Source organism: Sciurus vulgaris, assembly GCF_902686455.1.
Source record: "Sciurus vulgaris genome assembly, chromosome: 7".
NCBI lineage: Eukaryota > Metazoa > Chordata > Mammalia > Rodentia > Sciuridae > Sciurus > Sciurus vulgaris.
In genome coordinates this window covers 108,273,065-108,334,012 of record NC_136467.1, presented here as the reverse complement: position 1 = coordinate 108,334,012, position 60,948 = coordinate 108,273,065, and the positions used below count along the sequence as shown (strand labels likewise).

The following is a 60,948-nucleotide window of genomic DNA, read 5'->3' as shown; positions in this document are numbered from 1 at the left end:
AATAGAATGTCTATTGAGGTGAACAGTTTTCCCCCTATTATGTGGGGGTCTTTTAGGTATTTTAAGTGAACTGCCTTCTCTTGGTGATGTGCTCCGGGATGTTGGTTTGTTGTATAGTGTTGAGATTAATTCTAAAAGGGCTTTGTAATGTATTTTCTCTGTGGTTACTTGGACTTTGATTAGTGGGTTTGACACTGTGAGTACTGTTTTAGAGCATGAGGGGCTCACTTTGTCTTGCAATAGAGAAGACTCTGTGGTAGTTCAGGCAGATATGTTGTAGATGGTGAAGTATATGAGTAAAATCTTTGTGGTTTCTCCTCTAGTCTTTTGATAAAGGTGCTGTTTAAAATGATATTGGGACAACTAATGCTGAAGTCCCTCATAGGTACAGGGTCCACTATAGTTGTGTTATTTATTTCTACTCTTGCTAAGTGAGTAAATGTCCAGGAAGAGGGCTTCGGGTTTCCCTGCCCCATCTACCTTAGAATTGGTCATCAGTTGGGGGCTTTTGAATCTCTTCCTTTTTAAGTTTAAGTATTCACCAAGGCTCAAGTGAGACAAGGTCATGTCTGAAGTGTGGTGTGAAGTCTTTATTAGGCAGAGGGTGTAGCTCATTGGTAAAGCACCCACTCAACATGCTTCAGGTATTGGGCTTAATCTCTAACATGGCTCATAAAGGACGAAACAAAAACCAGTAACATCCACAAGAGAAAAATGAATCAGATATATAATTACAGTAGTCATCAAACAAAAACAGCAATAAGCACAATACCAGTATCAATAGAAAAGAAAGGAATACAAAAAACATAGGATAAACTGAGAAGTTAAAGATTCATAAAAACATAACAAGAGGAAAGTAAAAGAGGAAAAGAGAAAAAGTAAGAAGAAACAGTTTTTAAAGGGAAGAGTGGGAAAGCAGAGATAAGAGAGGGAGGGAAAATATCCAGTTAAATAACCGAAAATATATATATAAGTTAATAAGAAAGAGACTTTATAAAACAAGGAATAAAGGAAAAAGGAGTCAGAGATTCCTCCTAGGGAAGGTATTTGGATTGGAAACACTTCTTTACAGGTTACCTGTTGTGGAGTCTGCCCCAATGTGGAATGGGGGTATTGGGTCACAGTAGAAATAGTTGTGGTTCCTTTCACCTCCAGTCCAGTGTGTTGGGGCGCTGTGCAGATGCAGTGCTGCCTCGTGGTTCCAGTCAGTGAGGGTAAAGAGTTGTTGACTGTGGCAGGGCTGCAGTGGCTCCAGAAGCTTTCCGTGTGCAAAAGCAGGAGTGTGGCAAAAGTTGGAAACCACTTGCCAGTCCTTCCTTCAGTGGTTTGTAGTCCTGCTGTGCAGATGCACACCTGCTCCACAAGTCCTCAGTCTGTGCCTCCAGGGGCATGGCAACTGTCCCAGCTGCAGAGCATCCCACAGATGCCTCTGACAGTGGTGGAAGCAAGAACTGTGCACTGGAGGTGGGGCTGTGGGAATCCAGCAAATAGCCAAGCCTCACCCTTGGTGTCCTCAGATCTGGCCCCTGTGTGAAGTGACATGTGACTAGTTTCACCCTAAGCCACAGACAGTTGGACTACTGACCAATGAGCCCTCCAGTCCTTGACCATCACAGTGAACTTTCCACTGCTTAAGTCTCTCAGCATGCTCTGACAGACACTCACTATTTGTGATTTTCTCCCATGGCCATCTCCCACTCAGACATTGCTGTGGGTTTTTCTGAGGGACATTGAATCATGATTGTTCCATGTTTTATGACCCCCAGAGCAGGTTAGTTGTTAAATCAGGACCTTTCTCAAGACTGCTCCAGGTTACAGAACTGTGAACACTTGCTGTGTGGCAATGAATCTCTTCTCTAAAGCTCACCTGATGTGCCAGAGAATTCCTTTTCAGACCAAATTCCCAAACAGGGTTCAAGCTTGTTAAGGACCTTGGTTTCAATTTCATTGATTTAAGCTCTGACTTTTTAATTATTTCTTGTCTTCTATTGCTTTTAGGGTTGATTTGTTCTTCTTTTTCTAGGGCTTTGAGATGTAATGTTAGGTTATTTTTTTGGTGACTTTCTATTCTCTTAGTGAATGAGCTGAATGCAATGAAATTTTGTCTTAGAACTGTCATCATAAAGAGATCTTGATAAACTGTATATAATTCTCATTTACTTCTAAGTATTTTTTAAAATCTATCCCTGATTTCTTCTACTATCCATTGGTCATTCAATAGCATATTATTTAATCTCCAGGTTTTAGAGTAGCTTCTATTTTTTATTTAATTTTTGATTTCTAATTTCGCTCCATCATGATCTGATACAATGCAAGGTATTATCTCTATTTATTTGTATTTTCTAAGAGCTGTTTTGTGGTTTATGATCTCTTTTAGAGAAGGATGTGTGTGTTGCTCTAAAGAAAGCGTATTCAGTCCTTAATGGATGAAATAGTCTATATATGTCTGTTAAGTCTGGATTATTAATTGTTTGCATCAGTTCTGTAGCTTCTTTATTTAGTTTTGTTTGGAGGATCTATCTAGTGAAGAGAGAGGCATGGTAAGGTCACCCAGCATTATTGTGTTGTGGTATATTTGATTCTTGAAATTGAGGAGATTGAATTGTTTGATGTATGTAGGTGCTCCACTGTTTGGGGCATAAATATTTAAGATTGTTTCTTATTGATGTATAATTCCCTTAAGCAGTATGACATGACATTCTTGTTCCATTCTGATTAACTTTGGCTTGAAGTCCACTTTATCTGATAAGAGGATAGAAATCCTTGCTTGTTTTCGAGATCCACGAGAATGATGTGTTTCCTTCCCATCCTTACCTTCGGTTTGTGAATGTCTTTACTTATGAGGTGAGTTTCTTGGAGACAGCATATTATTGGGTCTTATGTTTTTTAATCCAGTCTGCCAGTCTATGTTTTTTGAAATGAAATAGAAGATGCCATCAAAAGGCTACCAATAATGAAAAGTCCAGGATCAGATGGGTTCTCAGCTGAGTTCTACCAGACCTTCAAATAATAACTTATACCAATATCTTCAAATTATTGCATGAAATAGAAAAGAAACCTTCCAAATTCATTCTATGAAGCTAGTATCACCCTGGTACCAAAAGCAGAAAAAGAAACAACAAATGAAAGAAAATTTCAGACCAATATCTCTCATGAATATAGATGCAAAAATTCTTAATAAAATCCTGGCAAAATATATTAAAAAGAAACTGCACCATGATCAAGTGCGGTTCATTCCAGGGATACAAGGTTGTTTCGACATATGGAAATCAATAAGTGAAATTTATCATATCAAAGACTTAAAGACAAGGAGAAACAACATTATTAACTCAGTAGATGCAGAAAAAGCATTTGACAAAATTCAGCATCCATTCATTAGAAAAACCAGTGATAGTAGGACCATACCTCAACATTGTAAAAGCTATATATGCTAAATCCAAGGCCAACATCATTCTAAATGAGAAAAATTGCAAGCATTCCCTCTAAAATCTGGGACAAGACAAAGATACCCTCTTTCACCACTTTTATTCAACATTGTCTTTTAAATTCTAGCCAGAGAAATTTGACAGATGAAAGAGATTAAAGGGATATGAATAGGAAAGGAAGAGCTCAAATTACCCCTACTTGCCAACGACATGATTTTATATTTAGAAGACCTGAAAACTCCACCAAAAAGCTTCTTGAACTCATAAAAAAAATCAGCAAAGTACCAGGATATAAAATTTAGACCCATAAATCAGTTGTGTTCCTATGTACCAATGATGACAATTTGAAAGAGAAATCATCAAAATTATCCCAGTCACGATAGCCTCAAAAAACACAAAATACATGGGAATCAATCTGACAAAAGAGGTGACAGTCCTCTAAAATGAAAATTACAGAACACTAAAGAAAGAAATTGAAGAAGGCCTTAGAAAATGAAAAGACCTCCAATGTTATTGGATAGGCAGAATTAATATTTTCAAAATGGCCATACAACCAAAAGTGCTATACAGATTTAATGTAATTCTTATTAAAATTCCAATAATGTTCCTTATAGAAATAGGAAAAGCAATCATGAAATTCATTTGGAAAAATAAGAGGCCCAGCATAGAAAGCAATCCTTAGCAAGAAATGTGACGCAGGAGACATCATAATACCAGACCTTAAATTATACTACAGAGCTATAGTAACAAAAATGGCAATGTATCGCATAAAAATAGAATTAAAGACCAATGGAACAGAAATAAGACACAGAGACAAATCCACATAAATAGTTATCTCATACTAGACAAAGGTACCATGAACATACATTGGAGAAAAGATAGCCTCTTCAACAAATGGTGCTGGGAAAACTGGAAATCCATACGTAGTAGGATGAAATTGAACCCCTATCTCTCACCCTGCACAAAACTCAACTCAAGATGGATCAAGAACCTTGAGATCAGAGATCTTGTGCATGCTAGAAGAAAAAGTAGGCCCAACTCTCAACTCTCCATCATATTAGATGAGGAACAGACTTCCTCAATAAGACTTCTAAAAGCACAATAAGTGAAATCAAGAATAAATGAATGGGATGGGATCAAACTATAAAGCTTCTTCACAGCAAAGAAAACAATCAAGAACATGAATAAAAAGCATACAGAATGGGAGAAACTCTTTACCAACTGCACCTCAGATAGAGTACAAATCTGTAGGATATACAAAAAACTCAAAAAAACTGAACACACACACACACACACACACACACACACAAAAAAAATAGAAAGGAAAAGGAAAAAAAAAAAAAAAAAAAAAAACCCAACCCAATCAACAAATCAGCAAAGAAATGAACAGGTACTTCATGGAAGAAGAAATGAAAATGGTCATAAAATGTCAAAAAATGTTCTCTGGCAATTAGAGAAACATAAATTAAAACTACATTTGAAACCACCATTTGACCCAGCTGTGCCACTCCTCAGTTTATACCCAAAGGACTTAAAAACAGTATATTACAGTGATGCAGCCACATCAATATTTATAGCAGCTCACCTCACAATAGTTAAACTATGGAATCAACTTAGGTGCCCTCAAGAGATGAATGGATAAAGAAAATGTGGAATATATACATACTGGAATATTACTAAACCATAAAGAAAAGTGAAATTATGGTACTTGCTAGTAAATGAATGGAGCTTGAGAATATCATGCTAAGTGAAATAAGTCAATCACCAAAAACCAAAGGCCAAATGTTTTCTCCCATATGCGGATGCTAATTCACAATAAGAGGGTGTGGGTAGGGAAGAATAGAGTTATTTTAGATTAAGTAGAAGGGAGTGAAGGGAAGGGGTGTGGGGTAGGAAGAACAGTAGAATGATGCAGACATCATTACCCTATGTACATATGTGAATACACGATCTGTGTGATTCTACATCATGTTGGACCTGAAGAGTGAAAAATTATACTTCATTTATGTGTGATGTTCAAAGTGCATTCTACTGTCATGTATAATGCTTAGAACAAATAAAAAAATGCCTGATGCCCACCAAAAAATAAATAAATAAAAACTACACTGAGATTTCCTTTCACTCTAGTCAGAATGACAATTATCAATAATACAAGTAACAAAAATTGTTGGTGAGAATGTGGGAGAAAGGTACTCTCATGCTTTGTTGGTGGGACTGTAAATTGGTGCAACCCCTCTGGAAATCAGTATGGAGATTCCTTAGAAAACTTGAAATGTAACCACCATTTGACCTAGTTATCCCACTCCTCAGCCTATACTCAAAGGACTTGAAATCAGCATACTGCAGAGACACAGTCACATTGATTTTTATAGCAGCTCAGTTCATAATAGCCAAGCTATGGAGCCAACCTAGATGCCCTTCAACATATGAATGGATAAAGAAAATATGGTCTATATACACAATGGAATATTACTCTGTTATAAAGAAAGAAGAAATGATGGCATCTGCTGCTTAAATGGATGGAACTGGATAATATCATACTAAGTGAAATAGGTCAGTGCCCAAAAACCAAAGGTAGAATGTTCTCTCTGATATGTGGATGCTAACCCCCACAACAAGGGAAGGTAGGGAGGGGAAGAGCAGAAGTTCATGGGATTACAAAAAGGAGAATGAATGGAAGGGAGGGGAGATGGGAATAGAAAGACAGTGTAATGAATCAGATATAAATTTCTTATGCTTGTGTAAGAACACATGACCAGCATAACTCCACATCATGTTCAACCACAAGAATGGGGTTGAAATTGCAATGGGTTGCACCACCATGTATGTATATGTCAAAATATACTCTACTGTCATGTATATATCTAAAAATAACAAATTAACAACAACAAAAACAGGACCTTGGGATTCTCCTGAAGTTAGGACTGCCAGTCGGCAGCTATTACCTGGGTCTCCCTTCCCTGTTTTATTTATGCTTGCAGGTTTCCCTGTCTTAGGCAGAGGGCGATAGTTGGACTTACAAATTGCTTTGTAGTGTGCATTTCTCAGTGTTGCTTTTCCAGGTTTTTCATACAGTTTAGGTTTCTCATCAAGTCTTTGTTTCCAAAACAATTTGTCTCGTTCTTACCTTGAAATCTGTTTCCCTTTGTTATGTTTATTTTCCTTGCTCACAGTCTCATGAACGGTATTTTATTCCATCATCTTGCCTCCTCCTTTTTCCTAATATCCCAAGTCTTTTCCTGACTCAGAGGACACCATGGAACTGGGTTCCTGTCTAACTCGTATCTCCTTTTAAGCTTTACTTTGTTCACGCTGCTCAGCTATATGGGCTCCCTGCCTTTCGTCAAATACGCCAAGTTTGTTTCTACCTCAGTAAGTTTATATTCCCTATCTCTGACAATTTTCTTCATCTAATCTTGTAATGGATTGTTCCCTCACTTCCTTTGTGTTCCTGATCCAATATCATCACACTAGAGAAGATTTACTTGACAATTCTATATAAATTCACATTCCCCTTTCCCAGCCTAGTCCCATTATCCTTTGCCTCTTGTTCATTTTAATTCACAGAAATCATTACTTCCTAACATCAAATTAGGTATGGGTTTGCAAAACAGTTTTCTCTCTTCCCTTTTAGTGTGTGAACTTCATGATTTTGAAACTTGGTCTGTCTTCTTAACTGCTCTTTTTCAAAGTGTCTAATTAGACAAAATCTTCTTCTATAAATGCTGTTGAACCCAAGAATGAACTAAAACATATTTGTGATGTCTCCTATGGAAAGAAATGCAGGGAGCTATGAGAGATAGATAATAGGGGAAACTTATTCAGATACTGTATGCAAAAATATCTCAGCACAAAATGTTTACTGGGAATTAGCGGTTCCACCAATTCCAGCAAAGAGGACTCTGTCAAACAGAGCTAAGAGCAAAAACAAATGCCCTGAGGTAGGAAGGACATGGAGGACCCAGAGAGGATTTAAAGTGCTCATGGTGTTAGAGCAAAGAAATGAGAGTGAAAGGAAGTGAGATCGAAAAGTAGAGCAAGATTATTTGGCTTTTGCAGATTCATGTGAATACTCTATTTTTGTAAATTCTTGTGAAGTCTATAGGGAAGTTATGAATGGAAACCAGTTAAAAAGTGTATTGCTTAAAAGATTAAGAGAGGCTGCAAAAATAACATTGATTAACTGCATCAGCAATCTTGAACCTCCTTGCTTCTTTTTGCCCCATCTCTACTCATATCCTTGAAGTTATTAGTGAAGATTGATACTTCACATGACCATGTGTCTTTAATCTGACAATGCAACTATTGGTATTATCTGAAAGGTCCACTAAAAATATGACAGAATCACAAATCTGGCAATTGAAAGGAAGAGTTGAAGGTGAGGAGCATGTCTCAGAAACAATAATAACCAGATATTCTGGGGAAAAAAAAGATATATTTTCATGTAGCCAGGAAAAATAAATTTATTTGGAGTTTTTAAAAATGAGGTGTTTATTTTAGAATATTTTTAGATTGAGAGTAAATTTTCTAAGACAGTACAATGAATACCCATATACTCCCCATCCAGTTTATAGTTTTTTCATTGTTATCATCTTTTATTACCCTGGTGCATTTATCAAGCATAAGAAATCATCATTATTATTAATACCACTAAACATTCTATGCATAACTCAGCAGTTTTCCCATTAATAATCATTTCTAGGATGTGATAGCATATTTTACTAGACCCTCACATCTTAGTCTCCTGTGACCTGTGAGTGTTTCTCAAAATTTTCTTAGATTTCTTGAGTATCAGTATTGAAGAGTGTTGTTAAACTCTCAGGAGTGTTCTGCAGAATACCCTTGCTTTCGGCTTGTCTCTTGTTTTGGTTTCTGTTCACAATGAGATGCATTTTTAGAGAAAATGCCAGAAAGGCCAAAGTAATGGCATATGACTAGTAGTGTTAATCTGGATCACTTGGATAAGTTAGAGTTTGCCAGATTTCTTCAGTATCAATTAACCATTTTCCTCTTCCCACTATCTTTTCTTTGAAAGTGAGTCAGTAAATTCAGTACAGACTGAAAAGGGAGGGAACTGAGTTCTAACTTCTTGATGGGAGTTGTATTTACATATATTATTTTACATTTCTTTAAGGAAGAAATGTCTCAGTGAAGAGAGGTCTAAGAAGGAAGATATGATCATATTGTACTGTAAAAGTTATACAAAAGATAAATCCTGTCTTCTCTGATTTTTGGTAAAACAGAAGTCAGAATAGTTTAGGCTTAGCATTTTCAATATAATTATGAACATGAGATTTAGGTAAGTCAGGAAAATGAGTGGGTAAGAAGGAATTAAAGACAGTGTATCTGCACACTTCTTTAGAGATGCTTAGGTGGGTATAGCAGGAAACTACAACTTTAGCCTAGAATTCATGTGACGATGATAATCACATTCTGTTCATTAGTACATATTGTTTTAGGAACATGATTCTCAATTTCAGTCTGGGTTTTAGTGGTGTTAGTCATGGGCAAATACAACTTTCAGATCTTTAGCTTGATTAAATTCATTAAAATTAAATCATAAAATTCATATAGTAAAATCCAACATAGTTATCATAAAATTTATTACTTTTTAATCTTTTATATGTAAGAAATTTCTGTGAATATGAAAGTGATCTAGAAAGAACAATTATTTACTGCACAGAATCAGATTTGTAGTTACTGTAGCTACAATTTCCCCAGTTGCATATTTCAAATCTAAGAAAATGGTATTTCCCTTCTCTGCACAGCCCTGATCATGTGTATCTGAAAAGTGATTGTTTCATTAAGCAAACACAGGTTCTCCGACACAATACTGAATATGGTCTTGGACAGAAACCCTTTTTCTTCCATGTATCACAATTTTTCGAGGTATCTTTGAAACGACATTTTTGTTCTGAAACAGAAATAGAGAAAGTAGTTACTTCTTTGTCACTTTCCTCCATAGCAACCACACAAACAACAAATTCAGTGTGAAAGGGGAGGAGGGAATTGAGCAAACAAGTTGACCTTATTGCACTATGCTGACTGTTTCAGTCTTGAGGAAAACATAAAGGACTTAGTTAAACTCTCTGATTAATCCATACTTCCTTTTACATTTGAGCTTTTTGAAAATTTTTAAAGAAAAATTGATATATTTTCAAATCATGATTCGTGACCTACATCATATAATTCACTCATGAGCTGGTTGATAGATACTAAAGTGACTCTATGTGAGAGTTTTTAGATAGAATATCCTTAATGAGCACAAAGGTGGTGCTTCTCAGAATTACCTCTACAAATATACTGAATTAACTTGAAAAGGGCAGCATTAGAATCAATATTTATTAGCAAAGTTTTCTTAACATACTCTTATATAATGGACCCTTATAATTTTACTTATCCATTTATCCAACAAATATATATTAATATACATATTACCTTTTCGGTCTTCTAAGTCACTGTGTTTGTAATTTCTCTGGTTTACCCAGTTTGATTCCTTTGCTAATCTCACCCTGCTCCATTTCTAAAAGAAGAAAAAAAAATACATGCATCTATCCACTGCCACATGAAAGGTGCAGAATCTTTAGAGTAAGATTGATAGGTCAATTTGCATAATTATAAAACTTTTATGTAGGCACTTTCCAATTAGTCATTAAAATCAGAATAATGCATTTCTATGAGCCCATTTCTGCTGCAAGAAAGTATAACTGCATGTATCCCTAAGAAAACGGAAATTATAAGACACTTATAACAGTATTATAGCATAACAGAAACACCAATTTCAATAAATAAATATGATTAAACATGCTAAGAATTGAAATTATTTCTGAAATAACGATGAACTGCATACTTTATTCTGATTTTCTTTTTTGTACGGCAAATAAATTTGGGAGGCATGTGGTTTTTGGAGTGGGTACACAAAGTGCACTGTTATTTGCACTTAATAGGTTTATCCTAAAGGGAGTCTTTTTGATCCTACATTAAGAGAGAGAGAGAGAGAGAGAGAGAGAGAGAGAGAGAGAGAGAGTGAGCAGAACACAGTGGGCTTTCACTGGCAAGTCTAGGGATTTGGTTTTACTTCTGTCACCATAATTGGAGCAGCTGCACAAACTCAACATTCTATTTAACAATGTAATGGGAAATTAGGAAACTTTGCCCTGAACATAACACAACTCAAATGAGAGACAAAGTAGAGCAGCACTCCTAAGTCACAAAGTGATGAGGTGCACTTGCCAGCTGCCTGCTCTTACACAGCTCAGATCATCTCAGCCACCTTCCTTATCTTTCTACCTCTTACCATCTGTGGCAGGTTGTTGGCAGTGAGAGAACCTGCTTTCCTGAGTTCACTGTGTTCATTTAGAATCTCCCTTTGGAGATTTGTTAGGGCCGTTGACAAAGCATCTGAAGCTTGCTTCTGAAAGGAAATAGAACTACAATTATTTTCAGAATATTTGAAAATCACGCAGAACAGTGAATCAGTTTAGGGTCATTCAAGACAACAGAGATGAGTTGCAAAAGCATTAAGGTCAAGGTATCATTAGTTATGAAGCATTGCCAATGAATAGGAACCAAAACTATGACTTCAGATTAAAAAAAAAAACAACAGTTTATTGAGGCTTTGAGAACTGGGTTGTAATTTTTTTTGAAGGGGGGTGGGATACCAGAAATTGAACCAAGGGGCACTCAACCACTGAGACACAACCCCAGTCCTATTTTGTATTTTTTTTAGAGACAGAGTTTCACTGAGTTGCTTACTGCCTTACTTTTGCTGTGGCTGACTTTGAACTTGAGATCCTCCTGCCTCAACCTCTCAAGCTGCTGGGATTGCAGGTGTGTACCACTGTGCCCAGCTGGGATGTGATTCATAGCTTGACAAATCAAAACTTCTTCATGGTCACAAGTGCCCGTTTTAGTTTAGGAATGAGCTTCTTGTGATTCTTTTTTAATTTATTTTAAGTTATTTTTATTGTAAACAATTGGGATACATGTTGTTTCTGTTTGTTCATGGAGTAACAGCATACCATTTGCATAATCATACATTTACATAGGGTAATGGAGTTTGATTCATTCTGCTATATTTTCCTCCCTCCCACCCCTCCCACTCTTCTTTTCCCTTTATACAGTCCCTGCTTCCTCCATTCTTGCCCCCCTCCCACCCCCCATTATGTGTCATCATCCACTTATCAGCAAGATCATTCGTCCTTTGGATTTTTGAGATTGGCTTATCTCACTTAGCATGATATTCTCCAATTTCATCCATTTGCCTGCAAATGCCATAATTCTATTATTCTTTATAGTGGAGTAATATTCCATTGTATATATATACCACAGTTTCTTTATCCATTTATCAACCGAAGGACATCTAGTTTGATTCCACTCTGGCTATTGTGAATTGAGCAGCTATGAACATTGATGTGGCTGTATCTCTGTAGTATGCTGATTTTAAGTCCTTTGGGTATAGGCCGAGGAGTGGAATAGCTGGGTCAAATGGTGGGTCCATTCCAAGTTTTCTAAGGAATCTCCACCCTGCTTTCCAGAGTGGCTGCACTAATTTGTAGTCCCACCAGCAATGTATGAGTATACCTTTTCCCCCACATCCTCTCCAACACCTATTGTTGCTTGTATTCTTGGTAATCGCCATTCTAATTGGGGTGAGATGGAATCTTAGGGGAGTTTTGATTTGCATTTCTCTTATTACTAAAGATGGTGAAATTTTTTCATGTGTTTGTTGATTGCTTGTAGATCTTCTTCTGTGAAGTGTCTGTTCATATCCTTAGCCCATTTGTTGATTGGATTATTTGTATTCTTGGTGTAGAATTTTTTGAGTTCTTTATATGTTCTGGAAATTAGTGCTCTATCTGAAGTATGAGTGGCAAAGTTTTTCTCCCACTCTGTAGGCTCTCTCCTCACATTGTTGTCAGTTTTCTTTGCTGATAGAAAGCTATTTAGTTTGAATCTATCGCAGTTGTTGATTCTTGCTTTTATTTTTTGTGCTATGGGAGACCAGTTAAGGAAGTCTGATCCTAAGCAAACAAGTTGAAGATTTGGACCTACTTTTTCTTCTATAAGATGCAGGGTCTCTGGTCTGATTTCAAGGTTCTTGATCCATTGTGAGTTGATTTTTGTGCAGGGTGAGAGATAGGAGTTTAGTTTCGTTCTGTTGCATGTGGATTTCCAGTTTTTTCAGCACCATTTGTTGAAGAGGCTATCTTTTTCCATTGGCTATTTGTGGCACCTTTGTCTTGCATGAGAAAATTGTATTTATTTGGGTTTGTGTACGTGTCCTCTATTCTGTACCATTGATCTACCTCTCTATTTTGGTGCCAATACCATGCCATTTTTATCGCTATTACTTTGTAGTATAGTTGAAGTTCTGGTATTGTGCCCCCTGTTTCATTCTTCCTGCTAAGAATTACTTTAACTATTCTGGGTTTCTTATTCTTCCAGATGAATTTCATGATTACTTGTTCTATTTCTGTAAGGTACATCATTGGGATTTTAATTGGAATTGCATTGAATCTGTATAGCACTTTTGGTAGTATGGCCATTTTGACAATATTAATTCTGTCTATCCAAGAACATTGGAGATCTATCCATCTTCTAAGGTCTTCCTCAATTTCTTTCTTCAATGTTTTGTAGTTTTCATTGTAGAGATCTTTTACCTCTTTGGTTAGATTGATGCCCAAGTATTTTATTTTATTTTTTTTTGAGGCTATTGCAAATGGAGTTGTTTTCCTCATTTCCCTTTCAGATGTTTCATCACTTGCATATAAAAATGCTTTAGATTTATGCGTGTTGATTTTATAGCCTGCTAATTTGCTAAATTCATTGATGAGATCTAGAAGTTTTCTGGAGGAGTTTTTTGGATCCTCTAAATATAAAATCATGTCATCAGCAAATAGTAAAAGCTTAAGTTCCTCTTTTCCTTCGTATCCCTTTAATTTCTTTAGAGGGTCTAATTGCTCTGACTAGAGATTCAAGGACAATGTTGAATAGAAGTGGTGAAAGAGGACATCCCTGCCTTGTTCCCATTTTTAAAGGGAATGCTTTCAGTTTTTCTCCATTAAGAATGATATTGGCCATGGGCTTAGCATAAATAGCCTTTACAATGTTCAGGTATGTTCCTACTATCCCTATTTTTTCTAGTGTTTTGAGCATGAAGGGGTGTTGTATTTTGTTGAACGCTTTTTCTGCCTCAATTGAAATAACCATATGATTTTTATCCTTAAGTCTATTGACATGATGGGTTATTTTTATTGATTTACGGATGTTAAACCATCCTTACATTCCAAGGGTGAACCCCACTTGATCGTGGTGCATGATTTCCTTAATATGTTTTTGGATACAGTTTGCCAATATTTTGTTAAGGATCTTTGCATCTATATTCATCAAGGATATTGCTCTAAAATTTTATTTCCTTGATGTGTCTTTTCCTGGTTTGGGTATGAGGGTGATATTAGCTCCATAGAATGAGTTTGGTAGGCTACCCTCTTTTTCTATATCCTGGAATACTTCAAGAAGTATTGGAATGAGTTCTTCTTTGAAGGTCTTATAGAACTCGGCTGAGAATCCGTCTGGTCCTGGGCTTTTCTTGGATGGTAGGTTTTTAATGGCTTCTTCTATTTCATTGCTTGATATTGATCTGTTTAAATTGTGCATGTCCTCCTGGTTAAGTTTGGGAGGAGCAAATGTCTGTAGAAATTTGTCAATGTCTTCGGTAGTTTCTATTTTGTTGGAATACAGATTTTTGAAGTAGCTTCTCATTACGTTCTGTATCTCAGTGGTGTCTTTCGTGATATTTCCTATTTCATCATGAATTTTAGTAATTCGAGTTTTCTCTCTCCTTCTCTTTGTTAGTGTGGCTAATGGTTTTTCTATTTAGTTTACTTTTTCAAAGAAACAACTTTTTTTTTTTGTCAATTTTTTGAATTGTTTCTTTTGTTTCAATTTCATTGATTTCAGCTCTGATTTTAATTATTTCCTGTCTTCTGCTACTTTTTCTGTTATTCTGTTCTTCTTTCTCTAGGGCTTTGAACTGTAATGTTAGGTCATTTAGTTGTTGACTTTTCATTCTTTTCTGGAATGTGCTCCAGAAACATGGATAACAGAAAACATCAAGGAGGAGATAAAAAAATTTTTAGAGGTCAATGAGAATGACGATACAACATATCAAAATCTCTGGGACACTATGAAAGCGGTACTAAGAGGAAAATTCATTGCATGGAGCACATTCTTGTGATTCTTGTGGATACACAATGATGACATATTATGATGGTTAAGGTAAGAAATGGAAGAATTAAAACATCCACACTCTATTAGGCTGTAACAAGGGAGTTTTAAGGATGGGAGCACATATTTTATTGTAGACTTTAGGGAGGACATTCACCTGACATGGTGTCATGTATCTAGAGAAAGTATGTTTATTCCTAGAACCAGTGTGCATGTGTGCCCCTAAAAGTTGCAGTAAAAGAATTTTAGGTAGTAAGTAGTAAATTTTATGATATCACACAAAAGGTGGTCTTACCATACATACTAAATAAATCCTCAAGGCATTTGAAAGGGAAAGAAATAATTAATGAACTATTCCTGAGTTTATCTCTTTACTAGATAAGTGATAAGGGATTTACTGGTAACTGATAAGGGATTAACTCAGATGCCAGTGTTGGAGCTTGTATATTTCTGTATGTGTGGGTCTGGAGAGTGGAGTGGGATTATGTGAACTTTTAGCACAAGAGATAAGAGCATTATGAGGACTTAATTTTACACATGATATGCTATTTTTAGGGACAAGAAAGATTTTAAGGGATAAGTCTAAAAGGCTGAATTTCTTGTGTTTCTGATACCTTGAGAAAAGTTATCTGCTCCTCATACTGAATGCTGAATGTCCTTAACACTCTCCAATTACTCTTCTCATAGATCCATTCACACACACACACACACATATATATATATATACATATGTATATATAGTTATGCCTATATCTATACACATATGTATATATTTTCTAATTTTTTTTGCCATTGCTTACTGTAAGTCCATCCTGCTTGAGGATTTTGTGTTTCTAAGTACAAGGGACCATTAGTGAATGCCTTGTACTACTAGATTTAACACAGCCCCTGACCCTTAAGATAGAAAGGATGCACATGATAATCCTAGGTAGTGGCCAATCTCTGCATTTTATTGAAACAAAAAGTATCATCTCTAGATGTTTCCTACTGACCTCATTTCAAACACGGAAAAATAGGTTTAGGAGAAAGTAGTGTTTTCTTCTTGTTACACCTTAGTGCCTTACTTATAAAATTGCATTGAAGAAGAGATGTGATTTTTGTTCTTCATGAGCAAAAATGAGGTTGTTTTCATATGACTCAACACGTGGTGAGGATAAAATGGATTAAATGCAGTATCTATCTTTAAATAGTTTTCACTGGATAGTCAGTATGAAAGAAATCAATGGTTACCATGCCACATAGCAGAACTAATAGGAAGGATTATGTGATATACTGAAGGAGGGATCAACTCTTCAGCTCAAATTCCTATAGATCTTCACTGAAAAGATGCTAGCTCCCTCTGGCATTTACTTTTTAAGTATATGTCAATGGTATTCAGAAGATGGTGGAAGGGAGCTGCCTGTGAGTTCCAATGTCCTGGCAACACAAGAAGGAGGCGTGAAGGAAACACAAAATTGAGAAGTGGGTGACAAATTAAATGCTGCAAGATTCAATATTACAAAGTCTAAGATCTGGAGAGACTTGAAGATAGGTTACCAGTGTATAAAATAAATACTGAGTTTCGTAACCTCCAATCCAAACCAGGGAAGGGGAAGGGTGGTGGGGCAACAGAGGGAAAAAGGGAGAGGGGAAGCAGAAAATCTCTGAAGTTCACCCACTTAAAACATTTGGAAAGATAAAATTTAAAGCATGAGAGTAACAGGATTGTTAAGACAGAGCAAGCAAGTTAAAACTAAATTCTAAAAGAAAACTGAGTTGGGGGTCAGCAGACATCTTGTGGAGCCCTCAGCTGATGAATCATCCCCTTATTTCAACATGGCATCTTCCCATCCTCAGATGGCTGCAATTTGGACCAAAGGGAATTCCCCTTCAGCAGAATCTCTTAAAAATTCAATCAGAAGGAACTCCTAGAATTGCCACTACTGAGAATTGCTGAAACCCCTACTCCCTCTCCTGCATTGCAAACAAGGGTGTGGACCTGTGCTTGGAAGTGTGCCTGACCCTGCTGAGCATGACCTGGGCAAGGACAGAAAGCTCTGCATAGCATCCACTCAACTCAGAGACAGCAATGAAGGGGGTCTGGCCCTCAGGAAAGGAACACAGATTCACCAGATCCTGACCACCGACTCTGGGGGAGGCATCGTAGGAAGCCTAGTATGGTCCCTGGGAGTGTGCCACTCTACTAGAAGGAGGGTGTCTGCATGTCAAGTGACATAGAGACCTGGATCTTGGATGATGACAGCTGCAGAAAAAATGCTGCTATGATAGATTCCCTGAATGCCCCAGGAAACTTAAGTGGAAGGCACTCACAGACACAGAGCGAGACAAAGAAGGCAGAAAACTACCAGAGCCAAGACCACAGGAAGAGGTGGCCCCAGCCTTCAGCTGCAGGAGGCCTGACTCATGATCTGGACTGGCATTGTTTGGATACTGGGGAGACCTTGCAGGAGACATAGTAAACAGAGGAATCGATTCCCCCCATCCACAATCTGAGACAGTGGAAACTGGAGTCTAGGTGATCAGCTGAGTCCCTTCACTACAGTGACCCAGAAAGCGGTGTTGGTCTGGAGAACGCTACTGCACCAGAGAACACACATAGAAACCCCACCAGAGTTTCTGTTCTTACAGACAGCCACCAAGGTCTTTACCACAAGGAAAAGGATTCTACAGAGGGGAACAGGTACACAGCAACCCACAGCAAACACGGGGACAGAGCCTGCGTCCTGAACTCCTGCACACAATAGAAATAACCAACTGGCAACACTGTGCTCTCTGAGAAGTCAGCTGTAGACTCCAGAGCTGAGAAATCAAAACTGACTGGTGTGAAGTTCATAGCAACTAGTGAATTCACTCTTGTGACCCTGAAACTTTGGAGAGATTGACAGACAAATAATGATGGACATCTGCTAAATGTCCAAATGCCAATGAAGTTCAAGCCAAAATTCAACAAGGATTTTCTTCACCTTGTTATGGTTTACTATAAATAACTCTTAATGTCAACCTTGATCATATAAATAACTCTTTAACAGGAATAATATTCGTTACCCCAATAGACAGCACTGCACCTTCAACCTATTTGTATGTATTTAATTTGATGGTTTAAAGTATTGATTAGAATCAATCTTTTTATCTTTGTTTTCCTAGCTCTATTTTATAGTTGCTCATCTCACTTCCTAGTTATCTTCTTCCATTATCTGCTACTACGTCAAATACCTGCCTTCTATTTCTTCTTTCTAGTGTGATTTATTTTTAATCTTTTCTCTTTTTTTTTTTTTTACTTTCCTTCTTTTTTCCTCTCTTTTTTGTCCTATCATTCTTCTTTACCATTTTGAGCTCTCATTTAAAATTATAGCAATTTTACTCAATCTAATAACTAAGTTTTTGACCTATTCTAAAATGATTACAAATTTAAACTTGGATTTGAGAAACTGTGGAGAACAATAGCCCCAAGTGCTTTTTCTCATAAAGTTGAATAGAACAAGTTATGACTGTGAAGGGATTATTGTAACTAGGGTTCACTTGCATCTCTTAAAATGCTGTTGATACTGGAATCAGCAGAAGTCACATGTTGACTTAGGATATCAATATCTGGACATTCACCCAACAACACAGGGCTTGTAAGAGAAATAGCCATTCAAAGTAGTCTCTTGTGTAAAAGGAAAAATGAGAACTATACCAATAGATGGCTAGACATGCAAACAATATGAGAAAGCAAGAGAACAAGCTATCCCAAGTAGACCAAAATGCTTTGACAACAGACTCTATTGACACCACATTGAAGGAAATGTCAGAGAAAGAATTGAGAATGTTCCTACTTAAAATATTCTATGAGAAGATACAAGGAATAAAATTAGAGAGAAAATACAGGACGTGAATGATCACTTCAATAATAGACAGAGATTCTGAAAAAGAACCAAATGAAAATTCTGGAAACAAAAGACTCAATAAACCAAATTGGAAACTCAATGGAAAGCATCACCAATTGATTAGACCACTGTTGCTGACAGTATGACTGTTTACTCAGTTTCCTTGAATCAGGCTGCTGAGGGGATTGGAAAGAAGATGAACAAAGACAAAGTAGATAAAGTGGGACCTGGTGTTTGAGCCTGCATCTGGTGGAGAGAGACTGATCACGAGCAGGCTCCAAACATTTATTATGTATGTTTTAACATCAAAGGAATTCATTTTGAGAAAGTTATTTGATTTATTTATTCATTTTTAGAAAGTTACTTTAAAATAGAACCAAAGTCAAAAGTTTGAACAGCCCAATTACAGTCATCAGCTTGCACCCACCATTCTCCACCCCTGGGCAGCTGGCATTTGAACCTTAGGTCATGAACTGATAAACTCCATGGCAACCAGGGAATTTCTCTTTGAACAGTGAGGGCTTCCCCATACAACTGGGCAGATTTCTCTGTACCTTTGTAGTGAGAAATTCCTCAGGGAGGTGTCAGCCTTTGTCTCTGGGCAGTTCAAAGCTATGACAGACCACTTTGAACATAGATTTTTCAGGTATTGACATAAAGTATATAATATTGAAAATGAATTTGACCATAAAGAAAAATATTAAGAGATGAGGAAAAGAATATTCTAGAACTCTAGAATAACATTAAGTTCAATTACAAGAATCATTGGGCTAAATGAAATATAAGCTAAAGAGATGGCCATTAAAATAATATCAGCAAATGTTTCATACCTTAAAAAAATATGGAAAATCATATATTAGAGGCATATAGAACTCTCAATGTACAAAATCACAATAGATTCACTACAAGACACATAATGATGAAAATGCCTAACACACAGAATAAGGATATAATTATAAATGCTACAAGAAAAAATGGTTGATATTTAGAGATAAACCTATCTGGATTTCTACTGATCTCTGCTGGAGAAACCAAAAGCTAGAAAGACATGGAATAATATATATCAAGTGCTGAAATATAAAGGACGCCAAGCAAAAATGATATATCCAGCAAAATTAAACTTCAGAATTAAAGATGAAACAAAGACTTCCACGATAAACATAGGCGGAAAGAATTCATAACCAGAAAGCTTGCACTATATAAAATATACTCCATGAAATATTTCATGAAGAAGAAATGAAAAATAAAAATGAAAACCAGAATAGGGAGGAATTATATTAGAATAATATTAAATTAAGGAAGATTCAAGTCTGGTTTAAATATTAGAAATATATCAAAACGGCAGGGAAAAATATCTCTCAAAAATGACATTGAAGGTTCTAAACTCTCCAACCCAGAGACACAGGTTGGCAGACTGATTAAAAAGCAAGACCCAACAATAGGCTGTCTGTAATAGACTCACCTCACAAGAAGACATACACAGACTTTCGGTGGAAGAGTGAGAAAAGACAAATCAATGAAATGGAACTCATAAACAAGGAGGGATAACTCTTCTCCTAGCAGATAAAATGGTTTTCAAGTCAAATTTAATCAGAAGAGATAAAGACAATCTGTTCATACTGCTTAAGGGATCCATGCATCAATAAGTCATAGCAATCATAAATATTTATGTCCCAAACAATGGAGCATTTATATACATCAAAACAACCTTCTCAATATTAAGAATTGAATAGACCACAATACAATAATACTTTATTGTATCATGAGAGAGGTGACTTTAACTCTATCACCAGGAATAGACAATCCACACTAAACCAAGTAAGGATTCTATAGAAGGAAAAAATAAAATTCATAATATGACCTAACAGGCATCTATAGAATATTTGATCCATCAATGACTAAATTCACTTTGTTCTCAGCAGAACGTGGAGCATGATCTAAAATAGAATATATTTTAGATCACAAAGCAAATCTTAGCAAATACAAAAATAGAGATAATTCCATTCATTCTTTTAGCTCTGAATGAAATGAAATTAGAAACCAACAATAAAATAAAACACAGAAACTATCCTAACACTTAGAGTTTAAATAATACACTTTTTAATGATGAATGCTTAGCAGAAGAAATTAAAAATTTGCTAGTTGTAAATGAGATTATTATTATATCAAAATGTGTAGCACAGTATAAAGGCAGTTGCAAAAGGTAAGTTTATAGCATTGAGTTTATACATCAAAATAATAGAAAGATATTGAATAAAGAAAAGGAAAGAAAACTTCATACCAACAAACTTAATGAACATTGACGCAAAAATTCTCAATAGAATAATGGTGAATCACATATAAAACATATTAAAGATATAGTGCACCATGGTCAAGTGGGTTCATCCCAGGGATACCATGTTGGTTCATCATATGGAAATCAGTAAACGTAATTCATTACTACAGACTTAAAGAATCACGTTATTATCTCAATATATGCAGAAAAAGCATTTGACAAAATATAGCATGCATTCATGCTCGAAAAACTAGAAAAACTAGCGATAGTAGGAAAATTCCTCAACATTGTAAAAGATATATATTCTAAACCCAAGGCCAATATCATTCTAAATGGAGAAAAACTGAAAGCATTCCCTCAAAAAACTGGAACAAGACAGGGATGTCCTTTTTTACCACTCGCATTGAACATAGTGCTGGAAACCCTAGCCAGAGCAATAAGGAAAAAGAAAGAAATTAAAGGGACATGAATCGGAAAAGAGGAACTCAAACTGTCCCTATTTGCCAATGACATGATTCTATATTTTGAAGACCCAAAAAATTCTACTAAAAAGATCCTAGAATTCATAAATGAATTCAGAAAATTAGCAGTGTTTAAAATCAATACCAATAAATCCATTGCATTTCTATACAGCAAGGGTATATCAGCTGAAAGTGAAATCAGGAAAACTATCTCCTCACTAATAGTGTAAAAAAATCATTGGGATCACCCTAACAAAAGAGGTGAAAAACCTTTCTAATGAAAACTACAGAACACGAAAGAAAGAAATTGAAGACCTTAGAAGATCTCCCGTGCTCCTGGATAGGCATACGTAGTATTGTTAAAATTGCCACACTACCAAGAGCATAATGCAGAATTAGTGCAGTTCCCATTAAAATCCCAATGATGTTCTTCATAGAACTAGAAAAAGCAGTCATGAAATTCATTGGGAAAATAAGAGACCTAGAATAGACAAAGTAATCCTTAACATTAAAAATGATGCAGGAAGCATCATAATATCAGACTTTAAATTATATTACAGAGCTAACGTAGCAAAAACAGCATGGTATTGGCACCAAAACAGACATGAAGACCAGTAGAACAGGATAGAAGACACAGAGAGAAACCCACATGAATATAGTTATCTCATCCTCGACAAAAGCACTATAAATGTACATTGGAGAAAAGATAGCCTCTTTAACAAATGGTGCTGTGTAAACTGGAAATTCTTTTGTAATAGAGTAAAATTGAACCCCTATATCTCACCATGCACAAAACTCAACTCTAAGTGGACCAAAAACCCTAGGTATTAGATCAGAGACCCTGAACTAACTTGAAGAAAAATAGACCCAATTCTCCAAAATGTCAGCATGGGAACAAAATTCCTGAACAAGACTAGTGAAGCACAAGTTGTAAAATCAAGACTCAATCAATGGAATAGTATGAAACTAAAAAACTTCTTCACAACCAAGGAAAGAATCAAGTACATGTGCAGAGATTCTACAAATTGAATTCACCACCAGTGTCTCAGATAAGGCATTAATTTCCAGAATATACAAAGAAAGAAAAAAAAGTTAACACCAGAAAAATAAATAACTCAATCACTAAATGGGCAACTGAATAAACACTTCACAGAAGAAATCTGAATGGTCCAAAATATGTGAAGAAATGTTTACCATCTCTAGCAACTTTAGAGAAATGCAAATTAAAACTACACTGAGATTCTATCTCGCTCCAGTCAGAATGACAGTTATAAAGAAAACAAGTAACAATAAGTGTTGGTGAGAATGTGGGGAGAAAGGTACTCTCAAGCATTGTTGGTGGGACTGTAAATTGGTGCAACCATTATGGAAAGCAGTATGGAGATTCCTTAGAAAACTTGAACTGGAACCACCATTTGACTCAGTTATCCCAATCCTCGGTCTATACCCAAAGGACTTAAAAACAGCATACTACAGTGACACAGTCACTTCCATCTTTACAGAAGTTCAACTCACAATAGCCAAGCTATGGAAACCACCTAGGTGTCCTTCAACAGATGAATGAATAAACAAAATGTGGTATATATACACAGTGGAATATTACTCAGCCATAAAGAAGAATGAAATTGTGGCATTTGCCAGTAAATGGGGGAACTGGAGAATATCATAAGTGAAATAAGCCAATTCCAAAAACAAAAGGCTCAATGTTCTTTCTGATTTGTGGATGGGAAGGTGGGGAGGGGAAGAATAGAGGTCCATTGAATTAGATGAAGCGAAATAAATGAAGAGAAGGGAGACGAGAGGGGAATTGGAAAGATAGTAGAACTAATTGGTAATTGGGAATAGATTTGTTTTTGTATACATGACCAGGGTAACTTCACATTAGAAATGACCCCAAGAGTGAGAACCTAAATAGAATGTTATAGTCTGTTAACAGAGTGCATGTATTCTGCCAAAATACATTGTATTCTGCCAATACATTGTATGTATGTGTATTCTGCCAGAATACATTGTACTGTCACGTATAACTAAAAACGAAAATGAAAACTAGAAATGGAATGAACATATGACCCAGGTATCCCAATGCTCTGTATATATACAAAGATTTAAAATCAGCATACAGTAGTGATCACATCAGTGTTTACAGCCTCATGAATCCCAATAGCCAAATACGGAAACAACCTAGGTTGCTTTCAACAGATGAAAGGATGAAGAAAATGTGGTGTATATACACAGTGAAATAAAGAAGAATGATATTATGGAATTTGCTGGTGAGTGTATGTGCTTGGAGACGATCACGCTGAGTAAAATAAGACCATCCCCCAAAGTGAAATGTTGAATATTTTCCCTGATATGTGGAAGCTAATGCACAATATTCAGGTGGGGGTTTGTGAGAAACAGAAGAAAGTTCTGTGAAGTAGGCAAATGGGAAGAGAAGTGAGTTGGGAAAAGGAAAGACAGTGGAATGAATGTGACCTAACTTTCCTACGTACATGTATGAATACAGTGAATCTCACCATTATGTATATCTACAAGACATTAATTTAAAAAGAAAAAAAATCAATAGCAGAAAGATCAGTAGAGTAGAGAAAAGGAAACAGGGAACAAGGGGAGGGAAGCAGGAGGGAAAGGGGACGTAGTGGAGACTGAAATAAGTGAAACCTAATGTTTGTGTAACTAATAAGAACCAGTAAAAAATATTTATAAGTGAGGAGGAGAGAGATCAGGGAGGTGATAGGTGATTGGAAATGGTCACAAAATGGAATCTTTTAGAAAGCTCTTGGTGATGAATAAATTGCCACTAGGTAGATAATTTGGTTATGGTAACAATCAATACTTCTTCAAGTCACAGAAATCATGGACAAAGAGTCAAAATTCTCTGTTCTGTGGAATTGTATCTCCTGCTGCTGTTGTTAAGCAATGTTGTGAGAACAGGTAGCAATGGCCAAAATGTCAAAGCATATTATCTTTTTTCTTTCTTTCTTTTTCTTTTTGGCCTTCCTAGGACTCAAAGCCCTGGATTAGGCAGCCCATGAAGTGCTCTTCCACTGAGCTACAGCCCCAGCTTCCAGTGACCAAAGCTTTTAACTAACATCCAGAGGTATTCCAGCCAGGAGAGAAATACCTTCTCTAGGCACCACACAACCAGTCATTGAGGAGGACGATTGACCCTGTTTCTGGGAGTAGTTGAGAAAAGTGGCATGTTAGAAATAGACTATTTGACTCTACAACATGCTCATTTTGAGAATATCCAGGTAATATTATTAATGATTTTTTTAACCGAAATGGAGGTGTAATTGGTCCCAGACATCATGTAGGAAAACTCAACAAAGCAACATACGTGAAGAAGTCATATTAACTTGAGAGCATGTAAATGCATGGTCAGTGTTGTGTGGGGAGTACTCTGACATGGATTGATCAACCAGTCAGAGCTGCTCTTGAGACAGGAGACTCTCCTTCATTTTAACAAGTAGGCCTGTGCTATCCAAACGATAGCTCCAGCATTTCGTGTGATTTTACTTTTTGGTGGCCACTATAAGAAAGAAAATAAGGGGTGAAGTAATGTTTTGAACTTGTATATCCAGTACATTTTTTGCTATTCATTTTAAACTTATGAGATATTTTGTTTCCTTCTTCTGCGTTGTCTTCCAGGTCAGCGGTACAACTTAGATGGAGCATTCATGACATCCAGGACTCATAGTCTCACCTGGCTTGGGTTCCCCTGCTGGTCCCCACAGCTTTATGCTGTGTCAACTACCTTGAGATACCAGTACGCATTTTGTCATGTGCCAGACCCTCTAGCCCTGTTCTCTTTTGGAGGTAGATCCAGGAGCTGGCCATCCCTCCTGGTTGCCTGAATTCTTCTGAAAAGGTGAGTGACCTTAGCCATACCTCACTCCCATGTGCAGGAAAGAATGGACTCAGCGTGGCAGCCAGGAACAGCAGCACTGGGAATGATGCCATCCCTGGGAGAACAGAACACAGAGAACAAAGACCTGCATTAATGTGCTCAGTACACAGACTTCAGGGTAACATGAGAGCAGGGGTAATGAATGGGCTGCACTATGCCAGAGTGATAAGTAGGGGAACAAGGTGGGATTCACCACATGCAGCAGCAGAATGATAGTGAATTTTGCTACTGAAGCTCATCTCCAGTAGGACCAGAAAGAATAAGGGAAGAATTGAACTGAAGCCCCATTAACACATATTTCCACTCCACCCTCATCAATGACACACTGACCTGTGAAGCTCTTCCCTCTGGGCTCCAGAAATGGCTTTGTCAAGATGCCCATCAGAACTGCTAATAGCTCTCTCAACTATTCCTGTCAGAGGTGTACTCCTGTGATTGGCCCTTGCTGGTTACCTGCCATCACCTTTTTAAATTAACACCTTTTCAAATTAGAAGTTGGAATGTGCCATTTCTTTTCTGGTAGGGCTCTTGACCATGCGTGCTTTTCTTAGTACCCTATTTACATCCTCTAAGGAGGACATGCTGGATTTTCAGAGCTTATGCCACTCTGCTCTGCTTTGCCTGTGCAGTCTCAAATGAGATTTGACACTCATTGAGACTCTTTATGTTATGCCCCTATCTCCTTCTGCATGTTAAAACAGAAGGTGATAAATTGAGTACTCCCTTTTAAAGGGTTATCAAACTTATCCCTTTGATATCATTAAGGAAGCTTTTGCCTCATTAAATCAACTTCTTAGACGCTTGAGGGCATAATAAAGTAGTGTACAAAAGGTTGTCTTTTTTTTATTATTACACAAAAGGGGAAATTCATTGTGAATTAAGTAAATGTACAATAATAGATAAAATTTCTTAATAAATGGAAAATATCCTCTTATTGAATGTATTACACATAAAAGTCATAATGCATTTACAGTAGTATTATCAGCAATAAAAGCTTGTGCTTCAAGGTGCATTTTTAGAAAGCAGATGAGGTCAGTTGCAGTGTGAGGATGTTAAAATTGTTTTTTTGTGGGTACCCCAAAATGAACTTTGAAGGAATTAGGGAAGCATGGATTCCACACACTTCCAAATAATAGTGTGAAAATATGAGCACAATCGTCTCCCATGACCTCACGTGTGTTTGTGCGAATGTGTGCTTTGAGTGTGAAGCGACTGGGAGTTTTGCACGCTGAGGGTATAAGAAAAGTAATTCCTTTCAGCTCCTGCTCACACCTCAAGACAACCACCACTTCCCTTTCATTGGAAAATTCACCAGCAACAGTAAAAGCACTTGCTCTGGTACCACATGTCAGCAAGATGACGTCATGGAAACATAACACCATCATGTGTGAGGGACTGAAAAAGTAAAAATGTGTGTAATTCGGTCCAGTGCAATTACAGTTAGACCTTTCTTCCTCCCAATCCCATGGGTTGTGTGTACATAAATAGAGAGTATATTTGCTAAAATCTTCAGTACATTATTGCTAAAAACTTAAAGATGTTCTCCTATATGCTTTTCTATTCTTTATAAAGGTGTATATATGTAGGGATATTAGTCAATGACATACTTTTGTCATATGATAAAAATGTCTAATTAATGTGCCGAATTTTCCCAAGAGTCATCTAAAATTGAATCATGTTTATAGTCCTGACAAAAAGTACTTATCATGAAAATTTAAGCATATGTATGAAATCGGTTAGTACAGTATTTTATTAGGATGTTTGCATTTCATTTTGTAATGGGTTTCTTATTGTGCACTATTACCCTTATTTTTTAACGAAATCAATCCTAAATTATATCCTTTGCTGCTACTCTTCAGTTTATACATTTAGGAAGAAATAGCATTTAGGATGTAGTCAAGCTAAAAATGGCAGCTAATGGAAGTGACGTTGGGGTTGCTTTCTAATAATAATGAGGGTGCTATGTCTTAGTGCTTCTTTTGTCCCCACGAACTTTCTTGTGCTGGGACCTGGATTTCCAGGGTGAAGTATGGACAGGTATTGGGTACCCTTAAATAGGTAGGTCCTACTGGGAATTCCTTAGTTCATTAAAATCTCCTCCCTCAGATGGAGTTAGGTAGCCCTCTTATAATATCTTGGGAGTTCTCTGAGAGGGTTTTTAGAGAAATCTGAGTGACCCCACCCAGTCCTCTGGCTTCCTGTTAGGAGTTGTAACTGCTCACTCTGGCATGTGGTCTCATCATTGCTATTTTGCCACAGACAAGAGGGCCTCCCCAGAGCTGAGTCAATCCCTGCACCATGCCTTTGAACCTCCCAAACTGGGTGCTGAATGACCTGTTTTCTTTGTAAAGTTGGTTGCCCGTGAGTATTTCATTACAGTCATACATAGTGGGCTAATACATATGACATTAAATGAAACAGAGATCAATTTCATGAATACAATGCAAGCATCTTAAGAATACTAGCTTCTCACTTTCAAAAGTGCATTCAGAACTCATAATCAAATACAGTTATAGCAGCACCTCAAAGATAATTCACAATTAGAGAATTCAGCTGGGGGCACTAATGTCAGTGCCTGGGAAGTCATAGTCAGGAGGATCATAAGTTTGAGGCCAGTCTTGGCCACTTATGGAAAACTTTTCTCAAAATGAGAATAAAAAGAGTTGAGAATATAACTCGTTGACAGAATACTCCTCAGTTTAATCTGTGGCACTGTAGAAAAAATTTGTAAATGCACTAGTGAATGTCATCAGGGAGAAAAGCACTAATAATGACTTCTTTGTGGTAAAATCTTGCATCAGTGCTTCTAACTCCTTTTATGTTTCTGTTTATTAGACAGCTCTGTGGGATCCTAATGTACTTCAGAATCACTATACATTTTCCACAAAATATAAAGTTCAGTGTGGAAATGTACATCTTAGGGAAGATGTACAGAAAGGATAGTACATCTAAACCACTTCAGACATTAGCATTCTGAGTGAATTGATTTGATTGAAAAACAGCCAGTCTTAAAATTCTTCTTGATTTCAGTGTTTCATGGGTAAATTATTTTATGTTGATAATAATTTAAAAACATGTATTATCTTCAGGTTACTACTCTAATTTGTATTTCCCAGTTTAAAAAAATGCACATGCCTGACTTTCATCCTTATTAATCATGTCTATTAATGCAAAACCATGTGTTCATATCAGAGAAAATACTGATATTTTCTGATATGAACACCATATAACCACAATTATCTTACTTCTATTATGGTAGCTCCAATATAAATATTTCAAAACTCCTAGAGTTGAAAATTAATTATATCACTAATTTGAGAATGAAGCAACTCATTCAAATATTTCATTGTTTAAAAGAACTTTTGGAACAAGAGAACTACTTATGTGTTAACTTCTTAACTTAAAATGAATGCATCAAGATAGTTACTCTGAATGACCAATACCGATAGTGTAAAAATATAAGAATTAGATAAAATAAACTAGTGTGATTAAATTTATTCAATATATCACTTTCCCAGTGATAAGCTACAAATATATTATCATGATAAAACTTTCTTCATAAAATAAAGAAATTACAACATACCATTCATTTTCAGAGCAGAGCAAAGTAGCAGTTGTGCCTGTTGGAAGAAGAAAGTTGGAGAAAGAGAGATCAGAGCAGATTATATGTTACTCCTATTTCCTTTAGGCAAAGTCAGATCTTGCTCATAAATCTTGGCCAGTGAAGTTTGAAAAAAGATTTATGATACCAGTGGTCTCAAATTTCATTGTTATTTGTCTCATAAATCTTGGCATTATTTGATGATTGTCCATGTGGATATCAAAAATATATGGCTATAAAGTATTTATCAATAGATATTTGTTCTTTGGAACTCATGTACTGTTAAAATTTAACCATGTATTTCCATTCAATACTTTGAAAAGTTTTAACTAAATTATTCTCATTAGTGCATCTGAATTTTCAGGAGTTATTTGGCAAGATTTCAGGGAAGCTTAGAATTTTTGGTGAAGTCTAGAGAACATAAGGATTTCTTATACAGACCTAAAATATTCATGAGTAGTCTGTTGTTGTATCTTATTCTTTTAAAAAATAATTTGATCTTTCACCTTTTAAATATTGGGTGTAGTGTCTTTCAGAACACAATGTGAAATGACACCAGAGTTGTAAGTATGTGTAAGTCCTCCTGTATTGACTATTTTTTCTGGTGGTATGAAGGTCAAGATATATTGAGCTACATAGTAAGTTATGTTCATTGGAGTCTGTTCTTCCAGAGAAGGCTTCAACTTTTAGAGGCTTGTTTCCATATCACAAAAATGAAAGGGGTTGAACAAATTATGTCTCATTTCATCTAGTAGGCATTGATCTTTATTATTGTTGTTGCTGTACTGTGAATTGAACACAGGGGTACTGTAACATCAAATCACATACCCACCCTGACAAATTCAAAAAAATTTTTTTTAACATTTTGAGTTATTGTCTTATTACATTGACAAGCTTGGCTTCAAACTTGGAATCTTCCTGCATGGCCTCCTAGTAGCACCCAGTAAAGAAAAAAAATTATCTTAAATACTATGGTTTTTTTTTTTTCAAGTAAGGGAGTGTAATTTAACAAATTATAGGTCATGTACCTAGCACTAACTGAAATGTAGATACAGAGAATACAGATTGTACTGTATGGTGCACAATTCTATAATTTGTTTATTTTCCTGTTCATACCTCTCTTTATTGGTTTCTGTGACAAGAATATGTACTAAAACCATGCTTAGTTATTCCATTTAATTACAGCTATTTCTAAATTTAAGGAATAGATTGTACACTAAATGGTCATCATAAGAGTGTTAAGGACTCAGGATGAATTTAGCCTGAAGAAAAAGGCTTTCCATTTTGCCGCCATGTCTGAAGTCACCCCCAAACATGTGTTTACTTATGTGCACCTGAGCAGAAGTTCCCAAGAAGCAAATCCTATTCCATTTCATGACCTCAGAATTGACATACATGCTGCCATCTTTCTGGGGAGAGTGTTTCCTGGACTGTAAACTCAGGGGCACCAGAGCCCTCCTCCTCTTCTCTATTTAACTGCTATAGAATATTGTTAAGAGCTTGAGATTTATGGTCTGAGGAACAAGGACTAAACTTCTGAATGTATTGGGACAATTATTTTTTATGGCAATAAATATCAAAATATTTAACTGGAAATACAAATTGTGAAAAATGATAGCACATGTTGAGCTGCTTGGCCTGTGGTCAGAATTTTATAGTGTCAGTTCCTTCCTATTCTATGCATCTTGTACTCTGTATCTGGACAAGCCTACCACTACCATTTGTGAGCTATAAGATCGTATGTCAATTTTATGAGAGATTTTTGACTTATTAAGCTGTGGATAGATATGTGAGAAGTGCTATGAGAAGTAAATCAAGTAGCATAGTGAAAATAGTCTTTAACTTATTATTCACATGTAATAGCTTTTCTTCAATTTTATGCTGCATGATCACTATGGTATTGAATATATAATGTATTTTGCTTGTCTAATATTAACACTTTTAGTATTAAGCTAAGTAAACATATGTGGTCCCTTTGGGTAGCAAATTCCATACACATATTAAAGTAACAAACTGATCTTAACTTTCCAACATTTCGGTTCTTACCATTGATTAAATATTTCAAAGGTGTGTAGGCTAACTGTCTCATAGTGAAATTCTCGGGGTCCAGCTTCCTGTGAGTCTTACTTAGCAGTTGTATCTACTTACGGTTAAGTGATTAAGAGCACAGTCCTCAGAAATTATCAGGTCTGGGAAATATTCAATTTGCTTCACATTCCTCTAAAACATACATTTTATTTTTTTAAAAATAGTTTTATTAGTTGTTGATGAACCCTTATTTATTTATTTATTTGTATGTGGTGCTAAGGATCGAACCCAGTGCCTCACACATGCTAGGCAAGTGCTCCAACACTGAGCCACAATCCCAGCCCTAAAATATAGATTTTCATATCATAGGTTTGCTTTGATAATGGAAAGGCATGCATATATACATACATATATATATGCCATATGTGCTAAATACATGATTAAATTTTAATATAGCACTAGGCATATCAGTCAAAGAAATGATTGCCATTTTTATTATTTTATGTTTCGAAGTCTGTTATTTACTAGGATGTAAAATATTTCTCCATATGTGTTTTGTTTTATTGTTTCCTAATTCAAGAATATTGATTAGAATTGTTTTTTCCATTGATGGTGTAGGAAAATGAATATATTTTAATCAGCACTTGGAGTGTTGAAAGCCTAGTTCAATTAGGGAGTTCTAGGTGTGTAATAAGTTCATTATTAATCTCTGGTCCTCTGTATTCTTGGCAAGAAGTAGATGCGCATGGCTCAGTTGCCTTTTAGGACTAGCATTAATTTCACTGCAATCATGAATGAATAGTAGGCTTACAATATTTGCTTTTTTGTTGAATTATCATTTAAAATAGTTTATTATAGTGACTAATTTCAGGAAAAGTATTTAGTTTCTTTGGTCTCTTGATTTCTTTCTTTTGTTAATGGCTCTTTTCATCGTATCACATACTCAGCTAATTGTGTGTAGAGAATACAGGAATTGTATATTATTGATATATAATTTGAACTCCTTAGTGAATAATCAGTTTGAATATTTTTTTCCTACACATGCATACACGTGTATCCCTCCCACATATATATACAAGTTAGGTGTCGCTTCTTAGAAGCAGAAACTGAGATGCTGATCCGATAGCTTATGATTTTTGAATGAAGCTGTAATGGAGAGAATTAGGACAAGGAATGGCATAGAGCTATGGAAGAATGTAGTCTCAGTGAAAGTCCAGTCTTTCCTAATCAAATGGGCATGGCGTCAGACAGACTTTTAAAACTTATTATTGAATTTTTAAAGATTCATTGGGTACACTATGAGAATTTAATAAATGAATATAGTGTGTAATGTTCAAATCAGGGTGGTTAATCTTTGCATATCATTTTTGAAATATTTGACTAACATGTAATAGTTGTACATATTTATGTGGTACAGTATGATATTTAACACATGTGTAAAATATATACTGATAAAATCAGGGCATTTAAGATTTTCATCTCTGTGTCATTATTTTGTGTCTGGAGCCTTTGGACTTCTCTCTTCTAGCTATTCATAAAATACATAGCAAGTTACTGTACCTTAGAACACAAGAATTGATTACTTCTACCTGACCATGTTTGGGTACCCATTATTCATCTACTCTCTGTCACCTCCCTCATCTTCTCAGAGTCCACTAACCACTACTATGCTTTTGGTTTCCTTTTTCTTTTATTACCATTCACATCTAAAAGAGAACATGTGGTATTATTTAACCCAGGATCAGTCAGTCATTATTGACAGTGGGAAGATGAGACTTCCCTGGCAAGGTTGGTCCCATTTAGCCTAAGGCAATTGTCTTGATGGAGGGCAAATGTGGACACTTAGTTGCAGGTCTCTGTAGCACGTGGGAGACAGGCACTGCACTTGAAATGGGACTTCCGTGTGATTCCTAAACAGCATCCATCAACCTATGGGATATTTGCATGATTATAGTAATGCATATTGGAAAAATTTTGTAGAGAGGAGTTAAAGCATTTATGCTGTACACGACTCACCTATCTTGTTTGGAAAATGCAAGGGCAAATGGGTGTATTTATTTGCTAAGCAAGCGATTACTGCTAATCTTTGTTTTAATCCAGTATTCAGTATCCTGAGTTGTAAAATAGGGTAAAATACTACAAAGAATAAAAACACTTAATGTATGGAGATAGTTTTATCAGAATCTTGGTTGTGGTGACACATTAATACTAGCAATTATGAATATATGCAAAGTGCTGCATTATAATAAGAACTATTAAATTATTTAATCAATCTTGGACTGGAATTTTGTATACTTTTTTAATATATTGAAGTTATTATATCTTATTGTAAGGTTCATAAAACTAATAAATAACTTGTTGAAGATTATACAGTCAACATTTCACATGAACCTTCTGAATTTTAGATGTATTGGCCAGTCTACAGAAGCAAAGCATGCAAAGAAGTATCTAAAACTGGAGAAACAAATTGTGATACTTTGCAGAAAAACTTCTCACTGATACTCTTCTCTTTAATCTCAGTGGATATATGTAAAGAAAAGGATATATCATAAAAAACTAGACTACTTCCCATCATGGGGGCAGATGAAATATGTATGTTGACTCTTACTACTGAAGGACATAATGGGGATTGAAGAAATAAGGGTTGAAAAGTTCCAAGTAAAGAATAGATCAAGAGAGTCGATAGAAAAATATCAGGTCAGAGGACCAAGATGGCTGACTAGAGGGAGGCTGCATTCATTGTAGCTCCATAACTTGGGATTCACGATGAGGAAAATCCATTTCTCTGTGAGGCAGTCTTTGCTGCTCATGGATCCCGTGCTGTTTATTCCATTCATCCACCAGAATCTCCTGCTTTCTGCCAGCATTTCACCTACTTTTAGAGTCTAGATCTCTCACTGACTGCCACCTATCATTTGCCATTTGCCCATTTGCCTGCCTCTTGCCTGCCTATCACCTGCCTTTCATCTACCCATCACCCACCACCTGAAGTCCACCTGTAGATCATCTGCTGTTAGCCTGCATTCCACTTGCAGCCTGCCAGAGGATCACCTGCTGCTTGCTGTTGCTTGGAAGTCCATTGTCACAGTACCCGCAGGTTTGGCTACACGTGACTGCCACCATTTTGGGACAATAGCCAGGACCTCTAGGACTCCCAGCCCTATGGATCATGCCTACGAATCATGCCCGCCTTCAGGACCTGAGGCACACCCATCCAAGCCGCACCTTCAGAAATCCTGACCCACCCACACCCCACGTGGACTGAGCGCCTGGGCCTGGTTGGCACCCATGCTACAGCTTCCCATTTGCCAAGACTTTGGAAGCCAGTGCAGTCATCTTGGATTATCCGGGAAGTAGAAGCTGCCATCTTTAGGTGGGGCAACTCCCATCCTGAGATGCCTGATGGAGACTGGAAACTTGAGACAATGCAGATAAGACATTTAATCCTGAAAATAAATTGATCAAAGAAGATGGTAAGAAATCATGAACAGAACCTCCAAGAATTATGGGAGATCATGAAAGAGAAGGAGAAATTGCAAGTTCTGCCACACTAATGAAGAGAAGGAGCGAGAAAACTCAAAATTTCTAAAATTCGTGAAGAAAAGGAAACATTAAGGCAGACAACATTGAAATACATAACATGATTAGAAGCTACTTTGAAAATCTATAATCCAACAGAATAGAAGATCTTTAAGACATTGACAAATTTCTAGAGACATATGATCTACCCAAACTAAATCAGGAAGACATACACAATTTAAAAGAGATCAAGTTCAAGCACCGAAATAGAAGAAACAATCAAAAGCCTACCAATCAAGAAAACCCCAGGGCCACATAGATTCTCAACTGAATTCTACAAGATCTTTAAAGAAGAACTAGTACCAATACTCCTCAAAGTAGTCCAGGAAATAGAAAAGGAGGAAACCCTCTTAAACTCATTCTATGTACCTAGTATCATTCTGATACCAAAACCAGACAAAGATGCATCAAGGAAAGAAAACTTTAGACCAATATCCATGACGAACAAAGATGGAAAAATTCTTAACAAAATTCTGACAAATTGCATACAAAAACATATCAAAAAGATGGTGCACCATGATCAAGTGGGGTTCGTCCTGGAGATGCAAGTTTGGTTCAATATCCAGAAATCAATAAATGTAATTCACCACATCAATAGACTTAAAGTTAAGAATCATATGATTATTTCAATAGATTCAGAGAAAGCATCTGATAAATTACAACACCCTTTCATGCTCAAAACACTAGAAAACATAGGGATAGTAGGAAGATACCTCAACATTGTAAAGGCTATCAGTGCTAATCCCAGGGACAACATAATTTTTGTATTAAAAATATTTTTAGGTGCAGACAGACAGAATCTCTTTATTTATTTATTTTTTGTGGTACTGAGGTTCCAACCAGTGACTCATATGTGTGAAGCACGCATTCAACACTGAGCACAATGCCAGTCCCCAACATCATTCTTTCTTTTTAAAATTTATTTATTTAAATTAAAAATCATAAATTTACATAGGGCAATCTTGTTTGATTCATTCTGTTATATTCTTCCCTTCCCCCCCAATCCCTCTTTTCCCTCTATACAGTCCTTCCTTTCTCCATTCTTACCACCCTCCTTATCCCTAACCCTAAAACTAATCCTAACCCTAACGCTAACCCCTCCTACCCTCCCTTATATGTCCTCATCCGCTTATCAGCGAGATCATTAGTCCTTTAGTTTTTTCAGATTGGCTTATCTCACTTAGCATGATATCCTCCAATTTCATCCATTTGCCGGCAAATGCCATAATTTTATCATTCTTCATGGCAGAGTAATATTCCATTGCATATATATGCCACAGTTTTCTTATCCATTCATCAACTGAAGGGCATCTAGGTTGGTTCCACAATCTGGCTATAGTGAATTGAGCAGCTATGAACATTGATGTGGCTGTATCTCTGTAGTATGCTGATTTTAAGTCCTTTGGATATAGGCCAAGGAGTGGGATAGCTGGGTCAAATGGTGGTACCATTCCAAACTTTCTGAGGAATCTCCATACTGCTTTCCAGAGTGGCTGCACTAATTTGCAACCCCACCAGCAATGTATGAGTGTACCTTTTTCCCCACATCCTCGCCAACACCTATTGTTGCTTGTGTTCTTGATAATCGCCATTCTAATTGGGGTGAGATGAAATCTTAGGGTAGTTTTGATTTGCATTTCTCTTATTACAAGAGATGTTGAACATTTTTTCATATATCTGTTGATTACTTTTACATCTTCTTCTGTGAAGTGTCTGTTCATTTCCTTAGCCCATTTGTTGATTGGATTATTTGTATTCTTGGTGTAGAGTTTTTTGAGTTCTTTATAGATTCTGGAAATTAGCGCTCTATCTGAAGTATGAGTGGCAAAGATATTCTCCCACTCTGTAGGCTCTCTCTTCACATTACTGATAGGTTCCTTTGCTGAGAGAAAGCTTTTTAGTTTGGATCTATCCCAGTGGTTGATTCTAGCCATTATTTCTTGTGCTCTGGGAGTCCAGTTAAGGAAGTCTGATCCTAAGCCAACAATTTGAAGGTTTGGACCTATGTTTTCTTCTATAAGATGCAGGGTCTCTGGTCTGATTCCGAGGTCCTTGATCCATTTTGAGTTGAGTTTTGTGCAGGGCGAGAGATAGGGATTTAGTTTCATTCTGTTGAATATGGACTTCCAGTTTTCCCAGCACCATTTGTTGAAGAGGCTATCTTTTCTCCATTGCATATTTTTGGCACCTTTGTCTAGTATGAGAAAATTGTATGTATTTGGGTTTGTGTCCATGTCCTCTAGTCTGTACCATTGATCTACATGTCTATTTTGGTAACAATACCATGCCATTTTTGTTACTGTTGCTTTGTAGTAGAGTTGAAGATCTGATATTGCGATACCCCCTGCTTCGCTCTTTCTACTGAGAATTGCTTTAGCTATTCTGGGTTTTTTATTTTTCCAGATGAATTTCATAATTGCTTGCTCTATTTCTGTAAGGTACATCATTGGGATTTTAATTGGAATTGCATTTAATCTGTATAGCACTTTAGGTAGTATGGCCATTTTGACAATATTAATTCTTCCTATCCAAGAACATGGGAGATCTTTCCATCTTCTAAGGTTTTCTTTAATTTCTTTCTTTAGTGTTCTGTAGTTCTCATTGCAGAGGTCTTTCACCTCTTTTGTGAGATTGAGTCCCAAGTATTTTATTTTTTTCAATGCTATTGTGAATGGGGTAGTTTTCCTAACTTCTCTTTCTGAAGATTCATCACTTATTTATAAAAATGCATTGGATTTATGAGCATTGATCTTGTAACCTGCTACTTTACTGAATTCACTTATGACTTCTAAGAGTTTTCTGGTGGAACTTCTAGGTTCCTCTACATATATAATCATGTCATCAGCGAACAGGGATAGTTTGAGTTCCTCTTTTCCAATTTCTATCCCTTTAATTTCTTTGGTTTGTCTAATTGCTCTGGTTAGAGTCTCAAGAACAATATTGAATAGAAGTGGTGAAAGAGGGCATCCCTGTCTTGTTCCAGTTTTTAGGGGGAATGCTTTCAGTTTTTCACCATTTAGAATGATATTGGCCATGGGCTTAGCGTAGATGGCCTTTCCAATGTTAAGGAATGTTCCCACTATCCCAATTTTCTCTAGTGTTTTGAGCGTGAAGGGATGCTGTATTTTATCAAATGCTTTGTCTGAATCTATTGAAATAATCATGTGATTCTTAACTTTTAGTCTGTTGATATGGTGAATGACATTTATTGATTTCTGGATGTTGAACCAACCTTGCATCCTTGTAGGCGATTTGTTAAAATTTTGTTGAGAATTTTTGCGTCAATGTTCATTAAGGATATTGGTCTGAAATTTTCTTTCCTCAATGTGTCTTTGTCTGGTTTAGGTATCAGGGTGATATTGGCTTCATAGAATGAGTTTGGGAGGGGTCCCTCCTCTTCTATTTTATGGAATACTTGAGAAGTATTGGAATGAGCTCTTTAAAAAGGTTTTGTAGAACTCGGCTGAGAATCCATCTGGTCCTGGACTTTTCTTTGTTGGTAGGCGTCTGATGACCTCTTCTAGTTCATTGCTTGAAATTGATTTATTTAAGTTGTGTATGTCCTCCTCGTTCAGTTTAGGTAATTCATATGTCTCCAGAAACTTGTCTCTCTTATGTTTTGACTCGTGTCTGTTGTGATATTTCCTTGTTCATTCCGAATTTTAGTAATTTGAGTTTTCTCCTTCTTTCTCTTTGTTAGTGTGGCTAAAGGTTTATCAATTTTGTTTATTTTTTTCAAAGAACCAACTCTTTATTTTGTTAATTTTTCCGATTGTTTCTTTTGTTTCCATTTCATTGATTTTGGCTCTGATTTTAACTGTTTCCTGTCTTCTACTACTTTTGGTGTTGGTCTGCTCTTCTTTTTCTAGGGCTTTGAGCTGTAGTGTTAAGTCATTTATTGTTGATTTTTACTTTTTTTGTTGAATGCGCCCCATGAAATAAATCTTCCTCTAAGTACTGCTTTCATAGTGTCCCAGAGATTTTGATATGATGTGTCTTTGTTCTTGTTTACTTCTAAGAATTTCTTTATTTCCCTTCTGATGTCTTCTGCTATCCATTCATCATATAATAGTGTATTATTTAATCTCCAGGTATTGGAGAAGTTTCTCTTTTTCATTCTGTCATTTATTTCTAATTTTAATCCATTATGATCTGATAGAGTACAAGTTAGTATCTCTATCTTCTTGTATTTGCTAACAGTAGCTTTGTGGCATAAAACATGGTCTATTTTAGAGAAGGGTCCATGTTCTGCTGAGAAGAAAGTGTATTCGTTATTTGTTGGATGGTATATTCTATTTAAGTCGGTTAAGTCTAAATTGTTGATTGTGTTATTGAGATCTATCGTTTCTTTATTCAATTTTTGTTTGGATGATCTATCTAGCAGTGAGAGAGGTGTGTTAAAATCGCCTAGTATTATTGTGTTGTGGTCTATTTGATTTCTGGAATTGAGAAGGATTTGTTTGATGTCCATGGATGAGCCAATGTTTGGGCCATAGATATTTATGATTGTTATGTCTTGCTGATTTATGCTTCCCTTAAGCAGTATGTAATGTCCTTCTTTATCCCTTCTGACTAGTTTTGGCTTGAAGTCCACATTATCTGAAATGAGGATGGATACTCCAGCTTTTTTGCTGTGTCCGTGTGCATGGTATGTTTTTTCCCATCCTTTCACCTTTAGTCTATGGTTATCTCTTTCTATGAGATGAGTCCTTTGCAGGCAACAAATTGTTGGATTTTTCTTTTTAATCCATTCTGCCAGTCTATGTCTTTTGATTGATGAGTTCAGGCCATTAACATTCAGGGTTATTATTGTGATATGATTGGTATTCCCAGTCATTTGACTCATGTTTGTTTTTTGACATGATTTGATTTCCCCTTTATTTGGCTATTCCTTTAGGCTAGTTCCTCCCTTTGCTGATTTGCATCGTTGTTTTTTATGTCTTCCTCATGGAATATTTTGCTGATAATGTTCTGCAATGCTGGCTTTCTTTTTGTAAATTCCTTTAGCTTTTGTTTATCATGGAAGGATTTTATTTCATCATCAAATGTGAAAGTATGTATTCCTGGGTATAAGATTCTCGGTTGGCATCCATTTTCTTTCAGGGCTTGTTAAATGTTGTTCCAGGCCCTTCTAGCTTTTAGGGTCTGGATTGAAAAATCTGCTGATATTCTTATTGGTTTCCCCCTGAATGTAATTTGATTCTTTTCTATCACAGCCTTTAAAATTCTGTCTTTATTTTATATGTTAGGTATTTTCATAATAATGTGCCTTGGTGTGCTTCTTTTGTAATTTTGTATATTTGGAGTCCTATAATCCTCTTGTACTTGGTTTTCCATTTCAATCTTCAAATTTGGGAAATCTTCTGATATTATTTCATTGAATAGATTGTTCATTCCTTTGGTTTGTTTCTCTAAGCCTTCCTCAATCCCAAAAATTCTTAAATTTGGCCTTTCCATGAAATCCCATAAATCTTGTAGTTTCTGTTCATGATTTCTTACCAGCTTCTCTGTGTGGTCAACTTTGTTTCCAAGATTAACTATTTTGTCTTTAATATCTGAGATTCTGTCTTCCAGGTGTTTTATCCTATTGGTTATGCTTTCTATGGCGTTTTTAACTTGGTTTATTATTTCCTTCATTTCAAGGATTTCTGTTTGTTTTTTTTTTTCAATATCTCTACCTCTTTATTGAAATGATCTCTCTCTTCCCGTATTTGCTCCTTTAACTGTTGATTGTTGTGATCATTTAATGCCTGCATTTACTCTTTCATCTTCTCCTTCAATGCCTGCATTTGCTCTTTCATCTCCTTGTTTGCTTCCCTGATTGTTTTAATTATGTACATTCTGAACTCCCTTTCTGACATTTCTTCTGCTGTGCTGTCTTTGGGTTTTATTGATATAGTATCTAGGTTTGTTTGGGACATTTTCTTCCCTTATTTTCTCATATTGTTCAGATGTCAGTGGGACTTTGTGATACTGCAGAATTCTTCTATTGGCTTTAATGTCCCTGTAGATTTCCAGTGTATCCCCTTCTCAGCCCTCAGTAGCCTGAAGTCTTGGAGTAACTTGATAATGCAGTGCTTCCAAGGAAAACTGCCATTAGCCCGCTAGTTGTTCTGGGACTTAGAGTTGGCTCTGTGTGGAAAGGCTCTCACTGGGGGGCCTGCTCCAAGAAGCTAGCCTGGAAAGGCACTTCCCGCCGGAGGGGTCCGGGTTGCGGCCCCTTGGGGAAGTCCCTGGCTGCCCTGTCCTGGTTCTTGAAGCAACCTGTGGGCAGGAACTCACCGCCCTGGTTCAGGGACTTGAAGCTTGCTTCTGTGCAGAAAGGCTCTCACTGAGGGGCCTGCTCCGAGATGCTGTAGAATCTGGCCCTGTGGGAGGAGCCCACCACCGAATGCTCAGGGCCACCTAGCTTCCCTACCCTACTCTAATAAGCTACCCGAATCCTGGCCTGCCGCCCAGGCAGTGCTTCACTGGGTGGCGGAGACTCACCTCAAGGCTCTATTTTAGTCCGAGTCGCTCAATGCCTCCCTTTCTTCAATCCTGGGTTCTGGAGTGACTGGAGATGCAGTCAACCTCTTGTCCGCCATCTTGGATCGCCCTGTGGAAAACACCTGCAGCCAGGGTGCCGGTGGGGGGGCAGGTCTGCCTGGAGAGGTCTCTGGCTGCCTTGCCCTGGTCTCAGAGGCTGCTTGCGGGCCAGAGGTCACCGCTGGCTTGGGGACTTGTGGCTGGCTCTGTGTAGAAATGCTCTCCCTGGGCGGTCTGCTCTGAGAAGCTAGCCTGGAGTGGTGCTTCCCGCCACAGGGGGCCAGGCTGCAGGCTGCTTGGGGAAGTCCCTGGTTGCCCTGTCCTGGTCCCTGAAGCAACCTGTGGGCAGGAACTCACCGCCCTCGTTCAGGGACTTGAAGCTTGGTTCTGTGCAGAAAGGCTCTCACTCGGGGGCCTGCTCTGAGGTGCTGGAGAATCTGGCCCTGTGGGAGGAGCCTACTGCCAGAGTGCGCAGGGCTACCTGGGGAGGACTCTAGCTGCTCTGCCCTACTCTAATAAGTCACCTGAATCTGGGCCTGCTGCACAGGCAGCGCTTCACTCGGTGGGGGATACTCACCCCATGACTCTATTTTAGTCCAAGTCTCTCAATGCCTCCCCTTCTTGGATCCTGGGTTCTGGAGCGACTGGAGATGCAGTCACCCTCTAGTCCACCATCTTGGATCCCCAACATCATTCTTAATGTAGAAAAACTGAAAGCATTCCCTCTAAAAACTTGAAAAAGACAGGGATGCCCTCTTTCACCACTTCTGTTCAACATGGTCCTTGAAACACTAGCCAGAGCAATTAGACAGACCAAAGAAATTAAAGGGATACAAATAGGAAAACAAGAACTCAAACTATCACTAAATGCAGAGACATGGTTTTATTTTTAAGAATCCAAATAACTCCACCAGAAAACTTCTAGAACTGATAAAAGAATTCAGCAAAGTAAGAGGATATAAAATCAACATGCATAAATCCAATGCATTTCTATTCATAAGTGATGAATCCTCTGAAACAGAAATTAGGAAAACTACCCCATTCACAATAGCCTAAAAAAAATAATATATTTGGGGATCAATCTAACAAAAGTAGTGAAACACCTCTCTAATGAAAACTACACAACACTAAAGAAAGAAATTGAAGAAAACCTTAGAAGATGGAAAGATCTCCCTTGTTCTTGTATAAGCAGACTTAATATTGTCAAAAGGGCCATACTTCCAAAGGTGCTGTACAGATTTAACTCAATTCCAATTAAAATCCCAATGCCATTTCTCACTGAAGAAGAGAATCCAATCATGAAATTCATCTGGAAGAATAAAAGACCCAGGATAGCCAAAGAATCCTAGGCAGGAATAGTGATGAAGGGGTATCTCAATACACAACCTATACTCTAGTATAGAGCAATAGTAACAAAAATGGCATGGTGTTGGCACCGAAATAGACAGGTAGACCAATAGTATAGAATGGAAGACATGGAGACAAAACCCACACGAGTACAGTTTTCTCATACTAGACAATGGTGCCAAAAACATACAATGAGAAAAGATAGCCTCTTCAACAAATGCTGCTGGCAAAACTGAAAATCCACATGCAGTGAAATGAAATTAAACTCCTATCTCTCACCTTGCACAAAACTCAACTGAAAATGAATCAAGGATCTAGGAATTAGACCTGAGACCCTTCACCAAATAGAGGAAAAATTAGGCCTGAATCTTCGTCATGTTGGCTTGGACCAGACATCATTAACAAGACTCTCAGAATGCAAGAAATCAAGGCAAGAATCAATAAATGGGATTGATTTAAACTTAAAAGCTTTTTCTCAGCAAAGAAAACAATCAATAATGTGAAAAGAGAGCCTACAGAGTGGGAGAAAATATTTTCCAAGCACACTTCAAACAGAGCACTAATCACCATAATTTATAAAGAACTTAAAAAAACTTTACACCAAAAATACAAAGAATCCAATCAATATATGGACTAAGGAACTGGGTGGACATTTCACAGAAGAAGATCTATAGGTGATCAACAGATATATGAAAAAATGTTCATCATCTCTAGTAATTAAAGAAACACAAATCAAAACCACCTTAAGATTTCATCTAACTTCAATTAGAATGGCTATTATTAAGAACACAATAATGGGAGGTAGGAGGGGTTAGTGTTAGGGTTAGGGTTAGGGTTAGGGAGGGGAGCAAGAATGGAGGAAGGAAGGACTGTATAGAGGGAAAAGAGGGGTGGGAGGGGTGGGGAGAAGGGAAAAAATAACAGAATAAATCAAACAACATTACCCTATGTAAATTTATGATTACACAAATGGTATGCCTTTACTCCATGTTCAAACAGAGAAACAACATGTATCCCATCTGTTTACAATAAAAAAAAGAACACTAGCAATAATAGGTGCTGGCATGGAATTGGGGAGAAAGGCATACACATACATTGCTGGTGGAGTTGCAAATTGGTGTAGCCACTCTGGAAAGCAGTATGGAGATTCCTCATTAAACGTGGATTGGATCCACCATTTGACCCAGCTACCCCACTCACTCCTTGATTTACACCCAGAGGACTTAAAATCAGCATACTACAGTAAAGCAGCCACATCAATGTTTATAGCTTCTCAATTTACAAGACCCAGATTGTGGAACCGACATAGATGCCCTTCCACGGACGAATGGATAAAGAAACCGTGGTATATATACACAATGGAATATTACTCACCATAAGAAGTATAAAATTTTGACATTTGCAGGTAAATGATGGAGTTGGAGTATATCATGCTAAGTGAAATAAACCAAGTCCCAAAAAACCAAAGATTGAATGTTTTCTCTGATAAGTGGATGGTGATACATAATGGGTGGTATAGGGGGTGGTAAGAGAAGAATGAAAGAACTTTGGATTTTGTAGTAGAGGGAAATGGGGATCAAGGGTGTGGGGGAAGAAAAGATAGTGGATTAAGACAGACATTATTACCCTACGTACATGTATGTTTACACGAATGATGTGAATCTACATTGTGTACAACCATAGAAATGAAAAGTTATACACCTTTTGTGTACAATGAATTAAAATGCAGTCTTTAAAGAGAAGAAAGAAAAAGAAAAATATCAGGCCAGTATTCCTTGATGTTACACTAGCTCTTCTGTTATAAGCTAGAAGTAACATTGGGTTTTTTTTTTTCTTACATGTATGCATAGGTCAGGCTATGAAAATGTATATTTAAGAAACTTGATTAAAAATAATATCCTGCACTTTTAGCACTCAGACATAAAAGATAATGAATATTTGGCTGTAGTTCCCCCCAATTTCTTTTGTGTATATATATATATATATTTTTTAAATTGGAAATTGTTCTTTTCCTTTCTAAACACAAAAATATAAACATGATCCATTTGGAATATGATGGTGAGATCAGCATTTTGAAAATTGCCGCTTGCCGCTTGCCACTGACCAGTGGGACAAATGACACATACTCTTCAGAAGTTCATGAAGCAGCTTCCGCTTTATTCGGATAACATCCTCAGTATATAAGCGGTCTCATGCATAAGCAATTGTAACCAGATATGTCCATCCAATCCTATTAAAGGTCAAGCGATCACGAGCTCAAGCACACATGTAAGATACATCTGTCCACGCGCTAGGCAGCTGAACCAATTATCATACAGCCAATGGTAAACGCTTCCTGTTTTTCTCAAGGTGCATTCAGCACGCCGTTTGGCTCTCTGCCAGTTGCCTCTTTGGATGCATGTGGCGTAACCCTGGGCCCCGCATCTCGCCCACTACATTTCCTCCTGTCTGTTTATAAAAGAGACCGTGCCTGTCTTAGGTTGTCCACAGCAGAGCAACATCCTTACCCATCATTGGCCAATGAGGCTCTAGCCCTCATTTCCTGTCTTAGGTCGGTATGAGTTCCCCATGAATCTTACCCGTCTTTGACTACCGGTCCAGCATATTTAACCAGACTTGGGGGATGAGCCAGTATCAATTGCGACGAGAGTTTGGTGAATAATGGCTGTTTCTCTGCACCAATGTATACATGTTTTGTATAAACACTATATGCACAGAACAGATACAACACACAATAGACCTTCCACGGACAAAAACCCAAACCATTCGTTTCCCCATTGAGCAGCAGACTGGAGAAATGTGGCCAATTGTTGTAAAAATAGGAGGATGTAGAATAGAATAGTTGGTAAGGGGTACAGAATAGGGCCACATCTTCACTATCCCCCATAGTTCACACGAGTCTCCTCCATTAACTTGGTGAGAAATTGACAACACCATCAGCAGGAGAAGCCTCCTCATCTTCCTGTTTTTGGGTCTCTGTTGAGGCCTTGACCAATCTCTCCGGCACCCAAATTGGCGATTGTGCGTCCTGTGGGAAAACACAAACAGACCCTCGGGTCCAGATTAACACCGGATCCGGGCCTTTCCATTGTCCCGATAGAATGTCCTTCCAGAGCACTTGAGGTAGATGTTTTTTATTAGGCTCTGAATGACGGTCAGCAGCCGATCGGCCCTCAGAATCGACATTTAAAAAATTTAAGATGAACAAGTCAACAGATAATTTGTCTTTTGGGGATCTGTATGATGCCCCTATTTCCCCTTTTCATTTATAAAGCATGTTTTTAAGCATTAAAAGGGCATGCTCAACAATGCTTTGTCCAGTAGGATTATAGGGAATTCCTGTGACATGTTGAATACCTAAGGTGGAAAGGGATACTTTTAATGCCTTAGGGATTAATTCTTCCACAGATTCAGTAAACAAGGATAAGACCTTGTTAGGGGCATAATTCATGTGAACCCATGGAATAGGACCCTTTTGCCAAACACTCCTGTGGGTAACTTATTTGTGACCAAGACAATGAATGATAAAGGCTTAGCTAGGTCAATACGATCAAGATGAACCCTTTCCATAGCTGTTTCAACAAGCTCGAGAGCTGTTCAAGCCTTAGGGGTAAGCACCCGCTTAGAAAGGGGGTCAGAATCACCTTTAAGAATATCAAACAGAGGGCCCAAACTTGAGGTGGGTAAATGAAGGTAAGGTCTAATCCAATTAATATCACCCAAAAGTTTTTGAAAATCATTTAAAGTTCTAAGTTTGTCCACCCGAACGGTAATTTTTATGGGTTTAACCATAGTTGCATTTATGATAGATCCCAGGAAGTTTTTGGTTTCTGTCATTTGTACTTTATTAATGGCAATATGTAAGCCCCATCTTTTCTGTGACTTTAGTAAGGAATTATAACATTGCTCTAAGACAGGTTTTTCCTTATGAGCTAGCAAAATATCATCCATAAAATGATAGATTAAAAGTTGAGGGTTAATTTGTTGATACACACTGGGGTGGAAATTAATCTGATTACCTTGCCCTTCATATGGTCCTTGGCCTGTCAGCATGTTTAGATTCCACTGAGGATTGCCCACAACTGCATTACGTCAGGCAGTATCAGAACATAACTCCTGGTTAGCCACCTTCCATTTTAATATGGCTGCACTTTTGTTAGGATTGGAAGCCATACCCAATCCCTTAAAGTCTGATCTGCCTGTTGAAGTGGCCAGGCTTTGGGCCATTCTGTAATTTTGATAATACTTTTGTCAGCCCCAGTATCTAATAAGCCCTCAAAACTTTTGCCTTCTATCACTAACTTTGTCATAGGTCTATCTTTTAAATCCAATGTTAACATGACCATATTTTGGCCAGTAGAACCTAATCCTTTATTTCCCCTAATAATATTCTTTGATGGATATTGATCATGGCAGCTGGGTAAGACCAACAATTGTGCTATGTGATCACCCTGAGCTATTATTGCTACACCTCTTTGTGAAGAAGCAAGGATTTTTATTTCTCCTGTAAAATCAGAGTCTATAACTCCAGGGACAATATTTAATCCTTTTAAAACAGAAGAACTCCTCCTCAGAACTAGTCCCACTGTTCCTTTAGGTAATGGGCCGACAACCGAAGTTGGTATTGGTTTTACTCCCATCTCTGGAGTTAATACTGCTCTTGCAGAGGCACAGAGGTCTGAACATCTACTTTCTCTTTCAGAAGCTCGACTTGATTGTTCTTCTTTTACAGTTTCTAATATCTTTTCCCCTTCTCTTAACCGTTCTTGAAATTTTGGTTTTTTGGAAGTCAGACAGAAACGAACAAATGTCCATATCGCCACAACAACAACAAACAGAAACCAAAGAAGAAAAGGTAACACAAATAACACCTTACACGGTACAACAACAACAAACAGAAATCAAACAAGAAAAGGTCACACCTTACACATATTCCCCTTCTAGGGGAATCTTCCATTAATACTCCCTCACTATGGGAATCTTCCGTTAAAACCTTAAGGCAACCATTTCCTCAAATAGGGAAACCTCTCATTAATTACGCTAGCAAAACTGTCTTACTTACCTGAGCGCTCACTGCTCCCCGAACGGGCCACCACTAGCTGCTTGCCGCTTGCTACCGACCAGCAGGACAAACGACACGTACTCTTCAGAAGTTCATGAAGCAGCTTCCGCTTTATTCGGATAACACCCTCAATATATAAGCGGTCTCATGCATAAGCAATTGTAACCAGATATGTCCATCCAATCCTATTAAAGGTCAAGTGATCACGAGCTCAAGCATACATGGAAGATATATCTGTCCACACGCTAGGCGGCTGAACTAATTATCATACAGCCAATGGTAAACGCTTCCTGTTTTTCTCAAGGCACTTTCAGCACGCCCTTGGCTCTCTGCCAGTCGCCATCTTGGATGCATGTGGCGTAACCCTGGGCCCCGGGTCTTGCCCACCACAGAAAATCATCTTCTATTGAATAATTTTTGAAAATTTGTTTCATCTTTAAAAAAATATGCTCCGAGAATTGTATGGCTTGAATAACCTTTGAGACTTTGTTCCGTTTGAAAGGTATTGGGGCCTTTAACAGAGAATACTATTATCATTGTGGGTTGAGCCTCACTGTTTTGAGAATGGATCCTTAACCACCACAGCAGTTTGTTGCAGAGTGTGCACACCACCTTCCCTATGTCTCCCTCACCATATGATCCCTTTCCCACATGCACAAGTCTCCTCTGCTTTCTATCTGGAGGCTCTAACCGAAACCCAAAATGATGATCAATATGTGGTCTGTATTCAAAACTGGTAAAAATTAAGATACATGAGTTAATTAATAAAGAAATTTTACATAGAAGATTCTCAGAATTGTGCAAAAAAGGAAACTCATTTTTAGAGAAACAATAGTTATGAACTCCGGTCCTAAACATCTAGTTCAAGAGACACATATACTGGCAGGAAATGAAAGCAGAATAAACTAACAGAGATATCTGTGAAATTCAAATGACGAAACTGAAGTCATTTACTTGAAGCCACAATGAGACCAAAAACCTTGCATCTGAGAATTGATTATGATTGCTTACTCTTTTCTTTCTCATGAATGGCTTCAGAACACGACAAAAGTTGTTGTTCTCAAATGAAAACAAGTGGTATATAAGCTCCTGCATAATAGAAGCTCTCTTTTTGTGATCTGGGAACACTGCAAATAATGAACCTTGAAACAAAATTTACCTCTATTCCTCTGACAATTCTATAGACATTGGAATTAATTGTGATTTTACAAAGGAAGTGATCTAAGTTTTCAGGTTGAAAATATATTGACACCTGGGACCCTTCCACAAAGATAGCAATTTAGTTGGACTAACATATGTACTCAATAAAGAGTTTTGTGAAAGATCCCAGGTTGTAATAACTGAAGTCAAGTTTGAGAGTCATTGTTCTAAAGAGTAGCAATACTGGAAAACAATTTGTTACTCAACAGGTATTTGCTGAATATCCACAATTCATCCAGTAGTAACCAAATAGTATGATGAATGTTAAAATTATCCCTGAATTGCTAATAAAATTAAGTGGGCATGTGAAAAACAAATAAACACCACATGAAATGACATGATTGATGATAATTTGTGTTGTGTTCATGCAGTGCTTATTAAAATTCAAGAAAAAGAAATATATTCTCTGGGTAAAAGATTTTGAAGAAGAGTAGGTATTAACAAAGGATGAAATTTGGGCCTTGATAAAGTTAACAGATATGACTTGGATTTTATATTTTCATTTGCCCTGGAAAGGTTTCTCTTACTAATGTCACTCTTTCCCTCTGGTTTCTTTACAGGCATACTTGGAATAAAGATAGTCTCTTGGGAAATTTGTTAAGAGATAGTTGTCTTGTTTTCTTTCAGGATGTGAACAAAAATATCCTGAAATTAAACAAGTCACAGAATCTGCATATGATGTATAACATATATTATAGACAGGACATACATATATATACACACACACACACACACACACACACACATATACACATATATATTTATGTATATACATATGTACCCACGCATACTGTAATCCCCCCCATCTGTGGGTTATTTTGTGTGATTTTAGTTACCTATGGTCAAACATGGTCTTATATGTTGAATGGAAAGCTCCAGAATTGAGATTAATTCAGCACTATGTAGCAATGCTGCAAGGCATATAGGAAAATATGTATAGGAATATATGTTCCCTGGTACTATCCACTGTTTTAGGCACCAACTGGGGTATTGGACCATAAAGCTTGTGAATAAAATGGGGGAAATAATATGCCAATAAGAACTATTGCAATGGAAGTAAAACCACTTTCTGTCAATAGCCTCTCAACTGGTTTCTTGCTGCCTGTTTTGTCCTTTTCTGGTAGTGGTCTCAGCATTCTCAGCATCCTGCCCTTTATGTAATACTCCTTCTATTTGCAGGAGTGTTTGATTTTTTTTGTTGTTGTTTCGACAAATGAGAGAAAACATGATACTTGCCTTTCTGTGTCTGGCTTGTTTTACATAATATGATGACCTCCATTCAACCCATTTTCCCACAAATGACATGATTTCATTCCTCTTATGTATAGACCACATTTTCTTTATCCATCCATGTGTTTATTGGCACCCAGGCTGATCCGATAGGATTTATACCCAGGAATGGTACATCTTGATCACATGGTAGTTCTATTTTTAGTTTTATAATGAATTTCCATACTGTTTTTTATTGTGACTGTACTAATTTTCTTTCTGCCAACAGGAGTTAAGTTTTATTTTTCCTATGTCCTTGTCACGATTTATTATTATTATCATTTTTTACAATAGCCATGTGGACCGGTGTGAGGTAGAATGTCATGTTTAGTTTTGATTTATGCTTCTGTGTTAAAAATATTGAGTATTTGTGTGTGTGTGTGTGTGTGTGTGTGTGTACATTTAGTGGCTGTTTGCATTTCTTTTCTTTTTGGAGGGGGCTGGGGAGTGAATCCAGGGGCACATCCCCAGACCTATTTTGTATTTTATTTAGAGACAGAGTCTCACTGAGTTGTTTAGTGCCTCACTTTTGCTGAGTCTGGCTTTGAATTTGTGGTCCTCCTGCCTCAGCCTCCAGAGCTGCTGGGATTACAGGCAGGTGTCACTGGGGCACCTGGCTTGTTTGTATTTCTTGAGTAGTGTCTGTTCAGATAATTTGCCCACTTTTGATTGGATTACTTGTTCATTTGTTGCTAAATATCTGGAGTTCTTTACATATTCTGAACATTAATCCTATGTTGGATGAACAGGTAGCAAGGATTTCCTGCTTTTTGTAGGTGTCCTGTCATTCTGTGGATTCTTTTCTCTGCTGTGTAGAAGCATTTACTTCCTAAAATCTCATTTGCCAATCTTGCTTCTATTTCCTGAGCTATTGGAGGTCCTATTCAGGAAACCGTTGCCTGTGCTAATATCTTGAAGTGCTTTCCTGTAAAAAGTATTAAGGTTTTGGAGCCATTTTGATTTGATTTTTGTACCCATTGAGAGACAGGGATCTAGTTTCAATCTTCTGCATGCATTTCTGGCTCTCCCAGAACCACTTGTTAAGTGGCTGCCTTTTCACTGATGTATATTTTTGGCAACTGTTTCAAGATCTCACTTTCTTGGCTAGTTTTATTATTAGATATTTTAATATTTCCTTGTGACTATTTTGAATGGCATGGTGTGATTGTTCTCCTGATTTCTTTCTCAGACAGTTCATTATTGGTGTGTAGATCTATTCTTCTTGTTCGTATTATTCTTTTTTGTTTTTTTTCATCCCAGGGCATTTTACCACTGAGTCACATCCTCAGTCTCTTTAAATTTTATGATGGGGTCTCATTAAGTTGCTGAAGCTCTTATTAAATTGCTGAGGAGGGCCTGGCACTTGCAATTCTCTTGCCTCCGGAGTCACTGGGAATGTAAGTGTGCACCACCACACCCAACAAGAACTGATATTTGTATGTTGCATTTATATGTTGTATGCTGCTATATCATGCTACTTTGATGAATTTCTTTATCAGTTTTAGTGTTTTTTGGTAGAAACTTCAGGGTTTTTTCAGCATAACATCATATCATCTATAAGCTGATACTTTACTACCTTCATTTCCATGTGTATCTTTTTTTTTAATGACAATTTAAGATTTATTTTTCTTTTATGGAGCATGATGTGATATTTTGATATATATGTACATTGTGGAATGATCAAATCAAGCTCTTAAGAAAATAATGACTTTATTTTTTAATTTAAAAAATTTTTTTTAATTTATTTTTTTAATTTTTATTTTTTACACACTGCATTTTGATTCATTGTACACTAATGGGGTAAACCATTTTGTTTCTATGGATGTTCATGATGTAGATTCATACCATTCATGTAATCATACATGTACATAGGGTAATGATGTCTGTCTCATTCCACCATTTTTTCATACCCCCTCCCTCTCATTTCCCTCAACATAATCTAAAGTTCCTACATTCTCCTCTCACCGCCCCCAACTCCCATTATATATCAGCATCCACTTATCAGGGAAAACATTCGGCCTTTGGTTTTTTGGGATTGGCTTACTTCACTTAGCATGATATTCTCCAATTCCATCCATTTATCTAAAAATGCCATAATATTATTCTTCTTTATGACTGAATAATATTCCATTGTGTATCTATACCACAGTTTCTTTATCCATTCATCTGTTGAAGGGCATCTAGGTTGGTTCCACAGTCTAGCTATTGTGACTTGAGCTGCCGTAAACACTGATGTGGCCGCTTTACTGTAGTATGCTGATTTTAAGTCCTTTGGGTATAAACCGAGGAGTGGGATAACTGGGTCAAAAGATTTGGTCCATTCCAAGTTTTCTGAGGATTCTCCACAGTGCTTTGCAGAGTGGCAGCGCCAATTTGCAACTCCACCAGCAATGTCAAAGTGTGCCTTTTCCCCCTCATCCACGCCAACATCAATTATTGTTGTGTTCTTGATAGTAGCCATTCTAATTGGAGTAAGATGAAATCTTAGAGTTGTTTTAATTTGCATTGCTCTAATTACTAGTGATGCTGAACACTTTTTCATATATTTATTGATCACCTGTGTGTCTTGTTCTGTAAAGTCCAGTCCCTTGGCTTATTGAATATCACTTGCTAGTATTTTTCAAGGAGATTTTTTTTTATTTATGTTCATTGAGGATATAGTTCTATAGTTTTCTTAATTTTTTTGTTACCCTTTCAGATTTTTATCGTAGCGTGATAATGGCTTGGTACAGGTAATGTGGAAGGCCCTGCCCGTGGTTCCCGCCAGTGACATTAGAGACGTTGACGGTGGCAGGACTGAAACCACTCCAGTGGCTTCGCATGCACACGCAGGGGTGTTGGTAAAAGCTGGAACCACCCGCCAGTCCTTCCTCCGGTCATTTGTGGTCCTGAAGTGGCTTCACACTTACTTCAGACACCTTCAGTCAGTGGATCCAGGAGCACAGCGAATGTCCAGGTTGTTTACCCAGAAAACTTCCGAGAGTGGTAGGAGCACCAGTTCTGCACTGGAGGGAGGGCTGTGGGACCCCAGGGAATTAGCAGCCTCGCACTCCGTGTCCCCGTGTCCTCGGACCTGGCCCCTGTGCGAGTCCACGTGTGATTGTTCTCACCTTTAACAGCAGAGGGTTGGAGCCCGACCGCTGAGCCCTCCAGCGCCCTCCTTGTCACGCTGCCCTCCCCGCTGCTCCCCCTCTCAGTGCGATCATCACAGACTCTCCCCCTGTCCTCTGCTGTCTCCTCTGGCCATATCCCCCGGCCACTGCAGTGGGGTGTCCCAAAGGACCCTGAAATGTGATTCCGCCATATTTTCTGATATCAAGATTGGGCTAGATCTTTTTTTAATTCATTTTTTTATTTGTTCTAACTGGTGGGTTAGTGCTGAACAATAGGCCCTTTCATGCTGTTTTCTGGTTTCAGCATTCCAGGTGCCAGCAAAGTGATGTTAGGACCCTCCTCTCTAAAGCTCGCTTGTCATGCAAGAGGATTTCTTTCTGACCAAAGTGGAGAACTAGGATTCAAACTTGAAAGAACACTGGGATTCTCCTCTAGTTAGGCCTGCCAGTCTGCTGCTCTCATCTGGGCTGTCTGCATTCTCTGGCTTACCTTATGCTTACATTTTCTTTCAGAGAGCCAGGGTTTAGTTTGCAAATTGCTTGCTAGTGTTTTCTTCTCTACCTTGGAGTATGGGACTTTTGTGACCTTTACACAGAGCACATCTCAGAAGTCAGGTATAATTCCTCCAGTCAGCATGGGCCAAAGTGACCTAGAGTTGTCATGACAGTGGGGACTTGAAAGTCTGATATCATTCCACTGTCAGTCAAAAGTCAAGGGTAGAACAGGGCAGGACTCTCTGGAGACTTTCCTGCCACTGGAGGGCGGGAGAGGCATGCATATTCTCTCCTCTGAGAGGACCCATTTCCTCCCTTAAGAGTGTCCTCTTTTGCCGTTTTCCATTTCTTCTAATAAAACCATGCCTGTTATTCTGAGCAACATGTCTGTTATCTTTCTGACTTGAACTCATGAATCAGGGCACAAAGGAGGGTCTCTGTATTGCCTTGGTTTCCCAGCAGATCCCAAGCCTTAACATTGTTCTTAGTCAAAATTCAAGAAGATCTGGGTTGGACTATGTGGAAATTCCTCTCGGTTGCTTCTCTCACACCAGGAAACTGGAGGGCAGTAGGAACATGCTGTGGGGAGAGGTGATGTGGACAAAAGTTCTTGATTTCCTCTTGTGGTTTGCTGCTTGTGCTAGGAACCCTCTGTGAAAAAGTATAAGTTAAGATTGCCCAGTTGTTATGGTGTTGCCCTGCCCATGGAAACTCTGTGCAAAGCTCAGAGTTATCAGACTTGATCTTGAAATGCAGACACTAGCTCTCAGGGATAGGGAATTTTGAGCATAGAAAGATAACCATAATGTCTCATTAGTGCTGCACACTTCCAGCCTATCTGCTTTGCAGGAACTTTCCCACAAATAACTTTCTGATGATAAAACCTATATAATGTACATGTGGAGTCAGCTCTGGGTCACTGCTTCTCTATCAGGGATCAGTGCCCCACCTGATCTTCCTTTTCTCTCTAAATATTTGTGTGTTTTTCTTAGTCCCCCAACCCCCCACCAGTTTCTAGGGTTTGGCTGTGTAGACCGTGGCGGTTGGTGCTGTAATAGGGACTAAGCCAAGGAGAACTTCCATGATTAGATGAGGAGACTCTTCTGAGAATCTGTGTCAAAGAAAAGTAAGTAGCACAAGTATTTAGTCCGTTGTAAAACCTGAGACAGCTAGGATCCAAAGAAAGGGATCTCTATGTTGCTATGCTTATGCTTAAGACTATGCTTAAATCAAAGAGGCATACTTGTTGCATTTTAAAAAAATTGATTACTGAAACCTACCCCTGGTTCCCTACAGAGGGAGTGGTAGATGTAGAGACATGGGCAATTGGAACCCTGCTTAAAGTAATGCTTAAGACTTGAGGAATAAAAAAGAAGAAAAGGAGCTCTCCAGAGACAATATAAACCATAGCACCATGCTTTAAGAGAATGATTTTACAAAAGGAAAAATGTTGTCACATTTTAATTCACAAAAAAGTTGTGCAGATAACTGGTTAAGACAAAAGGAAAAAGTGTCACTTTCCAATCCACGCCACTTCTGGCTTGACTTGCTATCTTGTCTGCTCTGGCATTCTGCCAACCTGTTTACTTAACAAGTTCCCCCTAAACACTGAAGCACAGGGAGAAAAAAATGGAATGAGCGCATATATACAAGTATGCCAAACTGCCAACACGGGGACAACGGAAGAACCTGATGTATCAGGTTGAACATAGAGTCAACCAATAGGGACATACTAAATCTCCAGACACCATGCTTGTGGCTATGTTGGCTTTATTGAGCTTCAGGTAAGTACGGTTCATGGGGAAGCTTATTGGACTTATTTCCCAGATCCACCTTTAGTGTTTATAGCAGCTCAATTCACAATAGCCCGGCTATGCCACCAAACTAGGTGCCCTTTAACAGATAAATGGATACAGAAAATGTGCTATACACACACACACACACACACACACACACACACACACACAATGGCATATTACTTGGCCATAAAAAGGAATGAAATTATGACATTTTCCAGTAAATGGATGGAAATGGAGAATATAGTAAGTGAAATAAGCCAGTCCCCAAAATTCGAAGGCCAAATGTACTCTCTGATATTTGGATGCTAACCCACAAGAAGGGAGGGTAGGGAGAGGAAGAAATAAAAGTTCATTGTATTAGACAAAGGGAAATGAAAGGAAGGGAGGGGCAATGGGAATGGGAGAGCCAGTGGAATAAATCATACATAACTTTCTTCTCCTTACACGTGAACATACGACCAGTGTGACTCCGCATTATGTACTACCACATGAGTGGATCCTAATTAGAATGTTATACTCCACATATGGATATTTCAAAATACACTCTACTGTCATGTATGTCTAAAAAGAACAAAGTTAAAAGAAGAAGATGGGTTCAAGATATTTTATGGTAAAATTTATGCAAAGGAAGAATCAGAAGTCTTCATCATTTTTGACAAAATGAACGTCAGTTATATTTTATGAATAGCAGTTTCAAATTAATTGCGAGGATGAGGTTCAGGTGAGCAGGAAGAATATTGGGTAGGGAGAGTAAAGACAGCTTATGTGCATATTTCTTTGGAGATATGTAGGTAAGTGGAACAAGAAATGTTTAATGACCGGGTGTGGTAGGGAAGCCTGAAATTCCAACCATTTGGGAGACTGAGGCAGAAGGATTGGGGATGTAGCTTACTGGAAAATTGTCCCTGGGTTCAGTCCTCAGTATCAAAACAAAAAAACAACAAAATAGGATGTCTTTAGTACAGGATGCATGAAACAGTGACGTCACATTTGGTTCTGTTACTACATTGTGGTGTTCTGGGAACATGATTGTCAAATTTAATCCAGGATTTTAATTCCGTTAGTCATAGGACAAATAGCTTTCAGAATCCTCAACTTGATTAAAATCAACAACTTGAAATAAAAAAATTATGTACTGAAATCTAACATTGCTATCATATATATATATATATATATTGTTTAATCCTTCAGTTTTAAGAAATTTCTGAAAATAAGAAGTTGGTACAGAAGAGAAAGATTTTTTATTGCACAGATTCAAGTTTGTAGTTAACATATCTATATTTTCCCTGTTTCCAAAAGTCAAATCTAAGTGGATCCTGTAGCCCTTCTCCACATAGCCTGCTTATGTGTTTTGGACTTTTAATTTTGTTTTGAACAATAATAAGAGGCCTCGCACATATCCATTAGCAATGTTTTTTTACAGTAACCTAATCATTTCCAGTATTTACAGTGAATATTTTGATCATGGTAAGCACAACCAATACCTGAAATGAAAACAAGTCAATTAGTTACTTCATTATTGTTCCTCCATAGCAACAACATAAACCACAATCTAAATGTAATGGGGAGAGGGGAAGTGAGCAATGAAGGTGACTTCAATACACTGTGACGATTGTTTCATGTCTTCAGGAATGCATAGAGTCCTTAGTCAAACTCTTGAAATTAATCAAGTCTTCATTTTAAAATAGAGTTTTTTGAAGTGTCGCTAAGAAGAATTGAATTATTTTCAAATCCTCATCAAAGGTGTTCATCATGCATGAGCTGGTCGATGGTACAAAGGGATACTGTGTTAGAATTTGTATAAGATAATAAAGAAATGAGCACAAGATGGTGCTTCTTAGAATTTTCTCTACATACATAGACATTTAATATGTAAAATGTGGCATTAAAAACAATATTTATTTTCAGAGTTTAAGATAACATCCTAAAATGATCCACTAACATTTTATTATCCATTTACTGGACCATAAACAAATAGTGTAAATATTTATTAATTTACATACTGATTCTTCAGTACTCTGGGTCACTATGTTTGTATGTGCTTGGGTTTGCCTTCCTTCAGTTGTTCTCCACTGCCATTTTCTTCCATCCCTACAAGTGGGAAAGATAATAAGGAGGCATGCACATTATCTCTGAAACTTCAAAGGTGCATCATATTTATTGTTAGATTGATAGTTTGGTTTACATCATTTTGTAAGTTCCGTATAAGCATCTTCCATGTTTGTATCACAATCAAAAATATATTTTTATCTGTCATTTTTTGCTCCAAAGAAATACAGTGTATCTACCTTCAGTAAAGGATAATTATGACTGTTAATGGTCTGCATATGATAGCACAGCAGGCATACATAAAGGTTTTTTAATAATGTTCTATTCTAAACTTGATTAAATATGCTAAGTCCTGAGATCCCTTTTAATACTAATGAACTGTTCACTTCATTCCATTCCCTTTTTGTCCCCTTCACTAAATTGGGGGAGACATATAATTTTGGAACAGAGGCCAGAATAAAGGATAATTATTAGCACTTAATGGCCTTGAACCTAAAGGGAGTCATCTCGTTCCTACATGAGAGAGAGGAGAGTGAGTGGAAAAATGCAGTAGGCTTTCACTGGGTACCTTTGGGTTTGGTTTTACTCCTGTCAACATAACTTAAATAGCTAAAAAAACCTGACAAGTTATTTAATCATTATAAAGGGAAATTAAGAAATTCTAACTTGAACATAACACAATTCAAATGAAATGACAAACTAGAACAGCACTACTAAGTCCCAAAGTTATGAAGTGTCACTTGCCAGCTGCCTGCTCTTACACAGCTCATCTCAGGCCCCTTCCTTGCCTTCGTACCTCTTACCATCTTTGGCAGGTTGCTGGCATGGGAGAGTCTGCTTTCCTTAGTTCATTGTGTTCATTTAGAATCCTCCTTTGGAGTTTCATCAGGGTTTTTGATCTTTCAAGAGAACAACAAAGATCAATTTTAAAGGCATTCAGTTCAGGATAATTATTGTTAGCCTTGCCAATAAACTCAAGGCAAATCCATGACTTTTAAGTAGAAAATCAATCAGTTGAGGCTTTGAGAATGGGGATATAATTGATAGCATGACAAATTAAAACTCCTCCAATGTCACAAAAAACATTTTTTAAGAATATATTTTTAGTTGTCAATGGACTTTTATTTTATTTATTTATTTATAGGCGGTGCTGAGAATCGAACCTAGTGCCTCACACATGCTAGGCAAGTGGTCTACCACTGAACCACAACCCCAGCTCCACAGAAAAAAAAACATTTTAAGTGCAGCATTCATGCGATTTTTCAGGATACATGAGTGATAACTTAAGTTAGATGACAGAAATCATTAATTTATTATTGAGTGCTAACGGTATGTGGGAGCATCATTTATTATGGAATTTAGGGAGAACATTCATGTGACATGGTACCAGGTGCCTAAAAAGCCTGTTTAGGTCCAGTCCAAGTTCATGTGCAGGGTTCAGATTTTAATAAAAGTGTCCTAGGTGTTAGATTGTAAATGATATGGTATCACACAAAAATGGATATACCATATGAAATAAATTTCCAAGGCAACTGGGAGGTAATTTAATTTATGGAATACTACTGATTTTAACTTTTTATTAACAGATAGGCAAATGCTAAAGAATTAGTTTGGATACCATTGGCATTTACATATTTCTGTATGTGTGGGTCTCTAGAGAGTTTGGTGGACTGTTAGACCAACAGATAAGAGTGTTTTCCTGATCTAAATAAAGACATGATGTCTTGTTTTGCAAGGATGAGCCAGATATTACAGTACAAGTATACATAGACAGGACCCCTGGTGGGTTTTATCTTATACTTTGGGTTAAGTTATCTGCCCTTCCTTCCATATTAAGTGTCCTCATGAATGTGCAAATACTCTCCTCTGGATCTGTCTACACTTTACTGCCACTATCTAGGATGTATCCATTTCCCTCCCACCATCTTTTATGTTCCTAATGACAAGGGACCATGAGTAAATGCCTTGTGGCACTAGATCTAGTAAAGCTCCAGCCTCCTGGGTAGAAGTGATATATGTGTTAAATAGCAGTAATGGGATTCCTTCATTTTAGGAATTCATAAAGTAACATCCCTAGATGTTTCCTACTGATCTCAGAAAACTATGTTGAGTAGATATAATTCAAACAGAAATGATTGGTTTCTGAGAAAGTAGTAAATGTTTTCTTCTCCTTATACCATAATGACTTGTAGGTAAAAATTGCACTAAAGGAGATTTTTCTTCAATGAGCACAAATGAGTTTTTTATCACATGACTATAAATAAAGTTCGAGAATAAAATGAGTAAAATGTAGTAACTATCCTTAAACAGTTTTCACTGAATAGGCAATATGAAATAAATAATTTCAATACCACCTAGAAGAACTGAAGGAAGGATCAATTCTTCATACCCAAGCTCTAAGAATTCTTCACAAAAAGTGATCCTGATTGCAGACATTCACTCTTTGAACTATTTACAAATAAATAAGAGGAGAGAGACCAGATATGATAGATGATTGGAAAGGGTAACAATATGGAATCTTTTTAGGAAAGCTTGAGGAAATGAATAAATTGCCTCCAAGTTGATAACTTGGTTATGGTAATACAATCACTACTTCTGTACACTACATAAGGCATGAATCAAATGTCAAAAATCTCTAGTCTTTGGAATTGTAGCCAGTATTGTGTGCCGCAGATAAAGTTGTGGTAGCAGGTGATAGTGTCTAAAATTCTGAAAGTTTCTTTCCATTTATTTATTTCTGAACTGGAAACCAAGAAGCCAGGGTTTCTGCATGCTAGGAAAGTGTTCTACAACTGACCACCGAGCTATAACCCCAGTTCTACGTTCCCAAGCTTCTAACTAACATTCAGAATCTTTTGAACCAGGAGAACATTACCTTCTCTGAGCACTGCACAGCTGTTCATTAAAAAGAACAATTGACAATTTTTTGTGGAGTAGAGAAAAGTGGATCTCTAGAAATATTTGTTCCAGCATATACTTATTTTAAGACTGTGAAAATATGGCCTCTCTACATTAAACCTTTGGTTCTACTTCTTCAGGACCCCACTGACTCCTCTGCACCCCACACAGACTCAGCACCTACCATGCGGCTCCCCATCTGCCAACACATTTGGAAGTGGGTACAGTCATCTTAGATTATCATTGAAGCTGAAGCCACCATCTTTAGGTGGGGCAATTCCCATCCTGAGGTGCCTGCTGGAGACTGGATGCTCATTGTTAGGTACCTCTCATGCGTCAGTCTACTGAAGCTTGGGAGGATGGAATAGAATATGACTGTTGTATTGTAGATTTTTTTCTTCTTTAAAAAAAGTTTAAGTTTTTATTTCTTTATTTTTCTCATTCTATTTTCCTTTTGTTTACCTGTTTCTTTGGAATCTCTTTCTCCCTTTTTGCATGTTTACAACAAACTTCTTTTGATTCCACTCTAATTCTTTCTATAATCTAGTACATCTATATACTCTCTTCTTATCCCATTAACACTACATCCTACACTCTTTCCCACTCTCTTTATCAACTATTAGAAATTAGATTTCATTGCAAACCTATTATTTATACTGTAGATAATAATTGAACTCATCCTCTCTGTTTATTATGACAATTCAGTTAATGACTTCATAGGGGTTATTTGGTTTAGGGCTCCATATGGTTTGTAATTTGTGCTTCTAATATTGATCCCCCCTTAAAGGAGAGGTATTGTAAACCTGCAGGGTCA

General features: G+C 37.3%; 1 protein-coding gene across 2 annotated transcripts; it reads right to left on the bottom strand.

Moving 5' to 3' along the window:
- Positions 1-8,691: 8,691 nt before the first annotated feature.
- Positions 8,692-28,783, bottom strand: LOC306665564 (cysteine-rich secretory protein 3-like). 2 transcript variants are annotated; one of them, XM_079147189.1, is made up of 5 exons: positions 28,750-28,783; positions 25,148-25,221; positions 10,723-10,839; positions 9,864-9,948; positions 8,692-9,339 (listed from the first exon to the last, which is right to left on the bottom strand). In XM_079147189.1, exons 1-5 carry the CDS (start codon positions 28,754-28,756, stop codon positions 9,200-9,202), a joined length of 423 nt encoding a protein of 140 aa, XP_079003315.1. In that variant the 5' UTR covers positions 28,757-28,783; the 3' UTR covers positions 8,692-9,199. The 2 variants fall into 2 exon arrangements, with proteins under 2 accessions (XP_079003315.1, XP_079003316.1); XM_079147190.1 differs by having other exon boundaries at positions 10,723-10,836.
- Positions 28,784-60,948: the final 32,165 nt, after the last annotated feature.

Excerpts from the sequence above, each read along its gene's own strand:
- LOC306665564 (XM_079147189.1), bottom strand. Across the intron at positions 9,949-10,722 it reads CCAACAACCTGCCACAGATG|AAATGGAGCAGGGTGAGATT; the intron begins GTAAGAGGTAGA and ends TTCTTCTTTTAG. Across the intron at positions 9,340-9,863 it reads TGACTTAGAAGACCGAAAAG|AACAAAAATGTCGTTTCAAA; the intron begins GTAATATGTATA and ends TTTCTGTTTCAG.